The following is a 71,672-nucleotide window of genomic DNA, read 5'->3' as shown; positions in this document are numbered from 1 at the left end:
ATCTGTGTGTGCTGCAAGGATAACAAACCACTGTCTTGGTAAGTTCATAATAAAATAATAAAGGTGGACACCTTTACTTATTTAATGTCTGAAGCCAGATTCTAAGGCATAACATTGTTGCTGTTACCTTATAAATCCTGGTGTTATAAACAGCAATTTATACCTTCTGTGAGATGATTTATACTTCCTGTGGCCATAACTGCGTCAGAACTGAGTTCAATGTCAACCGTCACTTCACTGACAATGATGCGTCCAGGAGGCCATCGAAAGACACAGACAAAACCCCATCCTCAGCAGAGACAGTTCATCTACAGGGACATTCTCTTGCATGACCTTGACCATCAGTCACGTGATAGAACATATTGGAGGCATACTCAGGAGTCCCCCCTCCCCCCCCCCCCCCCCCCCTGCTGATATGACCTACGGCTTTCTAATACAACTGGTATTCTGCAAAGACAAAATCTTTGTGGTTTATTGGTGTTGAAGAGAAACGTGAGACGAAAGTTGAAGAATGTATGTTAAATGCCCTTAAAATGGTAGTTAACATGGCAATTCCTTGGTGGTGCCTCAATCTGCCCCTGATATGCCTGTCTACTGTCAACGTTTTAATCGAGGCACTATGAAAGAGGTCAAAATTACTAATTAGAGGGAGAAAAAATGTTTACCATGTTGTTCGAATTGGCGGCCAGCTTCAATTAAGCAAAGTACCAAGCTTTTTGAAAAAAATCCACTTTTCAGCATAAAACAACCAAATCTGTCTATTTCATGTAAAATCAGGTGAAAAAGTTGGTAAAAGGCCATTTTTAGGTTTTTTGATTAATAGCCTCCCTTTGAATTAGCGTGCCTTATAAACTACGAAGTAAATACCGCCCCCTCCCCCTTGCCACAAGTATCAGCTCACTAACCCCCTCTCCCCAAGTATATACATAGTCCCTTTGACAACGCTGCTTGAAGATAGCTCATTAGGCTATGTTCACAAAATACCAGATAGCTTTTGCGCCAGCACGAAAACTGTAGCGGATAGGGCTTCTTTATAATTTTTATACACCAGAACGGTGAGTTTGGCGCAATTTCTGTAACGCAACGAAGCTGCGCTGATCTCTAAAGTGGAGAATCACATATCGGATAACTCTTCATACTATGCCGGTATAGTGTGAAAATAGCCTTAGTCTTTAAAGTGTATAACTTATTGGGGCAGTTACTCGCACTTGGTAAAAAGAGGACGGTAAAAGCGAATTGCAAATTTATACGACAAATATAAATTTGTGTTTCGACTACATGAACTGCATTTTTACCAGCCTATTTAATGTTACTGTCATGTTCACTTGAAATAAAATAGTGCTATTTTGGACCGAAATTTGAATAACGCTAAAAACGGCGCCTGCTCTTCGAATAAGTCCGCCCTTCCCTTACCATTGCCTGAGAAATTAAAATTAGCGCCGCAAGCGCTAGTTCTAGTATTTTCAGTGAATTGAATTGAATTTTGATTTTGTATTTAAGTCGAACGGTCTCTTCTTTTGAAGGAATCTGCGAGGAAATAAATCACACCACGGCGGATGATTGGAATGAAGGGCATCCCTTCAAGGATCGTCACAACATCGCCCTGTTTGTTTCATATGCTAAAGAGAGACGTCCTGGGTTTAAGATCGGTAAAATTACGTTCAATGCTTCCCTAGCCTGGGTGTCCTTCTTCTTTGGCCTGACAGCTTTATTGTTTCACTTTTTCTAGAGAAGTGTGAAGATGGCTTGTCGTTGGCCAAGGGCAACTTCTTATAATTTTGCTATTTTAATCGGAACACAAGCACCCGCAGAGCCAGTGCTCCGTGCTGCTCACTCCGAGCTGTTTTTATCAGCTCATTTTTTATTTTGAGAAATTCTCAACTTGAATCTGACAGTTGCCGTTTGCCGTTTTCCGTATACGTAGAGCTTAAGAACCTATGCAATATCTATTGAAGACCATGTCGCCTTTTCTGAAGAGGATGACATTTTTATTATGTTCTTAAAAGATAGCCTGCGAATAGTCCGGCGGCTTAGCTAGAAATTTTAAGTGAATTGTGCACTTTGAGATACAAACATGAATTTTGGCACACTGATAGTAGTCACCAATACAAGCATTTTCAGATAATTTAAAGTGTCAAGTCGGTAGTAGTTCGGTTGCCATAAAAACCACAATTTATTAAAATTCATAAAAAATTAATGAATGAAATTCATTAAATTGTTTGTCCTGGTTTATCAAGACATAGAATCATCTCTCTCAGTCATCCAACCTGTATACCACGTACATCTTGTTTATAACACGCCATTTGACCTTAACTATGCGTTGCCATGGCAACGGTAAGCAAAGAAAAAGGACAGAATAAATTAATGTGCCTTCAGTTTGTTTGGTTATTATATGTAATACAACTAATATCTTTAAACATAGCTTTGCTAGCTAATAGATTTCACATTTTCGTTACAGAATAAAGTTAAGGTGATTCTCTAGTCATTTGGCACTGTGCATCCCTCACTGCGCATAACAAGATGGCGGCCGTGAAACAGAGCTTCTGCAGAAACATGATTAAAATGACGTTGATCGAAAGGAAACGTTACTGGAATTTTCCATAGCAGTTTTTTTTTTCTGGCTCAGATGAGCCTCAAATTGTTGGAAATGTGCCTTACGTAAGCGTTATGGGTGTCGCTGAGTTAAACTTCGTCACCGAAGCCTTCGCCCCCAATTCGATAGTGGATGTTGTGCTTAACCATTTTCATGACATTTAAGCTTCATATTTATCACATTATGTACTAATTGCTGTATCTCGATGTAAATTCCATAATATCGAATTTTTTAATGCTTTCTTCCACCTTCCACGTAAATGCCGCTTTGAAACTCGCCCCAATCCTCCCTCAAAATTCGCAAGAAATGCAGGTGGTGCGCACTATCTGCAGCTCTACCGGTGACCCTTATTTTTCTTCATTATTTAATAATAACAGTTCTTCCTTTTAATGGCAATTCTATGACCAGCGGAGAAGGAAGCAGCATCACACTATGTTAAGGCATGGAACACAAGGAGAAATGTCGAGTTAGATGGACCAGAGGCTTTTGGAAAGAGTGTGGGTAGGATATTTCCTGTCCCATAGGACACTCAAAATTCCTTCAAGTATAAATAAGCCTGTGTCAGGCTCCAAGATGGTGGGGAAAACGGAACGAAAAAAAGCGCGAATCGTGGTTGACTAGTGAACATTTTCTACTGCATCAGCTACATGCACTATCATTTTAATGTTTGCTTCTTCTCCGTGCAAACAGACGCATTCTTGACCGTGTACGTTCGATGTTGTGGTGTAGTTACAGGAATTTTTCTTATCATCATGCAATCCGGTTTGGTCCTGTTGAACGCATCGCGACGAGTTTTTGCCACATAGCAAACGACTTGATAATATGGAAACTGAATTCCATCTCCCCCGCAGTCAACTGCTAAATTTAATTTTCCGGTCTCATAAAATGAAGTTAAGTCTCATTCAAAAATAAGGTATCCAGCACATGAAAGAGTAGTGCCGTTTCCAGTTAACAGGAAACTGAGGATTTTCAGTTGTTTCCTTCTGGCAAATAACACATTGAAACCAGTCAATTGCTTGAGGTAGCGACCTGTTTCATTCGTCTTCAAATTAACCTATTTCTTACTTCATTTTTTTTTTTAAACCGACGGTTTTCTCTGTTATATGACTAGAATATATATATATTTTTTTAGCTAAACCGAGTCGCATGTGCATATTTAGAATGAGATAGCATAAACTCTTACCATCCGAACCAACTCAACCGAGAGAAAAGAGAGAAAAGGCATATGAAGATAAATTCCAAAATATGTCCTGCATTCATATATGAAGAGAGGAAAATAACAACAACAATTCGCATCCAAAATTAAACATGTGTATATATTTTTGTACCTGTATCTTGAAATAAAACGTCTTCCCCGGTACCCACATCTTTCTCCTCTCCAAGACGAAATTGAACCACCTCTTTCTTCTTTTCTTCTTTTCTTCTTTATCGGGCGTTCCTTGACGAAGAACGGAATCTTATGCATCGAAATATTCTTCTTACGGTCAGCTACCTTTGCAACGTGCTGCGACACATCTCTTACGCATTTTCAAAGGTATATTTTTCACGATAGAGAAAGATACCACCAAATCGCTTGGCTTGAGAGGGATAAGAGTTCTTGAGGCTACGTCACGGCGAGAGGAGACTAATGCGAATGGTGGAACACTAAAAATGGCGGCAAATTACGAAGGCTTGAAAAAATCATTAAAAAAATCGCTTTTGGTCGGAATCAGAATTTTTTTTCGGGAAACGTCATTACTTTATGTGTAGATTCGGATGAGAAAAAATAAAAAAAAAATTCGTTACGGCCAATTTAAATCTAAAAAAAGAGCAAGAAAAATAACTTTGCAGGGGGTCTCGGGTGTAAAATTTGATTTGCTGCCAACTAGCTGAAATTGAAAAATTAAGCTTGGCACTATATCAGAAAATCACCAGCCTGGGAATGTAAATATTCCTACAAAGTTTGGCGCTTGTATCAAAAATCGCTTGATTTTCTACCTAAGCCGGACTAGCAGCAGGCGCTTGAAAGTAATGGGCGCAAGAAAGAACGGGACGCGCGAGGAAAACACACGAGGGGAGAAAAAGCTCCCTCTCCCCTCGCGTGTCTCTCTCGCACGCCCTGTTCTTTCCTGCGCCGTTACTTCCAAACGCCTGCTACGCAGGATATTAAAAGAAGATTAACTGCATAAATCCGTCTTAAACTGAAATTTCTGATAAAAATGTGAACATGGCAGCAAAGTTACGTATTTTCTTACATCAACAGTCTCAACAAATCTGTCATTGTTATATGATCTATGAAAGGCATTTTTTTCAAAGTAGTATGGAGCTTAAAACTGATTGATAAAGAATTGATCTGATTGATGTCTTGTTATTGAACTGCAATTCACAGTAGCTGGTCAGGGGTTGTTGAACTGTTGTTGTTTATTTACCGCCATGCTACGCAGGCTATGAGTTGGGTTATGTCTGAGATTCCTCTTGTTGCTACTGTTTGTTATCCAAACTGGTCTACAACTCTAACGACATGGGTGGTTTACGTCATTAGAGCGAAAATACAGTAGGAGGGCAAATGCCCCACCCCCAGAGTCGTCTCTAATAAACTCACCGGATCGCGGGCAGCAGTTCTCATTTTCTTACACAGTAGCCCGGCAATACCACTTGCTGCAATTCATATTTAATGGACGATTTTTCATTTTTTTTTGTGCGTTTGCCCCTCCATCTTTTTATTATTTTATTTTTTATTTTACTTTTCCTTGAAATACTGACTAAGGTTGATAAAGACGTCAACATGAGTTTCATTTCAATACTCTGCCATTTCTCTTGTTTTAATCATATAAATAGCTCGTAAGTAGAAATTAAATAAATTGTCATTTCAATGGTCTGCTCTAAAGTCAGCGGTTCTGAATATTCAAATCCTTGATCAAGACAAGACTGATTCAAATAACCAAACAATATAAGTCGACTAAAGTTGTTCGCTCTCCATCTTAATAGATCTTAAGATAACGAAAAAAGGACGAAATGCATAAAAACATGAATAAATACCAGTAAACTGAACCTCCGCAAATTTTTCCATTCCGTGAGAAACGAAGGTTGGCAAAGACCCGACCCCCGAGTCACACAAATGCCGACTGACAAGGCGCGCAAATGCGCAAATGCCCCACAGTTGTTCGGGGGTGATGGGCGCAGCTGAATTGACTGATACATCACTGTGAGACCACTACGTGAAATTTCCTTATGCCACGGTTTATGGAGGACGTAAAGCCACGACGACGAGTTTTCTTCCTCTTCCGCAGTGCATGTTTTAGAGAGCTTTGAAGCAACTTCAGCAAGTTTCACTATTGCCATGTTTTTGTGACGTAAAATGAACAAAAACAAACTGCATGTGCACTAGCATGTGACAAGCACGTGACGTAGTGTTGCTATGCCACACTTATGTGACGTATATGTCACAAATAGACTGTATATATTATATATATTATTGCATAATTGAGTGTCACCGGTATGGTTGGCAAGACTGTCCTGTATGTTGTATCGCCTTCTTTGAAAAAGGAAAGAACAGCAATTTCATACTTTGGGTTCGCCAAATGCCAGGTTAGAATATACTTATACTTTGAGGGGCAAAGGTTTCTCAAGACTCCTGTCAAACTGAAACCCGACACATCAATGGGCCTGCTTACTTACTGGCAGACAATAGGGGTCAGCTCAAGATACAGGATTTGATTGCTTGCTAATTCAAGAATTTCCTTGTTGTAACACGCCGTATATTCAGCGCATACGACGCCTCAGTGTTTAAGATGGAGCAAGACGGTCTTGGTGCCGAAGATGGAATTCATAATGAACCGAACGAGAGAGAAACAGAACCGCTTCTTGCTTTTCCTCCCGAGCCGCCTGCAGCGTACGAGAAGTTCCGGGTTGGACGAGAGAGACAACAACCTAAGAGATGGATCACACTAGGGCAGTTTGCTTTAAAAGTTTCCTTTTGGTCGCTTGGTTTGTGGGGACACCGAGCTTGGAAATGCATCGCCCACACTTTGCTTGTCATTGTCTTTGTTTTCCTCATCATTTCCTCGGCTTGCATTGCTGGTCCATCAGCGTTGTGCCCTATTTTTTGCAATGATAACAATCTGACAGAAAAGGAGAGAACGTTTTGCTACCAATGCAAATTTATACACATTGTCCATGCTATAATAGTTGCGGCTTCTCTTCTCTCATATCTGGCTTTCGCTGCTTGTTACGTAGTAGGTAAACGTACAACGTCGGCCTTGGTATGTCCTCCACAGGTCTTGATCAAAGAAACTGGCAAACCTGTCATATTTGTATTGTTTCTGGCTTTCCTCGTCATGAGCGTGCCCATCTTAGCCAGCTGGATAGTCTTGCCGTTCATTGCCGCGAAACCCCGTTTCCCTAATTACTATGGTACAGTAATTAACGGCGAATTAGAGATCTTCTCACTTTGGGTTTCGCTCAACGTTTGTCACATTTTCGCTTCAATTTGCATAGTACTCGGTAGGTTAACTGACACGATTGGGTTTCTGTATTAACTTAATGGCTACCCACCCCCCTCCCCCTCTCTTTTTGGTTTTCCCTGCGAAACTAGCCTCCCGCGCAGACGTTTTTAGGGGTTCGTCACGCGTTCCTGTCCCACTAACGTCTGCTGATTTGAGCGGAAAAAACGTAGACCAATCACAGCAGACTTCCAGATCTGGGAAGTGCACTTTGGACCTTGAGAAATTTCGCGCTTGACTTTATAGCTCCAGAAAAGATCAGAGAGGTCTCATGAAAGGTGAAGACCTTACAGGTTTAGAACAAACTACTCAGTTAACTCACAAGCGTTCGTACTAGAGGCTACCCTCACAATCTCATTGAAAAAAATTGTATCTTGGGGGTTATAAATTTGCTGAACGGAAGTCGGCTTTACTGCAGAACAATAAAGTGTGAAAAAAAATTCTGCCTTTTGTTCAGTTATAAGGTAACACCTCCGCTGCATCTCCCAAAGAACAACTTTATCTAATCCAGCCTTTACAGAGAGAAATATACAAAAAGCCAACGCTTATCTCCTAGATTCTCGTCCGGAGCAAAACTCTTTGGTCAAGTATTACACTCTACCGAACTTGTAGGTATGTGTTTGGCTTGTCCACACTTTGACTTCAACAGCGCCGATTGGATCTCCGATAATCTGCATGTGATCTCCAGCTAATATTTGTGAACAATGGGAAAGGAATTTATCTTTCGGTTCAGCAGACGTTAGTAGGGCAGGAACGCGTGACGAACCCCTAAGAACGTCTGCGTGGGAGGCTACTGAGAAACTTCATACCCATAATTAGTTACTCTAATCAGTAAAAAGTGGCTTGATCCTATCATATAAAAATTTGAACATAAACGGGTTTCAAACTCAAGGTTAAAACGTTCTTTGAACGTACATTCAAGCCTTAGATTCCATTTCGGAATCTTTATAGAGTGGTGGGCTTCTACAAAACGGCCCGGTAGATCGCTGGGAAGCTGGTAACCGGCATCCGAGTTCAATGTTGTAAACCGAAAATAGATTTCGGTAGCCTTTCTAGCTCTAACTCTTCCCTTAAACATGTCGTCTTTCCCCCCAAGGATTGAGGAGGGGGCGATATCGAGAGTGTGGCATGAACACTTGAGGTGGTCCCTACTTCCGTTGCTGCCGCTCGAGAGATCGAAATCTGTTCCCTGAATCTAACTTCAAAGGGCCTTGGTTTCTCCCCACTGTAAAACTCATCTCAGCCCTCACATTGGGGTTATTCACCATATAAATCTTGTGATGACTTTCCACTGCTTTAATGAAAAGTCTTGCTGTTGATTTCGTACGGATGCCAACAGCTGTTTGTTTTGTTTATTTTGTATTATTATTATTTTTTCCTTATATCCACGTGATGTCTATCCTTTTATGGATTATTTGAATAAACGTGACGTGGACGTCACAAAACATCGAACTTCATCACTTGATAACGATTTCGAAATGGAAGCGAAGTGCAAGCGTTCTAAAAAGTTTTATCCTGGAGTTTATAACCTCGCAATGTTAAAATTTCACTAAACGGCATAGTCGCGTTAAAACTTGCAATAGAGGCTCACGAATTGATTTTCGGCGCCTCAGACAGGCTTAGCTGAAAAGCTGTGCATCTTAAGTCTTTAGTCTTAAGTCTCAACTGATGGTTTTATTGACAGATATCCGGCAACTTGATAGTAAGAATATTATAATTGTTACTTGATAGTTTGTAAAAGCTTAGAATATTATAATGCAGTGACGCTATCCCGTAAATACGAGTAGGCCAAATATTTACGGCTCATGGCATACCTTGCTTTCACTCTAACTTTTCTTTTGCATAACTTCAGGTACATTTGCAGAAGACACTCTCAGACTCATCCGGGACCTTCAAAACAGAACACTTGATGACGTCATCAGAATTCATGAAGACCTGAGCACAGTAGTTTCCAGCAGGGCGGATAAAGGTTGGGCGGTGAAACGAGCGCGTCCGAGCAAAAAGGTGTGATGCAGTAGACTGGGACTCTACTTAGAAATGTCGCTTGTTTTCGACTTTGGTCAGGGCTTGCGATGAGGTTTGACCATTAGACACTGCCGCTGTCACTGAATTATGGCGGTGATTTGTTTTCTTGCACTTCTTACTCGTTCCTTTGTGCTGGTACGCTGTCTCCGGGAGGCAAATGTTGCTATTTTTTGCGGGAGGTTTAGTTGGAGTAGACAAACATCTCTTTCAAAGGGTTTCCCTTATTACTTCCACGACTTTACCGCTGAATTATATTTTCGTTCTACTACCCGCCAATGTCGATGTTATTCCAAAACAAAAACAACTAAGTACTGTCTAAAACTCGAAGGAAAATCTCATCCATGTCATCCATGGCAAAACTAAAAGACAGCAGATCGTGTTTCATAACTAGATGACGTGTATTTTATAAATGCGTGTAGCTCGTGCAAGGTGAAATTATGCTAATTTCAATAACCATCATCCTTCTTTTAATTTTGAAAAAAAACACCTCATACGTCTTTCTGTTTCTTCGAAACTTCAAAATTAGTTTCCTCTCAGTTTTTACTGTTCACCTTGTTTTGTTTTAGAAAGGAAAAAGGAGAAAAAACCTTACAACTAACCTCAATAAATTTTGTTTACATGCGGTTGCCGGATTTGCAACGCATTGCGCGAATCGCCATGGCGCGTTGCACCCGAGAAGCAAAGTTTGAAGAAGTACAACGCCACTATATCAAAATATATCAATCTAATTTTTTGTTATGTTATATAAAATTTATCCCCCTTTAACATATGTAAAAATTGAGGTTAAGAATTGTTAAGCTTTTGCAAACGAAACGGCGAAAGACGATTAGGTGATATTTAGTGGAAGGAGGAGGTATTCAACACTTTCAAATCAAACTCAAATTTTGGCATTATACGACCAACAAGTTTGACTTATAGGCATACAGACACAAACATATGAAACTGTTTATTGATATTGTTATGAAACGAATTTATCTATTTAAAACTGGAGCCTGAAATTACAGAAAGAAAATAGGATTTCCGGTTTGCAAAAAGGACAATTTCGCCGGCCTTCGAGCGCACCGGAAGCGCGGAAAGAGCGCTCGTGCCAGTCCTTCTCCGCATCACACATTAAATGAAGAGCGGAGCGCTCGTTTCACCGCCCAACCTTTATCCGCCCTGGTTTCCAGTACTGTGTCAGCCTACAGTGTATGGTTTTTACTGCACGTGTTCTGTCATGGTGTAGGGAACATCTTATTTATGATATTCATTATTATTATAATAGCACGTCGATTTGAACACGACGAGTTAACTCTAACGGATGCGCTTTACCTAGTCTATTCGCTGTTATCTTTCTTCTATCTTTTTATATCCCCGATTGTGTTTGCCGCAAGGATCTCAAGCAGATGTGCGGGTAAGAAACCACTTTTATGAGTTATTATGAGGGAAATCAATGCTCATGCTGGCTATAGAATGAACGAAAGGTTCAGGCCGCGCAGAATTTAGAGTTTATTACTTTAAATAGCCAAAGGTATTTCGAGTTACAGGAGCCAATCAAAACGAGCGATTATTTAATTTGTAAATGCAAACATGAACTATCTCGCGCTATCTTGTTCTGTTTAGGGACCAGTCATAATTTAAGTTGGAGTGGGGGGGGGGGGGGAGGAGAAATTGGGGGGCCTTCAATTTTTTTTGGATGGAATATGGGGAGCCTTAAAATGCCAAAAGATGACCTTGGGGGGGTCTTCACGTTTCTTTTAAGTAGCATCCCTACTGAGCAGCATAATGCTTGAGTATTAAAGGACCTGATTTGGATTCAGTTTTACACAAAGTCCTATATTGTGTAATACTAAAACAATTTAATCAGCATTTTGACAAAAAGATTTAATGCTCAAATAGTAGGTGCATCAACACAACATCCATTATTGTGTAACACTGAAACAATTTCATCGGCATTTTAACAAATGATTACATGCATAAAGTCATGTTATGCAATCTCACTATCCGAATCATTATTTGTAGATGAGGTTGATGTGGACTCACTGTCTGTGTCACTGTCAAGTTTTTTGCTATTAATGCATGTACTGCTCATATAAAAAGCAGTAAGCTTTAGCTGATTATCTTCTTTCTTCCTTGAAGCGGTCCTGTCGGCCTCTAACCTTTCGATGGCTTCTCTTATCTCAATTATAACACAATCACTGATATATCCTTGCTCTATAAGCTGTTTGAGAGGCTCTAGGTGAAATCTCTGCACGCTAGGCTGTTTCGTTAGCACTACGCCATGTGAAAAGACATGGCGAAGTTATTGATAATATTTTATTAAAAGCCTTTTCTTTAGAACTGACGCCAGCGCGCCCTGTATAAAGTTGATGGAGCCCTATTAAACACGAATTCAGAGATACTTTTGAGAAGAATGACTGCTGTTTTGACGCTGAAAACCTAACGTAAAATCTTTTCATCGCATTTAAAGAACAGATGCCCAACTAAGCCCATACCGTATAAACTCTGCGAGCAAAACGTGTCTTGTTTGAGGCTAATTATCCAAAATCTCATCCATTTGCTCTTAAAAGTACTTTTGCATTCGAAAATTCATTGCAAAGAAAAACAACAACAAGCACTTTGGTCATTGATAGGAAATCGCTTTTAGCATGTTTAGTCGAATGTTGCTGAGAAAAAGAAAATGCGCCGTGACGTCAAACTACTGTATGACGTCATGGCAGACACCATCGGATATTTAACAATTATTCCTCGAGCCCGAATGGGCTCTGAGTCAATATCGGCCTCATGGGCTATTGACTCCGAGGCCATGAGGGCGAGAGGAATAATTGTTTTAGTAAAATCCAACTAGTTGGTAAAAAATATCGAGAATAAAAAAAAATTAGCTAGTTTAAGCTAGACTTTAATCCTCTTTTGCCGCCAAAAAGCCCGCGCTTTTCGCTACTAGTGGGCTATAACATATAGCCTAGTAGTGGCTCAACCAATCAGAACGTAGCATTGATAATAGACCACTAGTTGGATTTTAGTAAACAAGTATAGACGCTGCGAGTTTGCAGCTCGCTATGATTCATGCGCGGTCCACGCACTGCGCGGGCGCTTCGTGCGCGACGAGATTATAAACTTCACTTCGCTCGGAAACATCTCGAGTTGAATAATAAATCTCTTATTGGATGGTTTAGTGTGTAGTCGTGAGATATTTTTACTTGTCTCTTGTGATCGAAAGAGAGCCCAACGAGAGCTCGACTGTAGAACCTTAGAGTAGAGAAGAGTAGACGCGCGCCTGATCATGTTGTATAAGATTTCTAACAACTTAGTTACAGCGAACCCAGGCGACAATTTGCATTAGCCAACCCGCAGAAGAAGACTTGTCCAAGAAAAGTATGCCCGTGACAATGCACGTTGCCTGTATCTTATTCATTGCGCCTCTAACATACTGCCTTTCTTCTGTTTACTTTGAAGAAATCTACGAGAAAATAAACTGCTCCTGTACCGATGACTGGAATGAAGGCCATCCGTTTAAAGACCGCAACAATATCTCCTTGTTCGTCTCCTACGCTAAAAACAGACGATGTGGGTTTAAAGCTGGTAGAATTACATTCGTCGATTCTCTGACCTGGGTGTCGTTCCTCTTTACGGTTGTAGCTTTGTTGTTCCCAATAGTCCAACATGGATTATTACCTTAGTTCAGATGAGATAAAAATCGCGTAAAGCCCCAGCCGACAAATATAAAGAGGTGGAGTTGGTGGTGAGCTGCCTTATATACTGCATTCATGGGTCCTTTTTTTTATCCTTGTTAATGACTGTCCTCCGTCTTACATCATAAAGAGGTTATTTCGGGATGATATTGCTTTTTCAGATCGATTAAGATCTGTGCCGAAGTCATTACTTAGTGTCTTTAACCATACAAAAAATGCTTTTGTAAAGTTATGAAGTTGATATCGAATAATTTTTATCAGGGAGCAGTTTCCAGTACTGGTTTCCACATAGTTGTCATAGGAATTTTCAAATTCCGCTAATAGTTTAGCGATCATTTATTGAATACAATCGACCATTTTCGGTGACCGATTCATTTTTCTTCTCACCAATATAACCTTATACCCGCTCTCTGGACTCTTTGGAGTGAAGCGTAACTTTTTTCGTCTTATTTTTAATCAGAAGGCTTCTAACACATGCCTTTCCTGGGTTTCGGAAGGTCTTCGTGTGATGCTCGGCTCATTGCGCAGATCGAGAAAACACCATCGTGACGTTAATTTTTAAAGTTCGGTGGTTGTCAAAATGTGAGTTCGGGCGATTCTCGGCGTGTACCGCGAAAACCCACCATTACGTCATTCGCTGCTGCCATTGGTTCTTTTTCTGACAGCTCCCATTGTTCTCTAAACCATGAACTCTTGCCAGGTCCCATTGTTCTTATGCCCATATATGGTCTAGGTATAGTGAACTTTGATGATGATGATAATGATAATGACAATAATAATGATGATGATAATAATAATAATAATAATAGTAATAATAATAATAATAATAATAATAATGATATTCAATGAAAAAAAAAAAACGAAAAAAGCTAGAAGATTACCAAAAACTGTTTGACAAAGGGCTAGTCTGTTTAGCCTGCATTTAAGGCCTCTTTTTTCGCCGCTTGCTCGAAGGCTAAAGAATGATGGAATGCGCACTCCAGAAGAAAAACATGGGAGATAATTCCTCCTGGTTGGCTTTTATTGAGGTAAATATCCTCCGCATAGGCCTATTTGTGTTAACAGAAGTTTAGGTTGAGAGGAAGGAGAAAACGTGCAAGGGACGGCGGGAAGGAAAAAGAGAAGGGGAGAAGGGGCGCTTTCCATTGAAGTGGGAAAACCGGTCAGGTCACTATTTGGCCAAATGGTAAAATTCAGGACAGGGTAAATTTCATTTCGGAATCGCGTTTACTGTCAAAAGAAATCAGTTCCGTTTACCGAAAAACGGCCGCGCCAAAGCTTGAAATTGTGTTATCAAAGATAGGTTTGAACAAGTGGAACACGAACTTCCTTTATTAACTTTCCGTCTGGATCAACAGGATTTCCTTTCCTACCGGAAATTTCACATCGGAACAACCCGAAAACTAGTTGCCATTAACATCTCAACCAGAATTTCTGGAATCTGTTGGAAAATGAAAGCGCCTATGATTACACCTTTTAGCTCTTCCCATCGTCCACCGTGCGTTGCTCATTATCTAATTTTCATAGTTCAGAAAACAAGTAAGACCTTCTGACGAGGAGCGTATTGCACCAGACGTAGGTTGCATATTGAATAAGTTGCATTTGTTAAATCCTTGTATGTGGCGTCTGAATCAATCATAAATAAAATTATGTTAACTCTAGTTTTTGTTGTTGTTGATATTATTATTGTTGTTTTTTACACTGACTGTATAGTATAAATTACTGTCAAAAAGGCAACTGCTGCAAGGACTGATCAAACAACGTTTACTGGCTAATACCAGTCTTCAACACGTTTTAATTTATCAAGAAGATCATGCACGAATTTACCGAAATATACATGTAGTAACACAACATGGGCCGAAGTGGCCTAGTAAAGGAAATATAGAAGATAACAGAAAAACAAATAGAGATATGTTATATCCTAAATATAATTGCGAATTATAGATCATCACCTTTTTGCAACAACGTGCGTTTCGCGTGCCTTCCTGATAGAATCGCTTCAATCTATTTTTAAGTTTTAAAATGGATCAACAGCATATGGGTGTCGAAATCATTTTTAGTAGGAAAATGTTCAGAAACTGCTGCATGCATTGGATACCACTCTCATTAGGGTTAACTACTGGTCGCCTGTGCTTATTGAAACGGTCTCTTTGAGGCGCCGCAAGTGCAAGAGGCCTTGCACGCGCTTACACTTGCATAATTAGCAAAAAGAAGACCGCTGTTCATGAGAATAGCTTTGCAAACCCTTTTTTCCCAATCAAACGGTAAAAAGGACATCCATGAAATCCGGATGTGGGTTTGTTAATTGAAATTCACCCTGAAGACGACGGATTTCTTGAAGATGAAATCCGTATTCGGATTTCGCGTTCAATTGCAAAATCCGAAAAACGGATTTTAAAATCTAACTGATCCGAAATTCCCGATCGAACGCAACCTAGCTTTATAAAGGTAATTAAAAAAAGGAAAATCGCGTTTAAATCCTTCATGGCGAATCTAAATCACCTCAAATCTGATTCCCACATGTTAACTATCAATTGAAACAAGAAAGTTTTGCTGCAGCTTGCTTTTGCTCTCTACCACATTTGCATCAGTACAAAACAGGAAGTCTGTGAAATGGAGTCAGGTGTTGATACAGTCACGTTCACTGCGACTTTGCCCCAGGCAAATTATGATGTGCATGCGTTGATGATCATTGTTTACCCTTTGCTTTTTAACACTTAGTGATTTGTTTATCACTGTTAAACTTCCTTTCACCCTTTTAGTGAAAGAAACGGGCATACGTTGCCTCTATTTACCTAGTTACTACTAGAGAAATTTGTTTTCCACGGAGGTTCTGGCTAAGGGTAAAGACCTTCATTCTCATTGATGGCTTCGCTATTTTTGCTTGAGCTGTCATAGTTCATCCTACCAAGAAATCCACAGCGTTTCCGCACTCGTCACCCAGTTTAAGGCGCGCTGCCTTCATCTAATGGTGTAAATCATACTTAAACATGATTGTCAAGTCTTCTACATGGAAGAATTGTTAATTACATTTTGTTCTGCTAAACTCCCATTTACGCATCATTATTTTTTGTGCAGCAATTATCCATTCATGTTAAGAATGACACTTAATTCTTTCATTTTGAGAGCTCTAAGTGCTTACGAAACAGTGCGTGTCATTGTCAATAAGTTGAATTCAATCAAGGTGGGGTCTGTGTGTTCATAAGGCGTCGTCCCTGCGACTAATATGTCTGAATCTTTTGAGATCACTCTGCAAGAACTGTATCGCATAAAATGGTACGAAACTTTCTTCCATCTTTTGGTGGCCTGTTTAAGCTTGGCAGACCCAATAACCGACATTTTCACACTGGTGGGATTCTATCGCGCAGATCACGTGACATGGTTTAGTGTGGGTCTCGTATTTGTTGTTTTGCCCTGTCTGTTTTATCCACTCTCGCACTACTTTTCCACGGAAAGTGCTGCTCAAAGAAACATGGATGCAGCTTTGAGTCTTAATGCTTTGAAATCAGTAAAGACAAAGCATTTACGTCTACTTTGTCGTTTGCACCCCTTTGCCCCCTTCTTGACAAAACTACAAACATTTTGGATGTGTTTACAGCACTATGACGACATATGGAAAAGATCAAGTCAGTACCACAAAACAGAGCTGCCAACTCGACCAGAGTGGGCCACTGAAAAGACAGACGCTCTACTCCTTCAGAACAAGATAGACACACTTTTTGAGGCCCTTCTGGAATCAGCGCCACAGATCTTAATCCAGCTCTTCGCTATAGGCGTTCAAGAGGAACCAGTGCAGAATATTCAAATGATCTCTTTACCACTATCATTCGTGAGCTTATCGCTGTCTTTTTCAACTCTTGATAAAATACTACATGACGATGAAATCGGTGTCTTGAACCTGAAACACGACGTTTTACTCTTTGTAACTGAGTTACTCATTTTGATTGGTCGACTGTTTGCTATCGCTTTCTTTATCGTTAGTTACAAATGGTGGGTTTGTATTGTGATATTTTTACACGCCATTATATTGATGGTAATCGACATCTTGTATTGTTACCAAACTGGCAATTTAAAACGTGAAGCAGCATTAGTAGCTCCTTGTTTCTCATTACTCAATTGGCTTAGAGACGATATGTCTTTAGGTTTGTACGTGGACACCTCGGCCAGTGCCGATAGAAACACTCGTAAACATTTGATAAATATGCAGAACTTGTGTAATATCTTATTTGTGCTAGAAAACCTCTCTATGATATCACTATTCGTTTTAAAGGAACGCTTTCACAACTGGTACTCCCTACCCCTTCTTATATGCGTAAGTTTATTTAGTTACCTTGGCGCTACGTTAAGATATTTCCATTTAAAGGATTTGCGACGTAATTATGAGCCCTACACCACCAATGAGGTTCGTTGCGCTCAACAGGCAAGTCAGTTTCAAAGAGTGACGTTTGTTTAGCTCTCAATAACTAATGATCCGAGCCTTCAGTTAGTTGACTGTTGACAACAACAAAAACAACAACAACAACCAACCAACCAACCATTTTATTTGCCAACTTAAAAAAAACGTTGAAGAAAACCTCAATAAATTAAAATAGACCAGGTAAAAACCTACTCAGAATTGCAAAAAAATAAACAAGCTGAGTAGTTACAGTAATAAAGGGTCAGTTCAACAGCTATGGAATAAAAGGAGATACTTTTTCTGTTTGTTTTATTTTTTTTGACACAATTGAAGCAAATGTTCAACTGCAGCGAAGCGGGTAGTTAAATATATGTTTTTTTGTTTTTGTTTTTGTTTGTTTGCTTGTTGTTGTTTTTTTGGGGGGGTGTTTCAGGTCATGATTAGTGAAGTCCTGTCTTGATATATTAGCGCCCTCTATCACTGAGATGGTTAATCTCTCTCTTCTCAGTGGTTGTGTTCCAGAAAATTGGAGAACCGCTGTTGTCATCCCTCTATTGAAAAGACCTGGACTTGATTTGGTCTACAAAAATTTCCGTCCAGTCAGTAATCTTCCATTCATTTCCAAGGTAGTGGAAAAGGCTGCACTTCAACAACTTCTCGTCTACTGTGAGAAAAATGCCCCTCTTCCTGAATTCCAGTCCGGCTTCCGTAAGTATCACTCGACAGAGACGGCTCTATTAAAGGTTCAAAACGACATCTTAATGAGTATGGACAATAAGGAAGTGACACTTCTTGTACTTTTTGACCTAAGTGCTGCTTTTGATACCACTGAACATTCCAATCTTCTGAACATTTTGCAACAGGATTTTGGAGTCGTCGGCACTGCTTTAAATTGGTTCGACTCATTTCTGACTGTCTGGTCGCAAACAACGTATACTTGTCGGTGATAAGACTTCTGACGACTTCAATCTGAACTGTGGAGTCCCCCAGGGCAGTTGTATGGGGCCTATTTTATTTACTCTCTACGTCTCCCGCCTCTTTAACACTATTTCTTAGCACCTCCCTTCCATCCATGGTTATGTTGAAGACACCCAGATTTACCTCTCCTTCCGGCCTTGTTCTATCCATTCGGAAATTAATGCTGTCTCTGTGATTGAAAAGTGCATCGCTGATGTTCGCTCTTGGTTTATTGCAAATCGTTTAATGATCAATGACGCGAGTACTGACTTTCCAATTATTGGCACCCGTCAACAACTTGAAAAAACATCTATTGAATCTATTATCATTGGTGACGCCGTCATTTAACCTTTAGAAAGCGTTCGGAACCTTGGGTCCTGGTTCGATGCTCATATGCGAATGGATGTTCACTATGCGAATGGATGTTCACATAGGCAAGATTTGTAGCAAGGCTTTTCGCGGACTATACAACATGAGAGAGATCAGAAAACTCCTTACCGTGCAATCCACAAAGGCACTGATCCATGCCTTTGTATCTTCGCACCTTGATTACTGTAACGCACTTCTATTTGGTCTACCTAAATATCAGTTTGATCGTTTACAGAAAGTCCAAAATGCCGCGGCTAGAGTGACTTTTCAGAATGCAACGTTTTAGAGTTCAGTTCGAATTACTCCTTTTTGTTTACAAGTCACTACACAACCAAAGTCCATCCTACATTAAAGATCTTTTATCGCTGAAACCAGCTGCTAATTCACTCATTCCACGCTAAGTGGGTAAATTACCATTTTTTGGTGTCCATGGCAAGTTTTGGGGACTCAAATTGTTTTCCCATAATCATTTCGCTGAAAAATACTTAAAATATGCTCAAATAAATAGCGACAGTACCCCTTTGTGCTCCTGTAGACAGTACCTTTGAGGGAATCAAGGCCAAAGTGTCCAAAAAATGCAATTTTGCTATGTCCACAGAGAGGGTGGGTGTAGAAGGTTACGGTATATTTGTGCTTGTCGCCTTATACTATGGAAACTAATCAATCCAATGTCTCGGAAGGGACCTAAACTAAAGTCCTACATGATCATTTCTCACCGCAGGTCAGTTTTGTTGCTTTTAACTACAGTGAACTGGTGTCCGCTATTTTTATGAAACTTCCGTTACCGATCTGAGGGCAGATCACAAATGGCCTAGAAATAAATACTGCGAATGATTTACATCGGGTAAATATTACTTAAGTTTGCTACGCAATACAGAAAATGAAGAGCAGAAGCCTGTGGAAAGAAATTCCCTCTCACAATAGCAGGATTCAGGGTGAACAGTTAAGGTTGTAACTTCCGTTACTAAGATTACTGTAGGAAAAAATGAAAAGTGGGTCGTGCTGATTTTTGTGGTGACGGAGGAGCTAGTGAGGATTATTATGGAGTATGTTTGGTTTTTCTGAGTTATTAATTTCACTTCAAGATGTAACAGAAAAGGTAGAATTTTAACTTCCGTTACTGTAACTTCCGTTACCAAGAATTTGTCCGGTCTCTAAAACATGGGATAAACGTCAGGAAAATTTTAGGAAATGCTGTCACACGAATGCCCCATCAAACAACCCAAGCCTTGATGACATCTGGTGAATATTTCGTCATAAGTAACCCTCATACCTGTGCCATTGGTGAGATACCTCTCTGTCAAGTGTGATAAGGAAATTTTAGCTAAGTTTGTGGTTCGACGAGTTTTTTTTGCATAGTTTAAAGAAGTTTATTTTCCTTTGAAGTATTTCTAAAGGAATATAAGATGAAAATGGGACAGCATCTTGATCATTTTATTTTATTTTTTTTAACGTAACGGAGGTTACACAAAACAGGAAGTGGATTATCTGAAGCTGTTTTCGCTAGTTCAACCCTCTTTTCTGTGAATGGACCTTACAATATTCATGTATTACAATTCTTGTACGAATTCTAACAGATTACCATGTATCCATTTATTTTTTTTCTTTTAATTCAATTTATTTTGCTCATTTTGTTATTTTTAGCCTTGTTCCACTCAAAAATTCCAAAATTTCATCCAAAATTGTTTAGCATTAATTCAATTCAATGGAATAAGTCATATACATTGTTATTTAAGACGGTCTGTAATCCCAAAAGTAAGTAGTTGGAAGAGAAATGAAATATTACCTTCCTTCTGTAACTTCCGTTACCGAAACTAATTTGATAATCACTCGTTTTCTACTAGATCACATGTTTCTAAACTATAAAAAAGGTAAACAACACTTTCTTTCCTTCACATTTATCAAAATAATGTTTAGTCTGACGGCTTTTTTAAAGAAAAAACATTAAAAAAAACACAGCAATTTTAAATTCTCAATATTTTGTTACGTCAGACCAAAGTACACCATGGCAGAACAACTTGACCTTTTCATTCCTTGAGCCACTGACTTGACTAAAATGTAAAACTCAGACCTTAGCCTTCCACGGATTTCATTTTAAACATTTTATAGTATGCTAAATTGAAAAAAAACATACTATAATGCAACACTGTGCTGTTTCAAGCCATACAAAATATCACACTACATGCTATTAAATAACAGGCTATAACTTTTTATAGATAAAAGATATGTTGACCAAATTTTGGTTTCTCACCCTTCAATAATACATCTTTCGGTTAAACTAACTACTTGTCTGATTTGTTGACCTTTGATTTTTCGAAAATCCTTGGCACAATTTACCCATTTAACGTGGAATGAGTGAATTATGCTCTTCGTTCGTTTGCACAATCTCTTCTGCTCGTTCCAAAAGTCAACTGCTCTTCACTTGGGAATGGGGCCTTTTCTCATGCCGCACCTGTTTTATGGAAGTCGCTGCCATTAACTATAAGAACAAGTAGCAGCCTCGCCATTTTTAAAAAGCAACTTAAAACATTTCGTTTTAAGAAAGCTTTTAATTTGTTAGAATAGTTCTAATGTTTAATTTTAATTTAGTTTGGAATATTCGAATTTAATATTTTTTAGATTTTACAATAGCATAACATATCATTGTTATTATAATAGCTTTCAGGGATTTTTAATTTTTTTATTCATTATTTATTCGTTAATTTTAACTTAATGTAAAGCGCTTTTGAATATTCTTCTATAGTTTTAGCGCTATACAAATTCATTATCATTATCATTAATTCATTATCATTTAAATGCCCCCACTTTTTGGAAAAAAAAAGACACTCGAGAGAACAATGTAATACCTTGGGAGACTCCCCGGGTAGTTTTGCGGAGAAGGATACCTATAAAGCCCCCTACAGGAACGGGCTTAAGCCTATTACATTTAAGTACTCGATTAGCACTGCTAACCTTAGCCAGATGCCCTTTCACTTTCAGATTCGTTCTTATCCGCGGTCCTAATTAAGGTATTAGGCTGCGTGCAAACGGACGCAACAACTCCCAACATTGTTGCGCCAACAATGTTGAGAATTGTTGTGTGCGTGTTGGCAGTGGTGCGGCAACAACTCCCAACAGTGTTGGCACCTACAGTGCATTGTGAGAAGGATACAACCCATAAGTCTTTGTAAACCATGCGTAATGAGCGTGCGTGGCCCCTACAATGTTAGAAGAGCTGTGCAAACGGATCCAACATTGTTGCGCTACGCTTCGGCGATTACGGAACAAATCAGAACAGATTAAAGAAATGTTGGGAGTTGTTGGCTTAAAAGTTTGACCAGTTTCAAACTTTGAGCAACAACATGCAACAACATCCAACAACATACAACAGGGTGTGAAAACGGACGTAACATGTAACGTCCAACAACAAAAAAAATGCATCCGTTTGCACGGGCCTTTAAAAAGGCGCGAGTGGGTCAACGGAGCGAGTAAAAAAAAGGAGAATGAAAAAGAGAAGGAAAGCAGAACTCAAACAGGGGAAACATTGGTTAGAGAGGGTCGTCAACATAATGGGACATTATGGCTCTTGGGGTCGTCTAGTAATCTCCATCATAGTCTCCTTAGCTTACCAGACTCGGTTATTCCTCGCTGAGCCTCCCCCTAGCCTATCATTTTAACCCTATTCAGACCGGGCTTTTTTGCATATGACATTTTGTCACATGCAAAAATCACATGATTTGATTCCAGCTAATTCAAGAATCACCTCAGTGTCGTTCCACACAGAAGAATCAGCGCATTTGACGAGTAAAGGATCAAGATGGAACAAGAAGGCCTTGGTAGAGAAATTGAAATTTATAATGAACCGGCTGATAGGGAAACAGAACCGCTTCTTCCTCCCACACCACCAGCAGCGCCGTACGAAAAGTTCCGGGTTCCGGGCTTTTTTGCATGTGACATGTTGTCACATGCAAAAATCATATGATTTGATTCCAGCTAATTTAAGAATCACCTCAGTATCGTTCCACACAGAAGAATCAGCGCATTTGACGAGTAAAGGATCAAGATGGAACAAGAAGGCCTTGGTAGAGAAATTGAAATTTATAATGAACCGGCTGATAGGGAAACAGAACCGCTTCTTCCTCCCACACCACCAGCAGCGCCGTACGAAAAGTTCCGGGTTGGAAGGGAGCCACAACAGTTAAAGAGGTGGATTATGCCTGCGCTGTTTGCTTTAAAAATTTCCTATTGGTCGCTCGGTATGAGGGGATATCGAGTATGGAAATACATCACCTACACTTTGCTTGTCATGTTTTGCGCTTACTATATATTTTTCAAGGCATGCTGTGATCCATTACAATCGTGCCCTTTACGCAAAATGCATCCGGAAAAACGACCACTTTACCACGCATATCAAGTTGCCTACATTTCCAATGCCATATTGGCTATGGCTTCTATCTTGTCGTGTTTGGCGTTTATTGGTTGTTGTATGGTAGGCAAGCGCCAAAAGTCGGCTTTGATGTGTCCGTCTGAATTTATGATAAAAGAAATCGCTCAAGTCAACTTATTCAGGCTATTTCTGGCATTCCTCATTATGATCGTGTTGTTAACAACCTCAATGATCTTTACATCCCTTACGGAAAAGACATCTGTCATCAATTGGACGAATATTAGTAAAGCTACTGTTAGCAGAAAGGCGGGTTTACATTCTGTACGCGGGAGATTTGGTAGAGGAATGGTGACTGCACATGTGTCACATAACTTCAAAAACTCAACATGTAAAATTTGGCTTTCACCTGGGCCTAACGCTCCACGGCTTTGCGAGGCTATTGCTTCCGAAGACTCTACACAGTTCTTCTTACATTTTATCTCCCTAAACATTTGTCACATCTTTGCCTCTGTTTGCATGGTACTCGGTAAGTTAACCTATTCAATCTTTTTGAAAAACAGTAGATTGTTTATTCCCAATTCTTATCTGCTTTCTTGGTGATAATGGAAACCGGATTGATCCAAAGTATATCCCTTTGAGAGAGATGCCTATGTTTCGGCAAACCCAGCTAGCCCGGCTAATATCAAGTTATATCGATTGAATTTGCCGAATAACAGACAAATTAAGGCAGGAACTTTATATATATATGCTATCAGCCTCGGCGAATAGCAAAGTCCTCCGTCTGCAAAATTCTTCAGAACATATCACCCAATAATTGCTAATTAACTCCCCACAACTCAAACCTTCAAGAGAAATAAAAAAACTGATTTGAGCTATCAGAGTTCGAGTTATGCGGCTTCATCCAGTACATGGTGGCTGACTAACTAACTGACCGCTATAGACAATTAGCTGACATGCGGACGTCTTCTGGCCCTTAACCTTGTCAGTTTTGATTGATTGACCTTCAGGTACATTCGCACAAGATACTCTCAGGCTCATACGGGGTGTCCAAAATAGAACCCTTGATGACGTCATTAGAATTCATGAAGACCTCTGCACAGTAGTTTCCAGAACAGCGTCAGCCTTCAGTGTTTGGTTTTTGCTGCACTGGATCAGTCATGGAGCAGGCTGTATTTTGTTGATGATAGAGTTTTCTCTTGAGATAGAGCTAATGGAGTATGAAGAGTATGAGGGTATCCCCATGAGTGTGGCTTCGTATGCTCTTCTCTTGCCTTTTTACCTTTATCTGTTTATATTCCCTTGTGTCATTGCTGCAGGGATATCAGGCAACTGTGCTGGTAAGATACATATAATAGGCTATTTCCGAGTTGCCCCGTGCCTCTGTTGGGAATCCCGGAATATCGAGTTTGGATTCGACTTTGAGTTCGAGTCGGGTTAAAGTTGTAGAAGGCCTAAATGTAATAAACGACCCTAAATGTAATAAAGTCCTAAATGTAATTAAGAATTTGCCGTTCATGCTTAGCGTGCGTATATCGAGTTATGGATGCACGCGGGAAGTTTGGAGAGCACGAAAGATGCGTAAGAGTTGCACGAGGCGATAGCCGAGTGCAACTCTAGCTTCTTGAATGCTCTCCAAACTTCCCAAGTGCATCCATAACTCGATATACGCACAGCTATAAGCATGAGCAAATTCTTTTATAACATAGCTGACAAAAATGCTTGCTTTTTGATTAACTGCAAAATTCTCGTAACATGCTACAAAATAACAAACAGTTCTATTGGCTGATTACAAACACGCCACAATCGTCTAGTTTGAATGAAAATATTCTTTCTGTAAAAGTGAGAAAGAAAATTTGCCTCTTTATTCGTTAACGATCAATGGAAACTAAGCAGAAACAAAGGTAAAAGAGTCTTAGAGTTCACCTAAAGTTAAAATACTAACATGTTCGTAAGAAGTCGTGGAGTATGGTTTGGATTTGCTGAAAAGATGTTTACGTTTTGCTCGGCGAAATCCAGAAAACATGTTTTTAGCGAAGACGACTGTCATCCTTCTTTAAACTTATATTCATTTACGAACATTGGCTGGTCATTACGGCTTCTTGAGAAGACCTGGCAGCAGTTGTTTTTGTGAGTAGAAAATTTATGTCTTCTTGTGTAATTTGTGTTGTTATTGCGAGAGAAATTTTCCTGCTTCAGTCGGATTGTCCGGAGATAACAAAGTACATAACAAATTTAAAAAAAACAATAAAAACGGAAATTTTGCCTTTAAATGTTGTTGATGACCAGTGGGTGTCTGTTCTGTTCCCAGTGAATGTCTTTCGGCCAAAATTTGCTGCAGCTGGTCTTCGACAAATTTGCGAAACGCGCGACTTGCGAGTTTTTTTTAAATTCGGCTTTATTTTTGCTGCTTGTTGGATCAGGACCTAAAAGGTCAATGCCGATAGAAAAATTGGGCAGTTCTTTGCTGGTTTCTTCCGTATTTTAAAGAGAAGGAAAAGTGCACTGCAGCTTAAAAGTCGACAACTTTGCAGCCAGGTAAAAAAAAATGCTCACGTCATCTTATTTACGCACGGGCGTGCGTAAATAAAGATTTTGTTCATAGCGGCTCAATAGGACTTAAATAGGGCGAGCACGCGCGCTATGTTATAATATCATTTTGTCCTAAATGTAATAAAGTCCTAAATGTAATAACAATTTGCTCTAAATGTAATAAACTCTTAAGTTGCCAATTACAGTAATTACTCGAATAAGTGCCGTCCTCAAATAAGCGCCGCATTTGGGGAGAGGAGGGGGTTAATTAGCGCCGCGGGGCTTATTCGTGTAAATACGGTACTAAGCGGTATTACTTTGGTAATATATAGATTTAGCCAGGGCTAAAAGCGAAGCTCCCATAATCCACAAATCGGTTAACTTAAGGGCACATTCATGTGACTTTTGAGGGAAGGCTAAGTTATTTTAGAGTGAAACATCTTACATCGAGTTCCCAGCCTTATATGTACACCCAAAAAATAGCAAACATCTTCGATCACATTCAAGAGCCACAATGGCTCGCGATCACATTAGATTAGTCCTGGAAAACAAATTCTTGGAAAACAAATCAGGCCGAATTTTTTTTTGCGTTCGACAGGTTTACTTTACAAATTCTTGCCAGCAAATCTGGGGGTGTGTAAACCAACCTTTTATACTTTTTATACGACACATCTGAGGTGAAACAGTACTATTTATCATATAGACCTCGGACAGAATGCGGTATTTCACAATTTTTCAAGACAAATTGTACTTAGTCAATATTCAGGACGATCAATCGTGGGCTTTTAGCGAAACCGTTCAAAAAATTTCCAAAACGGCACCCATACGGCCAGCTGGTTCTCGTTTCTAGTGCGAGCTCTCAGTGGGGTCGAGTGTTTGATTGAACTTTAATAGAGTTACGCTTCAACATAATAACGAATTTATTATTAGTATTTTTTGTTATTTAATGGTTTCAGTTATAAGGATGTGTAATCTTATAAAGCGTTTGGTACGCGCGACATTTCAGTGGCACCCAACGAGAATATAGTTCAAAACAATTTAAACATAGCATTGTTGAACGTATTTTAGTATTCAAACGGTAGATATAGGCATATTTTTATCGCCTAAAACATTTTTGAGTACTCCTGCAAGCGATGTTCATGAACGATGAAAATAAACGGCACGTACAAGCGATTAAAATTGCAAGAGAGACTGCTAACAATCAATAAAAGAAATATAATTCCGTGAAATATTTACAGAGACAACATTTTTCATTCAAGAAGACAGGTATTAAAGTGTCTCTAAAAACCTGACTCTTAAAGAGCTAGCTTACAGCTTAAAGCTAAGTTAATTATATTTTACTTAAGCCGGCCTCCCGGTGTTTGCTTTTTTCAAAGATGAACTCCTCGAAGCAAGAAAATCGCTCAAATTCTTCTTTCTACAGCCAAATTTATAACTAAATATTCTTCGAAACGTTTTCTTTCGATTTGCGGTAAGAAAATATATCTGAAGGCCTTTTGAAGTTCTGTAAGCTTATATCCAACCTGAGACTAGGTCAGATCATTGACTCAATCTTATGTATCGGTCAAATCGAAGCTTCAACATGCCCCCCCCCCCCGGGCATACCCCGGGCATTTGACACCTTTGCCGTCCCGGGGAGGAGGGAATTTGATTATCAGAGTCTTCCAGGGGGTGGGGAATTTGATACCCATGCCTTAGGGGTGGGGAATTTGAACTGCACCCTCGTTTTTATGTAAAATCTTTGGCGTGGCGAGCTATCATGGCGGACGCGGTGTTAGAGGATTTTCGTGGAAAAGATTGTGCCTTTGTGGCCAATTGGTTACAAGGAAAGGGCTTAAACAAGCTTTGTGCCGTATTTGAAGTATTTAAATTTTAAAAATTTTAATATTGGATTCAGGCTTTGAATGTGTGAAAGTATTTTATTGTTGTGTTTACAATGAAATACAATACCTACACCGGCGATTCAATACAACAACATAAAATAAAATAAAAAGCTCAGGTCAACTACTTTGACTACTGTTAATTAATAAGGTGAGCGATGATGCATGTCAGTGAAATGGTCATGATGTAGTAATCTCAATAGGTGGGATCTTTTTTTATAGAACGCTTTGTATGTTGCATGACGAAGAGAAGCTGAGCATTCAGTGACCTTGTAGCAGCAATTTCCGCCGCTTTGCACGAGACTTTTGTTCGTAGTAAATACGCTAACAGTGTTTCTCAGTTTTTGTTATATTCATAAAGATTTTGTTCGACAACTGAAGGCGTTTCCGCCGTCCTTCTGTCATTTTTGTGTCTGTGAAATGTCCCCGGGGTGGGGGCATTTGATCACCTGAATGGACCCTAGTGTGGGGCATTTGAACGGCATTTTGGCCCGGGTAGGGGGGAATTTGAACAATACTTTTCAAAAAAGTCAAATGCCCGGGGGGTTGCCCGGGGGGGGGCATGTTGAAGCTTCGATTTGACCGATACATTACAAACGTGCATAAACTTGCCGCACAAAACAGTGCTCGACTTCATGAAATTAGATATAACAAAAATAAACATCAAATACAATAATTACTCAAGCTTACCAATCTAGATTCAGTTCCTGAAAGCTATCAAGGAAGACCACAGTTGCTTGAGACTTTTAAACCCTCTTACGCATTAAGCAAGGTGAAAAACGGAGGATCTTGTTTACTGTGGGTAATGTCGACCGAGATATCGGTCGATATAGCGGTCGATATAGCGGTCGACACTCGGTCGATAGTCGGTCGACACTCGGTCGATAGTCGGTCGACACTCGGTCGATACTCGGTCGACGCTCGGTCGACAGTCGGTCGATATAGCGGTCGATAGCCGGTCGATAGTCGGTCGATAGTCGGTCGATAGTGGGTCGACACTCGGTCGAGACACGGTCGATAGTCGTTCCAGACGTGTCTCGGCCGATATAGCTTTTCGTTCACCGACACTTCGCCGACTTTTCGCCGACACTTTGCCGACATTACACCGACATTTCGCCGACACTTCGCCGATAGTTGGTCGATAGTTGGTCGATACTTGACCGATGTATCGGTCAGTAATTGGTCGACACTCCGTCGATGGTCGGTCGACACTTAGCATTTCCTACATTTTTTTAGCTTGGAAAACAAGGAATTAGAAAGCATTTTCTAGCTTGGACCTAACTGTTTTTTTAAATTGTGTTTCTGCTTTTTTAATTTCAAACTTCAATGTACTTAGCCAAAATTCCGGAATAATAGCTATTAGTCATTTATCTAGCCTTTTCTTTTAATTCATGTGAACGGGATTTAGCCTATCTGTATCGATGCCCACCACCTTTTCGCAGACGTTTACTCCCCTCGTTTTTTTTTTCAGGGGCGGGAGTCTCGCTACGCGTAGCCGGCTAGAATTGAATCATGAAAAAGTCCGCTAAGTGAGAATGATAGGCCTTCAGCTTCTTGTTATGTGATTTATTCCCACCGTGTAAGGCCTATATCTGGCTGATTTTTCCTATGCCGAGAATTTTTCAACCGACTCAGAACTACATTGATGAAAAAATGTATTTACAGTTCATTTTTTTAAACTTGTTTTTCCTTAACAAGTTAAGATAATATTACTGTTAACGCGGCGCATACTGTTTTCCTTTCCGTGGATGACCAAAAGTGACTTACCATTCAATATTAATTTCTGTATACGCATGGTCGTCTCTATTTTGAACAAAATATAAATATAAAGCGAAAGGACAGAGCAAAAGGACAGGATAATGTAATGAGAACGTAGCGTATCCCACAATAAATGAATGTGTTCAGTCTGCTGGATATTTTTGTCACCTTCCTCGGCACATTATCAGCGCGTTTTATCAATAACTGATCGTTAAACAAAGGAATGTTCCCGTCTTCAATACAGAAATATATAAGTTTAATTTGTGGTCTCTGCACAAGCGAGAACTTGGCGTGATGAAGCAGGTCAAAGCCCGATAATAAAAGATGTGTATTCCTCGCTCTTAAAGCATGTCATGAACAGTAATTAATGACGTCTTTGCTTAAAAAAAAAAGCCATTGGACTCACCTGATAAATTAACACACGACTGATATTCGAACGACAGTTAACCGATATACCACCGACAGTTGACCGATATACCACCGACAGTTCACCGATATACCACCGACAGTTGACTGATATACCACCGACAGTTCACCGATATACCACCGACAGTTGACTGATATATCACCGACAGTTGACCGATATATCACCGACATATGACCGATAGCAAGTCGAGGTGCGTCGTCGAAATATCGACCGATACTCGGCCGATAGTCTATCTCACTATCGACCGACTATCGACCGACTATCGACCGACTATCGACCAACTATCGACCGACCATCGACCGACTATCGACCGACTATCGACCGACTATCGACCGACTATCGACCGACTGTCGACCGACTATCGACCGACTGTCGACCGACTGTCGACCGACTGTCGACCGCTATATCGACCGCTATGTCGACCGATATCTCGGTCGACATTACCCACAGTAAACAAGATCCAAAACGGAAACGATGCCATCCGAAAACCGGATTACCGAATTTTGACAAGCGACGCATTTCTCAACCAAAAACCCAATAAACAAACCAGCCATGAATAACAGAAGACTCTTGATAGCAGCTGTATTTCATCTTGTACATCCAGTGGAAAAATACAGTTAAAAACATCACAAGTTGACACAAAACTCTGTAAGCTTCAGCGCAAGCTGTCAAAGTATAAAACAACTTTCAAGATGCCGCATAAATTTTCCGCATGAACTCACCTGTCAAATTTTGACCAACCAGAGCAAAAAAATTGGACGTAGAGCGTGACCAACGCGTGACCATGGTAAGAAAAGGTCTTCCCGGCCTGTATTTGTAATCAAAGGCCCCCAGGAGCGAGCTCATGGATGAATTGAATTAGTGTAGAAAAGACAGTTCAGTAATCAAAGAAAAACATATAAATCTTTTTGAACGGTTCATGGTGTACGGACTTGCCAAAATACAGCGTGACTCGAAGTATCCGATTGCATGTACACCTGAATATTCTAGAAACTTGTTATCAGCGCAGCATTTCTACTTTAAAAGCAATTATTAACGCTTTTTAGTTGTAAAATAATTTGCTTTCTCATGTAACTGTCAAACACTTTCCGAACGACAGTGCACTTCCTTGTAAAATAGCCAAGTTTTACATAAGCACGAGTTTTATTTAAACCGTGGTTTTAAACAATATTTTAATGGACCTCGAAGGTTTCCTAGAAGTGCGATGCTTTTAAATAAATGTTTCCATATGCTGTTCACAAAGAGTACGTAACGGTTGATCACAACATTGATGTGCAATTAGTTTTCTCCTGGGCTCCCAAACTGGCTAGAAAGTGTAAGAGTAAACATTGGTTTCCCTGTGGTGCGGACGGACGGTCGTTTGTTCGTTCGGTGTCCGGTCACGTGATTACCAAATTTTCTGGGATGGGTAGATTAACTTAGCTATGCGGATTCGCGCCGCGCGTGGAACTCCGCTATTAAGCACCGCTCTCAAATAAGCACCGCATTTTGGAGAAAAAAGTTAATAAGCGCCGTGGCGCTAATTCGCGTAAATTCGGTACATTTCCTTATGCACTGTGAAACTTAACGTTTACAAATAAATTGCTTGTGAACGGCAAAGTAACAGTATTTTTCTAATAAAGCAATATTTAAGCAACTGGAAAACTTTTTTCCTGTAAATGTGTTTGCATAGCCTGATATAAACACTCGTTTTGTAATAAAGATGCTTTCCAAAAAAGGTTTTTTCTCGTTTAAAACGTCAGCTAAGCGAAAAAAAATTGGCACAGCACGTTTGTAAAGATTTTCCAAGTTTCATCCGACGAAGGAATGGGTAAATAAAGTAAATTTGTCGAGTTGTCAACTCAAAAACATTTTAAAATTCGAAGAGCAAAACATCTTGACTCCACAGATGTTTACAAACTCTCATGCAAACACATCTCTCGGCCTAGCCTGTGAACAGGCTCTCTGTTTCCTGTTCACAGGCTACTCTCGGCCAAGCAGAGAGCTCGCGTACTATCTTAGTTATTTATAGAAGTTTTTATCAGCTGTGCAGTAGTCTTTAGGGCCAGTTTACTTGGAGGTGGGGGACCCCAGATAGCTGAGGTAACATGCAGCGGGTTACCCCACCTATCATGTAAACGTGATCAAATTAAAATGAGAGATTATGTGGACTTTAGTTACCCACCAAAGCGGGTTACGTCATCTACCTGGGTTCTCCTACCTCCATGTAAACAGGCCCTTAGACTTCTCGTTTTTTGTTCTTAATATTTTAGCTGCATGATTAGATCTCCTTTATAGAGATCCATCGTTGACAAGTAACAGGATCTTCTCATCGGTTTTTGCAGTAAATTTCGATCTTTAACAGAAATGAAGTATGAAAAACTTTTTAAGGCTTACAAGTTTTTTTTGTTTTGTCCCTTCACAAGAAGTTTATTTTTTCTCCAAAAATGCGGCGCTTTTTTGAGGGCGGCGCTTATTTGAGTAATTTCTGTAATTTGCAACTTAAGAGTTTATTACATTTAGGACAAAATGTTATTGCATTTAGGACTTTATTACATTTAGGACAAAATGTTGTTTCATTTAGGACTTTATTACATTTAGGGTTGTTTATTACATTTAGGCCTTCTACATATGGATGGGCCGAAAAGTAAGAGTTGGGGGAGAAGAAAAGGGACGCCTGTCACATGAAAAAAAAAAGCGTCAGTAGGCTCTTAGGAATTTTAGCTCATTTTATAGTGCTACTTGCCTAAACCATTTTCTTTCTAGCTATGCTCTGGAGGATTCTTAATTTTGACTGAGCTAGTGCGATTTTTTGTCCCAAGTTGGCAGGTCATTTCTTTGTTTCTCTCTCTCTCTCTGGTCGTTGGTATCTCGATACCTTATTGCAGCCGGTAAATGTTTTCAGTTAACTAGATCATCCGGCAGTCTGATATTCACGTTCAACTTTCAAGAAATTTCATCGAATTCTTTTAAGAAAATTTGATATTTGTTTGGAAATTTCGATTTCTGTACGGAAGTAGAAAGCCGTCGTAGTCGTAGTTATTCAGAGTACCGGGCTGTTCAGGGCTAGTATTCTGGAAACCGTCCCCGCGATTCGAGATTCGAATATGCTCAAGCTCGTAGAATTCGTTCACTACGAGGCCAAATCGTTATTAGAATTGCTTGGCATTTGCGAACAAACATCAAATGCTCGGCGGAGGTTTCGATGAAAATGTTTCTGGATATCCTAGCTATCGTACGTGTCTTTGATGACTGACTCAGTGCGTCACGCCAATGAAAGACATTGAGATTACTCTTTATTCAAAGGTCTACTTCAAACCCGAGGCAATGTTTGAAATCGCTGGAGATTCCTAAAGAAACTTTATATGTTTTTAGAAGAACTAAATCGACGAATTCGTGAAAATCGAATTCGTGAAAATGGATGAAATTTCGGATTGCCCTGAATCTGCACCTTTAAAAACATTTCCCGGCTGCCTAGTCACTTCGCTTTCTTTCTGGATTTCTGGCATTTATTTAGCGACTCAGACAACTTTTTCAGGGATCCTTGAGTCCCTCTTACATTCTTCCCAGCTGCAACGTTTGCTGTTAACCATTTCCCGATAAAAATACGCGAAGAAAACATTGTTTTGACTCAACACTCAGCAAAAGCGCATACAAATCCTTTGAGTGAGAAGCGAAGACTGAGTCATGCGAGGGGGTCTCGGGGGGTGGGGGGGGGGTACTACCATATGTGGGCTATATAGGTATGTGCCGCTGTGAAGGGTATGGTTTTCAAGCAGTTTACTCTTGGATAGGGTATATAAACCAGAGCGTTTGGGTCTAGAATAGGGTATTATTTTTCAGGAAACTGAACAGTTGGTTCTAGACCAGGGAAACTGCTACTCTAGGATAGGGGGGATTTGGGGAATTTACTCTAGTATAGGGTAGCAAAATTTAGCTGAACAAGCTCTAGTATAGGTTAAGGGTTTCAGGGTCTCAGCGGCACATCTCCACCCAGAAATTCCTTAAGTACCCCCCCACCCGGGGGGGTCTAATGTGACGTCAACTATTTGTAGAATCTGTTGGCAGCGCTATTATTTGGTGTTTCTGATCGGATTCGATCTCGGGTGCAGTTGTAAAGTAATTATTTTCGTGGAATTTTCTTGCAGCAACGCTTTTTATTACGGCTACTATAAAGATTTTGTTTCTTTGGTTTTCTTCGAAATGCCTGGATCAGAATAACTACATGCGTGTAGTTTCTTTGTCCGTGAATGTGATGATTTCCTGCCATGATTGGAAGCTGGGTCGGCCATATGTGCATAACTTGCGTGCCTGCGAGCAGGTTCACTTTTGCGAAGTGGGGACCGACATTTTGGCGGTAGAGTCGCCATCCAGCGAGGAAAAGTACCTTTTTCTAGCTGGATAGCGGCTTTTCCGCAAAAAGTTTCCCCGAAATTCGGACATGTGTGCCTGCAGTTGCAGGCTAAGCCTGCGTGGGAGGCGCAAAAAAGGAAGGGAGATGGGGAGAGGGAGAAAATCTCCCCTTTTCCCTTCCTCCCAATGCTCTACTATTTTACGCAGGCAGCAGGCTCAGTGTTTGCAGGATGTTGAATTTTTCACGGATAGTGCGATCTTCAGATTTGACTGAGTTGTAGCTTCACTTAAATACTCGGCGTCATCAATTTTTACAAGAAGGGTCTTGTTCTTAGCCTCGTTCTGAAAGTCAGAGATTTTGAAACTCGGAAATGACCATATCTTATTAATATTTTATTTCTAATTTATATTCTAAATTTGCAGAAGTTTTATAATCGGTTGTCCTTTTATGTTTCACTAGAAAATTTCTGCGCCGTTATAGTAAACTCTTCGGTGTGCTTTTTATCTATGTAATATTCCAATAATAACTTCGCTGGTTTCTTCGCTGAGTTCCCAAGTAGAAGCTAAGGTAGCAAGAGTGCGATGATATAGACAAGTGAGGCTAAAGTTCAATTTCGGGTATTTTGGCATAGCAAAAATTAAAAAAAAAAGTGTAATTCACATCCAAAGTCGTTTTGGGAAACTCAGGATCAGACACAAAGACAATCATCCAATAAATACTTGTGTATCTTAAGATCTGTGTCAGTTCTCGTTACTGTTTTCTTGACGTGTAACATTTGCTCTTTTTATCATCTTTGCATAAAGAAATCTACGAGAAAGTCAACTGCTCCACCTCTGATGACTGGAATGAAGGCCATCCGTTTAAAGATCGCAACAACATCTCTTTGTTCGTCTCCTACGCTGAAAAGAGGCGATGTGGATTTAAGGCTGGAAGAATCACGTTTGACGCAACTCTGGCGTGGGTGTCTTTTGTCTTTGGCGTTATAGCTGCCCTGTTTCGATTAATCCAGCATGGATACTTAAATAAACTGTTAAATAACTGCCCTAGGAAACATAGTTAAATGTTGAGTCGATTAAACCTGTTCGTGACCCTTCTATAATATACCTCCTATACTAGACGAGTTTCGGTCCGTTCTGCAATTGGCTCACGGAAACAATAGAACATTACACAGGCTTTTCATTGAAAGCAAAATCAAAATGCAAATGCACAATGTTGAAATAGTTTACTAGGTCAAAACTAAGAGGATTAGTTGTAAGTATTCTAACTGTACCTAGCAGTCCACCAAGTCCCATTTAGGGCATTTTTAGCGGGTATTTTGCCCTCTGGAAGGGCTAAGATCGGCCACTTTTCCTGTTCCCTTTTACTTTTTGATTTTTAGTGTAATTATTTTTTTCGTTTTTTTTTTGCGCGTTTTTTCTCTTCTTGTGGCGTTTTTTTTTTGTTTTATTTTTCATTTAGTGCGTGCTTGTACTGTAACTTCAGCTATTTGCTCATCTGGTACAAAAGTTAAAAATGGCGTTTGAACAATTGACTGTTCGTCGAGATTAGCAATGACGAGATCATCTACGTTATTCTCTTCGTCCTGACACGGTATCTTATTCCCTGCGATCCTTTCACTGCTCAACAACTCATTACCGCTGCCTGGACTTTTCGAGGCATTAATTTTCTGTTCAATCGAAGAGAATAATAAGATCACACTTGTAGACAGCATCAATGCTGACTTCGCTAAGAAGCTAAAAAGGCGTTGACATCTAGACCCTTTGCTGTGGCTGTTAGAAAAAGGTGTTTTTAGCAGGACTCTTGCAAAAATCTAGAGCAAGTGGCGGTCTAGCCTTCATTTCAGACGATTACTTCGAGTCGTTTTCTCCTCTCAGCAACTGAGAGAGTAAAAATGACTCGAAGTAATGGTCTGAAATTCAGGCTAGTGGCGGCCTTTTTTAGGGCACAAAATTCAAAGTCGACTTGCCGCAAAGAATCGGATGATAAGGCTCTAGATGCTAATGAAGAGATTGGATTGGATGATGGGACTCAAGATGAGACAGATGAAGATGCTGAATACTATTTAGTATAAGTTATGTACAAATCACAATAACCAGGATAAAGTATGTTTTCTTTTGAACAATACTGATTCATATATCAGCAGGCTAACTGCCACTTTCGTTTTCTGTAGTGTACCGGAAGTCGTTCTACCTGTGCGAGATTGTTATGGGATGTAATACCGTATTAATTATTATGGGATGTGGTAGAACACGAGGACGAAATACGTATGTAGTGCGTAAGTCGGATTAAAAAGCTAAGCATGTTGAGTTAAAGACCAAGTCCAATATTCTGAGACGAGACCACTACCTTTTTTCAAGCGTTTGAGCATTGTCAAAGCAAATTTGACTGGTCTCCCCTCTGAACCCTTGCAAAATTTTCCATGATCCCCATTCTGAGCTCCTAATTACGAATGACTACCCCCTCCCCCCACCTTCTGTTCTCTTAAAAAATGAAGTGATCCCCCCAAAATTGTAAAAGTTTTTTTGTATCAGATAACACCCGCTCCTGATTACAGATAATGGCAGACAAGCCGGCAGTGGTATCTCAAAAACACTAAAACACCAGAACTAAATTTTTTGTTTTTAAGTTTGGGACAAAAGCCTGTCACTTGTGGTTAGCTACAGCTTTAATTCTTAAAATCATTGGCGAAGTTTACATCAAAAACTTGTAATAAAAGTTAATAAACGGTTACATTAGATGTGAAACTAAACCTAAAGGGCACCGAGAAAGTGATACTCTTGACCATTATCATTGATACACACTACCAACAAATTATGTTTACTTAGATATTTTTGCAGATAAGTTTTCTATTCCCTTTGTTCTTCATCCGGTCCTCGCGTCCTTAGACCAGCGGATCTCCGCCCAACGTCCGATGGGCAATTGTAGTTTTATTCGTATTATCATTCTTGAGTGCATCAGTTTTTATTTGCCCCTGTACATTGAATGCTACTTTTAATGTAGTGCTCTTTGATTTGTAAGAAGTTTGTACTGTTGAAAAAACGAGGAGAAGTGTATTATTAGGGCGAAGCCAAGGGCTTTTATATCTAAAACTACACGACTGCGAGTTTTTTTAACGGTTTTAAAATCTCTGATGTAGATAAACTCATTCTTGCAATAATATTTAGATTTGAGGCTATTTTGGTCTAAAAAAATTGGACGTAAAGTTAAGGCGTGTCTTAATCAGATATAAACATGACTTCGTTTTGTTTTTTCTTTATAAATTATTAATTCATTTTTGAAGGTGATTCAGAAATATGATAAAAAAAATTGATTTTTAGTGTTATTTTCACCTTTATGGTCACCCAACTAGTTCAGCTTTATAGTTATTTTGGGTGTCCGACTACTGTATGTGTTTATATCTATAATTATATTTCTTGTATATTCTCTTAGTTGTCCACAGCAGAAATAAAGTTGTTGTTGCTCTATATTGAATTTCGCTACATATCGTTTTATGTATTCTACTTAATCGATCCCGTTATTTATCATTATTTAATTATCAGTATTATTATTATTGTTGTTGTAATTAACCAATTTAGAATAATAAAACCTCGATAGAGCGAAAATGTCCTCATTCGACTAATAAATCAGGGATTGATTATTTTTACTGAGACAGAATTTTTCACTGAAGTGTAATGGACAGCCATATTCCAAAAAAAAAAAAAAAAGAAGAAGAAGAAATAGAAACATTCAAAATTCATTTTCCTTAGTGGCATTTTTTTCATTTACCACAAGCTTATACGCCAGTTTCGATTCAACTTAAACTTTTAACTTTTTTTTCACATAGATTTATTAACAACTTGGTCAAAGGTTTCAATCGTCACGTGTTTGAAATGCTTTGCTGTGGGTTGATATTTATGTACGATTCAAAGGAACACGTTCCCATTCCAGAGAATGTTCCAATTTTGGTTTCCCGAAAATATATGTCGCGAATTCAAACTTAACCAATTAGAAACTACGGACAACTGGAACTACGTGCGTTTTAGGCCTCCTATTGATGAATAATTGCTGTATTAAGCTATTTGCAGGAGCAACAATTATTTAGTATGGTCTGTCTAGCCTGATGCGATTCTCTGAGAAGAGAAGTTAAAATTTCCCTATTTCAAACTTATCAACTACCCGTAGTTAAAGTACTTAAAGGAGACCATGTGACATGCGTATTTGCAGGGTTACATAATTTCTGTTTTTTTTGGCGGGGTAAGAAAATTTTGTTATTAATGCATCCAAGACATTTTGGTTGTCACGTGACTGTAGTTCGTCCACCCGCCCGTCAGGGTAATCAAATTGAATGTAAAATGGCATTTTTTTAGCCTACAAACTACGTTTCACTTGATGTTGGAGGTCAATGTTATGGTCAGTTGACAGCTGACCAGTGTAATACGACCGTATCGCAGGCCCAGCTTTTATCTTAGGTAAGGTCATGTGTTTTTGTAAGGTTTTCCGCTGACCATTTATTAGCTTTTAACTGATCGCAAGCTTGCTTTTCAATTTTTTTCAGCGGCAATTGTTCCCTCAAACGTCATATGGTCCTCCCTTAAAGTCAACTGTAGATCGGTGAATTTCTTTGCAATAGTTCCAAGCTCGCCGTTTGAAAAATAAAAAAAATGTGACGGGAGCTTTGCTTTTAGCTCTGGCTAACTCTATCTATTAGTTTTCTGCGTTTTAGTCCTAACATTTTGCTTTACATTGATGAGGGTTTTTGGACAAACCTGTGCCATGAACCTGCATTTTTGCTTAAATGTGGCCAGCGACCATGGTAATCAAACCAAACTAAGTCTGAGGAATAGATAAGTAGCCTGCGAGAACAGCCGTTTCTCCTTTCTCCGTCGCCGCTGGGGACGTTTCGCGAGGGGGAATATCTACGAATTAGCGTCAAAAATTTCCATAGTGAAGTAAAAATGTACCAACGTGATAAATCTATAAGAAAATAGTCAAAATTATAGGAGTATATTCTTCTCCAGAGAAAGCATTTGAGTTTTGCTGGAGCTCGTTCTCGGATGAACACACACTTAGCCAAAATCGATCAGGAGACACGTAAAATTGAATAAATTTGCATTTGGAACCCCATCACTACCGGATTTATTATGTAAACATTGATTTACGTTAATATATAATCATTATGGTAGTTCAAAACACTTATTATCATTTATATTAAAAAAATCATTTACACGATTTGGATTGTCCAAATGTTTTGACGAGCGTTTTAGTTACTGTGGATAGGAAAACTGCACGCTATTCATCGCATTCAATACAGCAATGCAGTTAAAAATCAAATATATTTCGTCTCCTCCCAGAGGTTTTGAATAGGTCCTGAATCTAATTCGTCCCCACATTTATAAAAACACCACGCACACACAGGAGAAGCTAGGAGGGTGAGAAATGATTTAATGGGTCACTTTTAAAAAGCCGAGCCATATTTCATGCAAACAGTTCGCCAGGAAGGAAAGGGTGAATCACAGAAAACGCTGGCACGCCCTGCATGGGTGGCTCAAGTAGTCGAGTAACCCTTCTGTCCGCGGCAAGGTTTCTCCACATTAATAACGTTTACACCCTTTGGATGGTACAAATGTTTTGACAACCGTTCTAGTTACTGTGGATATGAAAAAAATGCACTCTGCTTATTTATCAATACAGCAACGAAGTTAAAAATCAAATGGCTTTCTTCTCCTCTTAGAGATTAAGGTAAGCCCCATCAGGACGTTTTAACTTAGACATCCACTTACCTAAAGGAAAAAATGTTTTTTATTAAGATGACATTTATGTTACGAAAACCCATGAAACTGTTTTTAAACTCGTTATCCTGCCTTTTTTCGTATAGTTTGCAGTTTGTCATATCTTGTTGGACGCATAATGCGAAAAGTTGTATTACCTTTGTTGATGCTGGCGATCCTTGCTGCAACGGCGGATGCTAAGCCTCGTCCCAAGGTAAGTCATGAGTTTAGCCAGTCCAATTGCTGACGCGAAACGATGTAAAAAAGATCCCATCAGCAAGTAATAAAATTCTCCGTTTCCGGGCTTTTTAACAATAAATATACATGCAAAAATAATAATGAATTTTTTTTCAGCCTACTATACTTAGGTGTTTTACAATAGGGTCCTGAAAAAACGAAATAAATAAATGAATATAAATGTAAGCAAAACAGCAACAAGAAAAACTAGTTAAATAAGTATAAAAATTACTACTAAAAACTAAATATCCTCCCTCAATCCTAAACATACAAATTTGAGATTATTTTAATAGAGTGATGCTAAAACTACTAAATATAAATATTTATAAATATAAATTACTATAAGCTAGCCCCCCTGCCCTTAAAAGTAAGAATATCCCGGCCCAGCTTCTGCGTTTATCATGATTCAAATCATTCCAGTCATTACTACATGTAGCAAAATTAATTGATGTCCAATGGCTCCATTTGCGCTTAGCATCAGTGTAACGTATGTTGAACTTACATCTGGAATTATACTCATGAAAATCTTAATGATATCTTAAATAAATCCTAAGTGAGAAAAGGTTGTTCCTACATTTATAAATGAATATTAAACGATGCAACTTTCTTCTTATCTTGAGATTTATCCAGGAAAGCCTCCCTAAGGCAGAACTTGAATGCAGACGATCGATAAGAAAGGTCTAAGATGATACGTGCAGCTTTGTTCTGTAATACTTGTAAACCTTTACATGTAGTGACATTAAAGACTCATTACCCCGATCCCTCCTGACTATGTCAGCAATTTGATAGTCAAACAAGGGCAAAATATAACAATTAAAAAATAAAATCCTACAATGAAATGGCAAATAGTTCTTGAGAGCGGCGCCGCGTAACTATCAACTAGACGTGGAAATAGTCAAAAAATGACCTGGCCTCAAACTCAGCCAGAATAAAGCCTTTATGGGCCCTAGTTACAAAATGGTTGGTTTAAGTGCGATCGAGTGAATAAATTTTTTTTAACGATTGTTTTTCTTCTCGAGGCCTAAAATGGGCAAAAATCATGCGAAATTAGAGTCAAATTCAGTGGCTCGTATGTTTTAAAATAAAGTTGGCTAGTAAAATATAAGGACACTTCATATTTTTACTGTCTTTCCTCTAAAATTTTAACTAATTAGTTCGCGGTTTGGTCAACAAGAGATATTTTAAGAAAATGTCAAGCTCGTTGACTCAAAATCGCTTAATCAACGGTCAAAATTTAGCAGTTTTTCACCAGCTAAAAAAGCGGACGGGCACATGGCTTTCACCACCAGGGCAGAGCATTATTTTTTCTTCAAATTAGTGAAATAAAATTTGGGGGCAAATGAAATTACGAGTGCTAACCTGAAGCGAAGCAAATGTAAATGTTACACTAAAAACGGGCGTACAAACGTGACCTCTGATCCCCCCCGGAGGGGGAAAGGGGTGGGGTACTTTCAGAAAAATTGGGTGGGGTGTGGCCCACGCTTCCTGAAATCCTTACCCTATTTCGGACCATCATACTACTACATGAGAAATTTCTGCAATCTGATTGGCTTAGAGCAGTAGTATTTCAGGTTAATTTGAAATACCTACATGTGAAAATTACAAACCTTTTGTAGGTAGTAGTATAAACAAATAATAGCATAATTTGTACGTGATATTCGGCATAAATACCACTTATGATATTTCAAAATTGTCTCAAATTTCACTCGCCAACAGCTCTTAAGATTACGTATGACAATTTTGAAATATCACTCGTGGTATTTATGCCAAATATCACTACAAATCATGCTATTACCTATACAAATCTGTGTTTTTCCCTACTCTTTTTCAGACCTGATTAAAAATTCGATACCCTAATTCAGACGGGATTTTTAACAAAATCGGTGATATCCTTTAAAAAAAAGCGTTGGAAGTTTCAGATTGCTATAAAATTAAAAGTTACGAGAAAATACTGGGTGAAAGGCAGAATACATGCAAGTCCAGAGAGAAAAGAAAAAACAACTTTCTGTTCAAAGTCGGGTAAGAAGACTGAAGCAAGAAGACTGAACTTGATGAAGGTTGTTCATTTAAGGTGGCTCCCGAGAGTAAATTGGCGGTGCGCAGCCTGAGCCTGGTGTGTACCTTTTAAGTACCGACAAAATGCTGTGAGAAGCTATAGCCGTTCGTAGCTCAGGCTTAACCATTTTCTGATAAAAGTAGGTAAATGCCAGGAGGAAGGGTAGTTCTTTAATTGCAGCTGTACGAGTTACGATTAAGTTATTTTAATGATAAGGCTAGAATTAATTATTGTAAACCTCTTTCAGTTTGCCAATAAATAAATATTAAATAGATAAATAAATAAAAAGCTCTTCATTAGGTTCCAAAAAACAAACGTTCTGGATTACAATAGGCAATTAAATAAAATTGAAGAGGCATCTATTAATAAAACAGCGTTTAAAACGTTCGGTCCTAATCTGAGAAAGTATATAGGAATGACCACGATTCCTTAGCAAACTTGTTTTACTGGGTGGGAGGAGATCTACCAAAGGGCCTTCAGTAGACGTAGTTATATTCTTCCATAACTTATTATCTGAGGACTCTAAAAGACTTAAAGGAAACCAAAACCTTAAGGAACCCGAAACGAACTGCTCTTTTCTGAACTTGTCAATTTTGGAAAGATACTTATCATAACTAGAAACACTCAGTACTGAAATGCCATAAGTAAAAATAGGTATAATCAAACTATGGAAGAGGTGCTGTAGAAAGTCTAGACTATAGCCAGGTTTCTTGCACACTCGTAATATGTGTATACGCCTCCCTGCTTTGCTAAGAAGGGCATCAATTTGCTTGTCCCGATTTGTAGGATTACTATGAAGGCAAACACCTAAAAGATTAAGAAATTCTTCCTGATTGATATCAAAAGTGATAGTAGGAAGGGGTCTCTCAACTTTACCCTTAACAACCATCTCCTAAGTTTTAGTAAGGTTTATAGTCATAAGGTTGTCCAGGCCCCAACTGAGTATTTTGCACTTCTTGGGGAGCTTGGTCCAGGTATAGTGCCCTAAGGCACACCTCTGTTTATAGGCTTAAAGGGGGGTCGTGTCACCGTCAGCTATAATTACTCTTTGTTGTCTATTGAATGAAAAATTAATCATCCAATTAACAATGTAGAGATTGATGGGCAATTATGAAGTGATTCACTGAGTCAAAAGCCTTGGAGAAATCAAAGGCAAAAACCCTGACGCAATCTTCTTCTTTAGTGTCAAGCCATTTAAGCCACATGTGTTGGCTTTTAATGAGAGCCTCGGAAGTATTCGTACCTTCCCTATATGCAAATTAATCTAGCAATAGATAGGATCTAATTACAGGCTTAACTTCTTAACTTAATTTGAAAGCAAAAAGAATTCAAACCTTAGAAAATGCATTCAGTATTTAGGACACCATTCCAAGGCTACTTGCCAAAAATCAGCCAAATCGATGAGGTACCCGGTGTCAGGCCAAAGTTCGAATTTTACAGAAAATCACTCTTAACACTTAGATCTACAGTTTCACATAGGTTACTGAATTGGTTTAAGCCTTTAAGCGTTAACAAAGTTTTTTTTCCCAAGCAGGGACGTCCAAATCCATGGAAGTTTAAGACGTAGATCTTTTTTACTTTTAGAAACCTTTGGCGCAACTTTCAGGGACCTTGTCGGAGGCTCGCATCTTCACTACAGATACAAGTAAGATTTGAGCATTAAAATGCCTGACAACTGTTATTAACAGCTAACCGTTTAAAGGGGCTACGTCGCGGGGATGTATTACTGTAAAGTTCAGTGCGTTTACCCATACACAAAATGCTCGTTTAGAGTTACGAATTTCATCAGGGAGCACTTATTATGATCGTTTTTGGGTGATTTTTGCATAATAGCATTAAAACGTTATTTCAAGTTTCAAGCCATGTGTATGCGCTTGTTATCCATAAAAAACAGACGATAGGAAACAGCTCCAATGCGTAAATATAGTCTTAAAAGACAAATCTGGACCATTAGCGGTTATGGAATTCTATTCGTGCGAAACCTGATCATTTTAGATTTTTAACTGAGAGATGGGAAATAGCACAACTTAGCTCCTTTGAGCCCTGGTTAACATGCAGTTTGAACATATTTTAATCTTTTAGTTACCTTTTTTGCTAGGGCTGTCTGACCTTGAGAACGATGAAGCATTTAAAGGTTTCAAGTCTGAACAGGGCCTATTGGAAGTAAAGCAACGTGGTGTCTATTACATCTATGCCCAAGTGTTTTTTGAAATCTACCAAGACGGCCCTGAATATCACAACCGTGTGGCAATAACTGTAAATGGAGAACCATTTGCCTTGATGCAAACAGGCCTCGGAAACAAAGCTGACTATGGCAGCGTTTACACAGGTGGCGTTATCCGGCTGAAAAAGGGCGATAAGATTGGCTTGAAAACTGTTTACGAAAGCAGGTTATGGCTGTCAGGTAAACATACCTTCCTCGGTGCATATAAAATTGGAAGGTATTGAGTAAACGATGGTGTATACAGTTCAGTAACAGTTCCAAGAATTCCTGACGCACTAAGTTGAAGCGGTTTAGTCAATAAATTGTTGGTTGAGGGGTGGTCTCTATGTGCAATTAATGGGGGGAAAACTTTGGAGCTGCACATTGTTGTCATTCGGGTCTAATTCAAAGGTGATAAATAAACGTGGGTACATATTAATATGATTATTGCGTGTTGTGTTCTCCTTTTTTCTTGACTTGTGACTATTCAAACCGAATGAATTTGAAAAAAATTATTCAGTTACTGCATGTTTCTTTGTACTAATTGTTTCTTTACTGCCGGGACCAGCAGCGAACAGGCTGAAAGAATTCTGAAGAGAGGTGTAAAGTAAGGTGCCTCGCTCGGTCGGTCCATTAAACGTACCTCTTCTCTGTACTAATTATTAGTCACGTGTTACTCGTTCCTTTGTGTTTTACAAAGTTTCTTTTGATTAAATCTGGTGTTCTGGCGGGATTAACCATTCAAAAGAAAAATCTTTGGGAGAACCAGCTTTGTCACCATACTATTTGTCTTCCAGCATTAATTCTTGTAAAGGAGACGTTTTGTATAATTTTGACTTTGCCACTTCAGGGACTGACAGCTTTGCAGCACTAGCTTTCTTTTTTATAGCAGATTGGAATAACATTCCATCGAACATTATGCATGCACCTTCACTAAGCAGTTTTATGTCCCATCTATTAGATCATGAGTGTAAATTTTATATCAGGCGCAACTTGAGAGTGAGAAGTATGCAATTTAATTACTATTAGCTTTGGGCCAAGCTTAAATCTTACTTTTTAACGTTAACCCTCAGACGTACAAGGGAAGGGGGGAGAGGTGGGGGGAATGGTTGGATATCACCCCTTCTGAGGTTTTTTGCTGCGATTTTTCCTAGACGATTAAACATTAGCACCTGATGTTTTCAGTAGCCGTTCGTTTATCCCTTATACGCAGTTTGAAACAAGTTTAGTGATGACTAGTCTGCTACACAGCCGTTTTTAGTGTCATCACGCAATGCTCAGTCCCAACTGACGACACTAAAAACCTGACTGTGTAGCAGACTAGGTGATGATTGAGTTTCTATCGTTCTGAGATATGACGCACAGTAGCAGGTAGTCCGAAACCATTTTGAGGGAAATTGCATGGTTTTTTTTTTTCAACTTCTTTAAAAGATAAAAGTAAAGCTTGTGGATAAAATGGAGCAAAGTACTTATTTATGTGTTGTTTTACATGCCAAGCACAAAAAATTACCAATTCTCGCCGTTTTTTTCCTGATTTCCAAGATGTCGACCATGTTTGGTGACGTCACTGGCCTCCAGAAGCTTGATCACCCATAAAATATACAGTAGACATCTACATATAAGAACCTAGTGATTTAAGAACCTACAAGCCCGGCAAAGGAAAATAGGTTTTTAAATACAAAAAATCACTCCAATTTTAATGATCAAAAATTCTCTATTTAATCATGAGAAACGTTTGACAAAAGTTGTTGTGTATATGTTTTCTTTGATTTATATTTGTTTGGATTCTCACTAGAAATATGTTTTCCATAAGCCATTATGTATTAGAAGTACAATATTTCTGCCAATGGTTACACTTCGACAACCTCTGAAAAATAAGAAGGTATTAAGAACCTAATCAGCCAGAATTGTGAAAACTACCCTTAAATATAAGAACAAATTCAGCCTGACCTTGAAAATTCTGGATTCTTATATGCGGGTTTTTACTGAACCCCATCATGTAGAGAAGATCAAAGGCTTTCCACTGAGGGTAAAATCTTTTTGAAATACTGCAACATATCAAAAACTCTAGGGAGGGGCTCCATCACTCCCCCCCCCCTCCCCCTCCTCCTCCTGTATCAAGGTAGGGGTATGACTTTGCGTGTAAGACCGAGGGTTCAGTTGAATTTTGGAGAAAATTGTTTGTATGGGAATTTAGTTTCCGCCAAATATTCTCCGGTCATGCACTTTTTGTTTTCTGTAATTAACTAGCTTCATGTATTAGTATGACTAAGCATTATTAAACTTCCACTAAAAATTAAACACAGGACACTATTACCCTTGTTTTCTTGGTTAGATGTTAAAAATGGTTTAATTTCACTTAAGAAAGTCATAAAGGTGGTTTGAATCCGGACACAAACAATAATTTATTTAAGGGAAATTTTAAGGACTTACAGAAATAGTTGGGCCAAAAATGAGACTCAGAGAAAAAAGGAGCTTGATACAAATTCAATTTCGCAACATGAATTCTGTCAAACTATCCAAAAATAATCGTGAATACTAGCATACTGGTATACTAAACTTCAGTTGAGAAGCTGTTGGTTAACAAAGGAACACTTCTTTAGAAATAATGAAAAAAGTAGTCAGCTGATGCAAATGCACATTTAGATACCATTTCTTAGTTGCTTTAGTAACAGGTTTTCAGTAAAGGATCGAAATTCCAGGCTATCAAGCCTCAGTTTCAATCTCGTTCCCAGGATCCTCTCCTACTGGGACGAGAATGGCTTCGGTAATTAGTTAGCCTGTGTGCAGACGCCCCCTCCCCTAAAAACTGGGATTTCGTTTTGAAAGTCGGGAGTTTTGGAACTTGGAAATGGCAACTTCTTAAAGCTAAGTTCTACTCAGTAGTCGAACTAGAACTCTAGAACTCTGGTCATGCCCTTTAAGTGAATTTCTTGAAATCCTTCTAGTTTGGGTAAACAACCATATGGCAGTAGGTTGCGTGACATGAAGCTGTAAGCGAAACCAAATTTTGTTTATCAAACGCCCTACAATACATAGGTCAGATTTTATAACAACATTAATTCATCCGGATAGCTCTTTATGAGTCTAAGATGGAGGAAGAAAATATCGCTGGAAGAGATCAAGTTGCGAGTGAATTGATCGACGTTGACATGGAAGAGAGTGTTTCTCCCCAGCCACCGATGTACTTTAACTTTCGACTTGGTCGAGACGCTCAACAAACTACCAAGTGCATTAAATTTGCATTGTCTGCCTTGAACCTTAGCTTCTGTTTTCTTGGATTGTGGGGACATCAGGAGTGGAACTACATCCCCCGTTTTCTAATCTGCGCTCTGGCTATCTACAAGGTCTTCTTCTTGTCATACATCGACGTTTTCCAAAAGTGTGGAAGTTTTAACTACTCTTCACAGGCAATGAAGCTGGCTCTACGCCATGGCAATGTCATTGGCAACATCGACTTGACGATATTCGCAATGGGATCTATCTTCTCATATCTTGTTTTTGTTGGTTGCTTTATGGCAGCCAAACGCAAAGTGTCGGCCTTAGTGACGCCATCACAGTTAATAAGTAAAGACATTGAAAAGAGAGGTACGTTCGTGTTATTTCTTGCTTTGCTGATTTCCACCCTGTTGTTACTTTGCTCAGCACTCCTGTATTTTAAAATACTTCAAGACAACTTGGTAATTGAAGAATCATATTGTAAAACGCTTGTGGCAACAGGAGAAGCGGCCAAGTTCTTATTACACTGGGTGTCAGTCGTCACTTGTCACATCTTCGCAGTCAGTTCATTGGCACTTGGTAGGTTCATTCATTCTTTTTTATTATTCTCTTAATAGCTGGGTTTAAAGCATGCTGCTGCTGTACTTAAGTGGTTTAACTCTATAACGAATGTAGGACGACTTGGTTTCAGACGTCGAATATAAAGCTGTTACCTGTTTATAATTTATGACTTGCGTTTTCAAGTCGTTTAAAATATTACAGTGGAACCCCGCCTTACGACCACCCCGTTTATAAGACCACCTCGTTATTACGGCCATATTCTTTCAAACCAAACGTAAAAACCATGAGTCATTTTATTATTTTGAAGACCCCGTTAATGCGACCACCTCGTTATTACGACCAGGATTTTATGGCCCAACGGTGGTCGCATTAACGGGGTTCCACTGTATATGGTTCTTTCACTCCCGGCTTTCACTTTGGTAAGCTGGGGCTATATCCCGTCAATGGACAATTTCAACCCGCGTGACACAGGTGTCAGTGTAGATTAGAAAAACGTACCATGTGGCTGAAAAAAACAAAGCTAACCAGCCCTTCGTAGTAGGCTCAATTTACCTTGCAAATAAAATAAAAATATACATCTATTTGTAGACTACGAATGGTCCCACATTTTGCCTCAGAGATAGTAGAGCGAGCGAAACGCGAGCGAGCGTGAAAATCACCCCACGCGAGAAGAAGCGACACTCTCTCTCCCCGCTGCGTGGGAGACTACTCGTAGTCTAATGTATATGTGGTGGCTCTTTGTTGCGAATCATAATAAATAAATAAATAAATAAATAAATAAATAAATAAATAAAACAAATCAAAACAAGCAGAAATAACATTTAATAATAACTACATCGAATTAAAGAATTTTCATCTCTATATATTCTAACGTTACACTGGCATATTGGTACAATGTAAGACGATTACCCAGCCCTGAATCTATGGTCTAACAACAGATCCTTTTCTTTGTTTAATTTTTATGTAGGGACTTTTGTGGAGGATGCCCTCAGAATCATCCGAGGGCTTCAAGACGGGACCCTTGATGACGTCATTAGAATTCACGAAGACCTATGCACAGTAGTTTTTAGCACTGTATCAGCCTACAGTGTTTGGTTCGTAATTCACTGGTTCACTTACGCTGCAGGCGTTCTCTTATTTATCGTTTGGATATCTACTGATGTTGAACAACTCTTGCGGAACGGGATTGGAATTCCCACAGTTGTCTTGGTTTACGATGGCTTTATCCTTGTTTGTCTTGTTTATTTGTTTTTACTTCCTTGTGTATGTGCTGCTAGAATTACAAGCTGTTGTGCTGGTAAGGTGTAGGTAAATAGAAGATATATATATTTTTTTTCATGCAACCCACCTACCCCTGGACTAAGCCAAAATTAGCACTTACTTCTCACTTAGGGCAAAATGTTGGCTTAGGGGAGGGGTAGGTGGGCAGTTTCCGTAGTTTCTTAGCTTTTCTTGGTGTTGCGGACTGGTACAATCAGCAAATGACGTTATACAAAAGATTAAAAAGACAATACCCACACAACAACACACTAGCCAACCAACAATGGTTTCTGCAGCAGCAAAATACACCCAAGAGAGTCAACTAAAAGGCGTAAAGAAAGACAGGACGAACGCTACGTTTCAGTCTAATGATGTAAATTCGCCGTTGCTAATGTTTACTAAATTTGCAGCGATAATATAATGCTATAACGAATAGCACTATGATAAATTAGCAGTGGGATAAAAGCAATGATATTTGCTTTCGAATAGGAATTTTATGCTTTCTTCTCCTGGCTTTCATTTTGAGTAACGCTTTTTGATGGTGTGACATCATCCGGGTGAATGCCAAGGGGTCAGGGAAGTTCATTTGATTGTTAGCCCCTGTTAGTTAGTTGTGTTACGAGCGCAGTTATCTATCGATATCGAGGCTATCAGCTAGCTCTTCTACTCCGAGTGCACTTTAACTAGAGGTGATCATTGATCAGAGATCCCGCGTTCGTCACTTACGGAAACGAAATCGAGTCGAAAGGAGTCCGGTTTCCTGGCCCGCGAAGTGCCCCTGATAAAATTAATAGGGGGCGGCTAATTTGCAGTCTCCCGTGATAGCTCGAAAAGTTCTGCCTTAGTGCCACAGGAACACCAGATTAGGATGCGTTCTGACCGTGAAAGTGATAAATTAGCAGTAGGATAAAGTGAATAGTGGTTAAGACGATTAGCTTTACCATGTTTTTAATTCTAACGTTAGCTTTTACTTTTGCCTTGAAGGAATCTACGAAAAAATTAACAGCACCACATCTTCTGACTGGAATGAAGGCCATCCTTTCAGGGATCGCAGAAACATCGCTTTATTCATTACGTACGCAAAAGACAGGCGATGCGGATTCAGAGTCGGAAGAATCACGTTTAATACTTCTTTGGCGTGGATCTCTTTCTTTTTTGGGCTCACGGCTTTGTTGTATCACTTGTTTTAGCATCAAGACAACGACATTACTTGCTTTAGTTTATGTAAAGCTATTTTATCTATTAGATTTAAGGATCCCTGGACGTTAAGTGTCTATAAATGGAGATAACTACATAGTACTCTCTTTTTCGTAAGAATGTTTATTTTCATGCCGAAGCTGTTGACGATGTTCTAATGTTTCCGCCGTCACTTAAGGCTGAAAATATTTTTGTGAACATTTTTATCGCGAAGTATTGTAATTGCAGTTTAAATAGACCAGGACCAGTAATGAAACTTATTACTGTGCTGTGAACCTATGGGTTCAAACCCTCAAAAAACCCTTCAAAGGAGTGAAACATAGAATGAACATTATGTGAACTGCGGAAATACAAATTTGAATGAATTTCACGGGTTAAGATGAACCCAACAAATTCGCCTGCTTCCAATGTATGGGTCTCCCTGAGCTCAGTTGTTAGAGCACTGCAGCGTTAAAGCACAGGCCATGGGTTCGAATCCCGTTGAAGTCCCGTACATTCTTGGGGTTAATTTGCAATTGCTTCAAGTAAATAGCAATTACCACTGCGATGATCATATCGTCATTTAAATTTGCATTTCCGTTGTGCACATCAACTTCATTCTGTGATAAAAGTTGTAATTTCCAGAATGGGCTCCTGGAAGGTATTGTTCCTCAAACTGCAAGTATAATTTTGATTTATAAAATCTGGAGCCCTTCTCAATTTGATTGCTAAAATGAAAAGTCTATCTAAAGTTGCAAAAGCTGGAAGCCTCAGAGAAAGAAGGAACTGATAAGAAGGAAAAAAGTAATGAAGAAGCCAGGTTTGAATATTTAATGTTTTACTGACACTTGCAGGTTAGGAAATAGTTTAATTGGGTCTGTTCAAGTTACCCTTTGTCTTACTTAATATGATCTAATATGTGCTCTGCAAAATACATCGCCGTAGGATTTCAGAGGCCACCTCCTGTTTCGTAACTAAGCAACCACTATTAATTTAACTGCTCACCCAGTTCGTCCACGCCAAAGACCTCTCTGACAGTGTTAGCTTGGTTTAATCTTCTGGAAATGACTAAGGGAACCATTGATTGTGAAACCTCTTTTAATTTGCAGACAACAAAGAACGAAGATCTCTTCTTTGCGAGCCCCAGATCTCATACAATTTCATCTTTGAAAAATGAATACAAGAATGTGCAATACCCCTGAATTGTTTATTGTTGTTCACGCATGTGTAGTCAGCTTGGTTGATGCGTGTCTGCGCGGAAAATGCAAGGTCACATCGGCCCACCACTGTCACGTCCAAGCCAGAGATATATTGCTCGATTGCTGTTGCATTTTCCCGCTGACATCCTTAAGCTTATTTTGGCCAGGATCTCTAACCACAAGTACATGGCTGCCTTTCGTGTTTCCAGGCATCTCACTACTTACTATGATGTAAGTGTTGAGTACCCTTCAATTTTTACTAATAAGATCAGACGTGCAAGGAACCAAAGAGTAAAATATTTTTCTTACCAAAAATATAATGGGCCGGTTATTTATACAGGGTTTATCCAGTGTTTAACAAAACCGCGTTCTAAGTCGTTTTCAGTTTGACCAACGCTTTTATCTAAACACCAATGACCATCGCTTCTACATAAACACCATGTTTTGTCGCGAACAGTTTCAAAGCACAGACTAGAAAAGCTTTTATCTTCTTAAATTGATGTGGAGGCCCAAAGATTCTTAAACCGCGGCCTAAGTTAGACCTATGGGTTTAGACAGGAGAGGAGCACTAGTCAAGTTTTAATGGCTGATAATGAGGTCACCATAGCGTTTTAATATATATTTTTTTCCTAGCTTACCGTACTTGAAGTGCTTTTTTAGATAGAGTATTTTATTTATCCGAGCCAAGCCAAGCTGATTAATCATAGTTTCAAAGCGTGCGCGACCCTTGAGGTAACATACGAGAACGCTGCGGAAACTGCGTTTCTGCAGTAGAACAATGCAAAAACAAATATTTACTACGATAAGCGAATTCGCAAGTCACGTACCTATTTCACTGTGTTCAGCAGAAGTTATTACTGAATTAATTTTATATCTATGTGTAAGCAAGTTTTCGTACAGTATTTTATAGACCTATGTTGACCTTAAAGGCACAATAGCAGTCCAGTTTAATGTTAACTTTGAAGACGAAGCAGGTTGATAATAACCAAATTTCTGTCTTTAAAATATTTTTTCGTATGATGTTTAAAAAAGGCGAAAAGTAATCTACCAATCGTAATGCCACCGACTTACTTTTTATACATTGGCTAAATAGAACATCCATATTTAGCGCTATAAAAGAGGGAAAAATGAAGTTCATAGTCAGAGATAATGTATGACTGCCGTTATACCGATGAACACTTTTAAATCTTGTTGACACTACATCAACAACTGAAGCCTATCGAGGAATTAATGAAAATATCACAGACCAAGAGAAAGACTAATAATAAATGGGATCCCGATCAACCACGAAAAGCCAAGTTTTAAGCTCGGTTCAGAGGTATCTGGAGACAAGTTAAGAGATTCTTTATTACTAACGTCAAATTTATTCAAACTGAATATTTAACAACTTTATTTCTGCTTCTAAATATAGCATACTGAAGCACGTACTCTTTAGTCCTCGTTCCGAATCACCGCTTGTTTTAATTGCTTCTTTCACTTTTGTTATCACTGATTGCTTAAATGAGATATCGTTACTGGTGAAGGATACAATGTAAAATGTCATTAATATGTTCGATCCAGCGAGGACAGCTATCGAAGTTAGATGCCATCTTCTTCTATCAAAAATGATATGCGGACCCGTTTTCTGTTTTTCTTCTATTAATATTAATATTATTATTATTATTATTATTATTATTACTTTATTATTATTATTTTTATTTTCCTTATTAAGAAGCCACAATTACTTTTAAATACTTAAAAACAAGAAACGAGGGGAACAAGCATACTGTTGGAGTGGTCTCATTATAGTTAATAAACTGCCCGGACGTAAGCTTTCCGCCTCTACGATTAACACATGGAGACTTTGCACTAATAGTACGAAGATCTTTTGCTGTGAACCTAAGTAGGAGTGCATATTGAGATCGGCAGCTGCTACATATACAAATATATTCGTGCAGTAGCTGATAAACTATTTCCTATTTTAGGTAGTTCTGGTCAATGGTCTAAACTCCTGAAGAACTTAAATTAAGTCCAAGCTACAGTAAATTGGAACACCAAGTAACGTAACTTATCCAACGCAAATTAAAAGCAATAAGATGTCGCAGTAACAGAACTGTGACTCAGTAGATCACCATCGCTTTTAAAACCGGCATGTTTACTATCAGTTCATTATAAATTCGTTTATAAACAAAAAACAAAGGAAACCCCGTATTTGGCGAAAGGTTGTTCTCAGGGGCGGTTCGTTTCGTTGAGCATTAAAGAGACCGCAAAGGACTATCGATCTAGAATATTTTATCAGGGAAAAGCTTTGGAATAACTGAAGGTGAGTCCAGCTGGTAATCAAACTATTTTTTGTGCTCCACATATCTCATACACATAAAATTCAGGGTAACAATGAACAATTAAGCACTCTTTTTTGAAGTACTGTTCATTTCTATATTTATTTAATTTTAATCAATTCATGTTTTAAGTACAGAATTAGAACAATTACGATATACTTAGAAAAGAGTGTGCTTCAGTGTTATATACCTTAATTTTTGAGTTGAAAATAGACAGTCGATATTTGCATGGACTTCCTGGTAGCTGTATTAGCACTTAAATCACAGCAACACTTTTTTAACCTCAAAAAAGTTAAGATAAATACTGCAAAACAGCTAGTCGAGTGGTCTTTATAATTTAATAATTAATGCAGCTAAAGTATTATACTAGTAATAGTTGACACTACAGCTGTCCCCGCTCTCTATATAGTACTTGCTATTTGTGTAGCCCTTTGAAATATATATACCGATTCATAATGAAGATGTTCACACATATTCCATACAATAGGAGAGGTAAATACAGGAAATAAACGCAAGGTTCCATGCACAGTTTCGGTTCGATTTACACAGCTTTGATCAAAAGATTTTCAGTTTCAAGAATAGCTTATTCTAAACCATAAGAAAAGATTTAATTAGAAGTTTAATTTTTCTTATTTCTATTTCACTTTTTACATTTAGTTCATTTCATTTCCCGGAAAGGAAGCCTTAGAAATTAAAAGGACGTTTGATCAATTCACGCTCGCACATTCTAGTCTTGTTTTAAACTTTATAGCGGAAGGCCTGACATCTGTGAGCAGGGACTAAGTCAGCACAGAATTTGATGGTCGGCGAATTTCTGTAATCGTCCATCGTTCTGCTAGTGACAAGCTAGCCGTTGAATCATTCACTCGTCCTGCTTGTTTTGGGCCCAGTCTGATTCCGGTCAAAGAGAGGGAAAGAGTGTCTGGCAAGGTTCAGCTGAAGGTTTCCAATCAAAGATTTGTGAACTCGCGTCTTGCAAACTCACTTAATGTTAAAATATACACTGTTCTACGCACCTTATAACTTCATCTGCGCTTAACGCGTGTCTTTTGGTCCATAACTTTTATAACAACTTCTCCGCAGAATGTCAATGATAACACGTAACGCAAAAGAGTATCGAAGTATGACTGCACAATTAATGTCACAAAATCTACCTATTGTAAGCTGTTCCTACAGGAATTTTTGTGTTTTACGACATCCTAACCATTTCGTACTTGCGGGCGCAAACAATAGAAACGTCATCATTACCTACCGATTCCTCGCGGCCCCTGTTCAAGCAAATCGAGATTTTTTCTATATTGACTGTATGACTGAATATTGTCTGCATTATCACCTGCGTATGTAAGGTGGGAGTCATCAGCGTACATCCTCGGCTCGCAATTTGTAAGACAGTTTGGAAGATCGTTGATGTATATCAAAAATAGTAGTGGACCTAAGATCGTCCCCTGGGGAACACCACAACTTGATAAACAGCTTTGAGAGAGCGATCCGTTGATGGAGCACATTTGAGTACGATTCTCTAAATATGACTTAAACCATTCGCGCGCTTTACCATATATGCAGTAATTGCTTAATTTTGATTAAAGGATCTCATGGTCAACTGTGTCGAAGGCCTTTTTGAGATCTAAGAAAACAACGGCGTTGATTTTACCGCGGTCAATATTATACGCCCAAGTGTCCTTAACCTCGACGAGAGCCGTGACAGTTGAGTGAATAGCACGAAACCCCGACTGATATTTACAGATTATATTCTGCTCTTCTAGGTAGGCATATAATTGATCATAGACGATTCTTTCAAAGACCTTGTCCATAACTGAGATCGCCGAAAATGGACGATAATTATTTAAGTCGTCCCGATCGCCTTGTTTAAAAAGTGGGGTGACCTTTGCACATTTCCAGTCATCCGGAAATATGCCTTGACTTATTGACTGGTTAAAAATATCACGGATAGGAATGCAAATGAGATCTGCACATTCCCGAATGAGCCTAGCAGATATCTTGTCGAGGCGCGCTGCCTTTTACTTATTTAGACGATTCAAAAGTGAGAGAACTTTATTTGTACTGGTCGGATGGAGCTGAAACCGTTTATCTGTGCCAGTGAGATACTTTTGATAGCCATCACTATTTGAGGAATCAATATTGCTGGCAAGTTCTGGACCGATAGTAGCAAAGTGATTATTAAATTGGTTCGACAGCACAGTTGGATTTGTTATTGATACTCCATTTACTTTCAGAGATGCCAACGATTTTTTCCCAGATTTTCGCGAAGTAGGTTCATTGATAGTCTGCCAGGTCTTAGAATCGCCCATATACTTCTTAAAACTATTTTGATAATAGGATTGCTTGGCTAATCTGATTTCGCTATTTACTATATTGCGTTGTTTTTTAAAAAGTGACCAGTCATTTGAATCATTCGATTTACTTGCTTTAATCTTTAGAATATCCCGATCATGCATTCGTTTCTTAAGCTCAGATGTAATCCATGGGGAACACTCTCCAATGGTTTCGTAGTTACCTAAGCAACAGGTCACAAGTAGTACGAATCTATTCAACGCTATCTGAGCCTTTGTCTGTGACCAGTGGCGTTCCTCAAGGAAGCATCTTGGGCCCACTTCTTTTTAGCATATATACGAACGATCTTCCATTGATCCCACAGAAATGCAGCACCCAGAGTTATGTAGACGATACGAAACTCATTACTTCCTTCGAGCTCAAAGCCAACCTGGATGCAATTGCTGATTTGGAAGACGACCTGTTTAAAATAGGGGAATGGTGTTCCAACAATCAATTGTTACTAAACCCTGGCAAAACCAAGTTGATGATATTTGGCAGCAGGCAAATGCGTGCAAAATTCCAATTTCGTTACCTTTCCTTTATGGGTAAGGACATTGTCCCTACAGACACCGCCAAAGACCTTGGTGTGACTTTGGATTCTAATTTAACTTACGATGAACATATAATTAAAACCGCTTCCTCGTGCATGTCCCGCCTTGGCCAGATAAACCGTGTCAAGCATGTCTTCGACAAACGTACACTTTTGATGATTATTAATTCCTTAGTTTTTAGCAGGTTATTTTATTGCTCCAATGTTTGGTCAAATACCTCAAAATGTAATGTCAACAAGTTACAGGCAGTGCAGAACTTCGCATGCCGCATTGTTAGCGGCGCGCGTAAATTTGACCATGTTACACCAATTCGCAAGGAGCTAAATTGGCTTTCAGTTCCCAGTCAGCTTTATTACCGGAACGCTACAATGGCTTTTAAATGTATGACCGGTCAAGCCCCTGAATACCTTACATCAAAATTCATAAAGCGAGCAGAGGTTAGCCGACGTAGCACCAGAAATTCACAGCTTTTACAAATTCCCTTTTTTAGAACAGCTGCCGGTCAGAGAACATTTTTCTATAGAACTGTGAACTTATGGAACTCCCTAGACAATTCCTTTAAACTGTGTAACTCGATTGATGTTTTTAAAACTCGTTTACGTACTAAATTACTTAAAGAATTGTAATTTTATATATATTTTAAAACATTTCTTAATTGTAAATAGGATCATGTATTGTCTTTGAAAAGCCCCTTGGGAAAGTCAATAAAGTATGTAACTATGCGTGCGAACACGCATTGTTCTCAAGGGAGCATGCTTGTTAGCAATGGATAGAACCGAGCATTTCCATTGTAGCCACATTTCATTGGGATCAGTTGAATTGTATATGTGATCATTTATACAAGAGGGGGAGGGTCATGATATTTTAGGCCAAGATCAAGGGGAGGGTTAGCAAATTTCACTCCCATTGCAGGGATGGGTCACCTCAATTCCGCACCAAAATTTAAAATTCCCACCCCCTTCCCCCCCCCCCCCCCCTGCTAATTTCTGACAAGTCCCTTAACATATAAAAAAGCTAAATAAATTTACGAATAATGAATCACAGAGTGTGAAACAATTTACGTTATTTTAAAAGTCGTGTCAATGTTTGCGTTCCCTGCAGCTACTAGTCTGCTACACAGCCTTTTTTAGTGTCGTCACTCAACGCTTAGCTTGCGTTGCAGCCGGCCCACGCACTCGTCTAAACCATTTTAGAGCGTCTGCGACAAAGGCAACTCAACGCTGTGACAAGTCCAGGAGCGTTGTGTGACGACACTAAAAACGGCTGTGTAGCACACTATGCGGCCAGCAGAAGCTATTTTTTCCAGTCCCGCCTGCCGAATACCAGGGAAAAGAGCCCTCTGCTAGCAAGGAAATGTTCGCGTATTACGGTTGTTCTCAGCCTTAGCAAATAATTTTTAATCTAGTACAGTGAAACCTCTATTAAGCGAACCCCCAATTAAGCGGACACCCTCTATCAAACGGACACTAAGCCAGGACCCGAAATTAATGTCTTATATTTCCCTTTATAACGAACCCCTATTCAGCGGACGCGGACACTAAAATAACGTACTTGTATTTGGCTAATTTCTATTGTTAAAAACCACTATCAAGCGGACACCGGACTAAATGACAATAGTAGTTTTGGATTACGTCCTTGAAATGCGCACGGAAGTCAGTTAATTTTTTTTTGCATTGATAACCAAATAAAAGTTGGTAATGAAAGGTAATTAACTTGAACTCTGGATAGCTTCTTCAACAACATGCAACTTTATCACAGTACAGAGTAACCGTTGAATGTTGATCGTTAACAAACATTGCGCAATTTTTACAAACCTCTATTAAGCGGACACTTGGGAAGGTTCCGAAGGTGTCCGCTTTATAGAGGTTTCACTGTATTAACTTTGGGTTTTATGGAAGCTACCTTTTGTTTGAGCCAAAAGTATTCCGCGTTTCAATCATGCTGCTTTAAGACTTAATTGTCAAGTATCAGAACAAAACTTAGCAATCGGCAAACTGTCATGTTTAAGAAAGAAAAAGACTTGGTATGTACTGTCACGTTCCAATATCGTCAAAATTCAAATAAAACCTTCTGGCTGTTGTGAAACAAGGCTATTTTTCGTATTTACCAGTACATATGTTTTTTTTGTTGTTGTTTTTTTTAATCCGTTTGCAAAAAAGCAGATTATTATATAGCATTATATATTGCTTGTGTCATTCAGACACATTGAAGCCTACTTGAAATTGGTTTTGCGTCATAAAAAGTTGAGTGTTTTCCACTGGCCCTTGAAAATGTCAATTTCCTGAACAAAAAGAACGTATTTGATACGATTTTCAAAAGAAAGGATCACTAGGAATTGGGTTAGCAGTTTGTGATACAGTCGGCGTAACGTAGGATTTATACAGGTGAGCATGACGTTGAGTTTCAAATTAGTAAAGAAGTTTAAATTTAAAGAAGCAAAGTTAAGTAGTCAGCCGGAGTTTCGAAGATAAGAAAACTTGCAATGTTTGGCCGGTAGGTCTTATCAAGTTTCCTATAGAAGCGATATAGCTTATCACTGTCTCCACTGGTAGTGCTTTTAGCACCATTGGTTTAGCAACGAGCCTAAGAAATACTTAACATTTTAATTACAGTCGTTTGAATTCTTCCAGAACCCCGAAAGCCGTCAGAAGCGTTTTTCATTCTACATGAACTATCATACGAAAGAATGAGTATAAGCCTTTAGCATATTCTTCTTGACGGACTTTTTATGTATATTGCATAGTATTTGTTATTAATGGGTGAACTGCCGAAGATTTTCGTCTACAATAAGCAAACCGATCTAACTAAAACAGTTTTCGTGTGATCTATCGGTTTGCGCATAACAAAAAGGACAAAAAAAGCTGATGCTACTGAACAGGATTTTATAAAACAAATGTCAATTTAAAAAACAAACAGCAAATAGAGGCTGGAAAAATAGAGCGCAATATAATTACCATGACTCAAGGACTTTTGATGATTTTCCCACCATCATAACACTCTTATTTCACATTAATTCATAAGTTTCGGATAGGTATCACGTTCATTCATTTTTGATAATTTATTGGAAACAGGAAAAATAAAGGTGTTCCAGTATGACTCCTCCTGGTTTGGGTGAACTGAATACGTGACTTATTTGATTTTTGACTTTTCCACCCCTTTTACTATTTCTAAAGCTTGTTCAATTCCTTTTGTCCACTGACAATACGGCAGAAGGGGGCTTTTAAATGGATACCAAGTGGCAGCGTGAAATTACTGGAGAAAAGGAAATTACGTTCATCTTCAATTTTTGTTTTATTGTTGTTGCTTCGAGTGAAAAGCATTTGCTTCGATATTCAGATAACAAAGAGCTCCATCCCATTTATTTTGAATGTAGCGACACACGACGTCAACCATTTCATTCTAACAAAGCCTGATTAACCACATGAATAAAATTATAATACAGCACGAGTCACGAATCGAATGAATCAGTCATAACTGAGCTTTCGGCCGGAGCCGTTCGGTATATACACAAGAAAAGCAGAGCTCCAGGAGACTCATATAGCTCGTTATATTTAGTCTTTGAAAAACTTGTCACAGCTAGCATACTATTCCTGTACTTCAGTCCTTGATGGAGGGCTCCTAAAACTTCTAAGTCTCAAGAGTGACCAACATCAATTTTCTCCTCAAACTATCAGTGAGAAAAAGTTATGAGAATTACTAAAATGATCACCTTAAGGAGAATACTTCGATCTTTTAACAAATTCTCTCAACTAGTTTTTCAAGGAAACATATAGAGATCAGTATGGAGAATTTCTAAGTGGATATTGAGGCGCAAAGGGTTAATATTACACATGATGAGACACAACCGAGTCGCGCGTAAAACTGCTGGGTTGCTTTCCAATTATTACATGTTAGATTGTCTCGTTTGCAAGTTGACCAGATGGGATCTAGAGGCACCTTCGAAAAAGCCAGATTTATACTGATTAAGCAGCCATAATGTATTCATACCGATGATTCAGTTTCCATCAGTGAAACATTACAAACTGATAGCGTGAGAAGTTCGAGTTTTACTTCTCTTTCGTGAGTGCGATCAAAAAAGAGAGGGACATAATTCAGGGCCTGGAAGGGGGGGGGGGGGGGGGGGGTCCTGATCCCGCATTCCCGTCCCTTTTTCGCGAGAATCCCGTATCCCGCACGTTTTTCATCAGTTTCCCGAATCCCGCTTTTCTTTCCTGATACATAATAATAGCCGGTCGCTCGGCTGGCGATCCAAAACATATCAGTTTACGTTTTAAGCAAAGGTATGGGACAGCAACTCTCAAAAGCTTGTCTTCTAGAATTCTGAAAGTAAAGGGAGAAAAAAGTACAACATGAAAGTGTTCCTCAGCTCAATTCGTTTCCTTAGAATATTTCTTCTCTCCATTTATGTACAACTGTAAAGTTCTTCCTTAGCTTCGAGATTTTTTTATTTCTCTCAGTGTGTGTTATGGAAACCGGTATAATGTCTCCAGATGTATTAAAGAAGGCTTTGCCCTTTGAAGCTGACAACAAGTCATATACAAGATTGAAAGGGAATTTTGAAAACCAATTTTAGTTGAAATCCATTCAAAAATTCTCTGGTATGGAAAATGAATACAACCCGGAAATCTTATTATAATTTCTTTTAGGACTGCAATGGAAGTATTGGACCGCGGACGCCCATATAAATTCCATCAAATTTCTGCGCAGTCTATTAAACTGGTGCGAAAAACACAAAATGAGATTTAAATGGTTGCATTTGCCTCTTAATGTTTTCACGAGAATTACTATGCTTTGCTTTCCAGCGTACCAAAATGCGTTACAAAAGAAAACCGTTACGTTTATGAAGCAAAATTTAACAGCAGGAAATGTTTAGTTTTGGGCTAACTATACGTTTATTGTTTTGTCAAATAGCCGTGAGCCCAGTGATATTAACAAAAAAAACTTAGGGTGTATTAAGAGCAACGATTAAAACAATGACAAAATGGTGCTTCACACTGAATGACCCAAGGATTTTCATAGTAACTGTTGCCCTGGCAATCTGCAGCGTAAATACAAACACCAAATGCATGTAATAAATATGAACTTGTTTAGAAGCAATACACGTCTTTACCCACATTTGATGGGAACTTACAAAAGTTATCTGTTTTTCAATAACACAGATGATCATAAGACAAACTTGAAATGCTCCTAACCCTCCCCCCGTTAAAAACGCTGCCGTTTCTCCTTAACGTGCAAGTTGCTAGCCGGTCAATAAGTGAATTCATAAAATATAGTCAATTAGTTAAATCCAGCTAGTGGTCTACTATGAATTCTGCGTTCTGATTGGTTGAGCTACTACTAGGCTATATGTTATGGCCCCCTAGTAGCGAAAACTGCGGGCTTTTTGGAGGCAAAAAAGGCTTCAAGTCTAGCTTTTAACTAGTTAATTTTTTTTTATTCTCGATATTTTTGGCCTTCGGCCTCATGGGCTATTGACTCAGAGCCCAATCGGGCTCGAGGAATAATTGTCAATAAGCTTTAATTTGGTACCAAAATTACTTGGTCCTAAAGGGGGTGCTACGAAAATCACTTTTGGGGTCCGTGGCTCATGGACTAATGCATTTCAAAGCATCATAATAATAAGACATAAACCGATTAAAAAAAAAGGTAATATTTTGTTGACAAGGCAAGGTTCGACAATAGGGAATCTTGTTTTTTAACTTTAAGCATCAATGAGTTAAGAGTCAGTCCAATATCTTGTCTTGTCCATTAGAGGTAACTCTTTTGAATCGAAATAACAGAAAATGTTTGAAATATGATTGGAACTCCATTAATTCCAAAGTTTTTTGTTTCTATATTTAACTTAAATCTTCTTTCGAGAAGGATTTATGAAATTCTTCGGCAGCGCATCAATGTACTTGTTCGTACTAAATCCTGCTTTAAGTGTCTTACTTTGCCTTTATTTGTTTGTTTAACTAAATAGATTTAATACTTGTGGACTGTAACAGTATAGGCACCAACAACAATTGCACGAACTTTACTGTTTAGCAAACTCTCAGCACAAAGAGCGACGTAGGCAGTTTCAACCGTCAAAAATAAGTTCGCTGGGTGGTAGTTGGGTTTTCAACTTCCAGTACTACTTGAAACGCAAATTAAAGCGATATTTTTTTCAGTTGAAAACCACTCAGGCTTAGAATAGCGTATGTTCTTATCAGACGAGACGTCTTAAAGAGAATGGTCTAAAAAAAGGACATTTAACGAGAGGACTTGATAATCTTTCTTTTTCTGAAGCGGTGCTATTTTACAATCGCTAACTGACAACCTTGAGAAAATTGTTTTAAAGGACAAAAAATATATACACGTCGTGCTGCGTGGTCGATTCCGTTCATCATAATGTCCTAGCTCGCCTTAAAAACTGCAGCCTGCACATTTACCCCAAAACAGGCAAAGTATTATTGAAATCCGCACTTGTTTCAGATCAAACTCCAAGAACAAGTTGCAGAGCAACAATTTTTATTGGCAAATACGTTGGTCTTGCATATAACCGACTGCTTTAGCTATTGAGTTAGTTTCTTGTGGATCTCGGCCGTGATATTCACAGTATTGTCTAGCGTAAACAGGATATCAGTAGAACTTTTTATACACTGCGATCTATTGTCAGTATATAGCTTCCATTCCTGAAGGTAATGTTACAAGTTTAGTCTATGTTTACTGGTAACTATGTTACTTCAGTCTGTTTTAATTTGGTATCGCCCCGAGCAAACCACTAGACCTAATGACCCATTTCGTCCATAAGAATTTAACCAGGCGTGTGAGAAGTTTGTCTTGCGGAAATAACGAGATTCTCTAAAACAAAAGGTGTGCAATTAATCACAGAAAATAAGGGCCGAAGGGGGTGGAAAAATATGGTTAATTGCTGTTTAGATATCAGCAATAGCTAAAGGTCAAAGAATGAATAGGCAGAAAAAAAACACATAGCGAACTACTTCCTATTCCATGGTATGCGGAGGCTTGCATTGAAATATAAGGTAAAAGTTACGGAACACACAACTTTAAGAGACCTCAACTTCCGTTTCTTGATCCATTAGTTGCTGATTCGAATCAGTGCCGATTAAACCACAACGGAAACCGCATTAAGGTAAAAATAATAAAACCTTTAATTTGTTATGTCTCGTTGCGGAGCTCGATCAAGTTACGTGTACTTTTGAGTATACCAAGAAAGATTGATGCTTTGAAATCAGTGTAAAATAATTTTCTTCTTTACACCTCTACTAAATGTTTGCTCTTTGTTCTCAAATTTGCATGTCGTCCTTAACTTAGACTAAGTCACGTGACCACAAATGTGATGATCTCTACCAAAGTTTCGTGTAGTTCAGTCAAGGGGTTTGACGTAGTTTATATTTCCCTATCCTGTTTTGAAAGAACTCGTGACTTTTATAGCGACCAACAAACTTAAGTCATAATCCTCTATCGCTGACCAATATTAGAGATATCAGCATGGACGCAAATATTTTAATTAGGGCAATAAAGCTCTGACCGAACGCCCATCTTCCTTTGTAACGAGCAATTTGCAACAGTAAAATTTATCGGTCAAAGCAGTGCCTCAGCTGAAAAGAAACAGAATTAAAATTAGGCCAGGAAAATGCTGTAAATGAGCTAAAATTGCTTGAGCTTTTTTTGGCAACTTCTGAAGGAGGCCGGGGCAAAAAAAGGAACTTTACTTTCGTCATCAGTGGTCAGAAATGTACATTCTTTATGCAAATATTGAATGTTCGAGATATGTGATATTGATATTACAGCCAGATTCTTTTGTTTACATTGTTTTGGATTATTTGACGGTTATTAATTGATTTCAATGACTTTTCGTTATAAAAGCTATTGCTTTGCACAATCTGAGACTGACTTTGTCGCCAACTGACTGTGTGAAGAGTACGCGGGTCAGTCTTAAGGCTAGCCGTGCCCTTGGAAAACAGGTAATTTCATTTGTTTGATTTAAAAAGAAATTAACACACTTCAGTGTGTTAAGCGTCCTCTGAGCTAACCATTAATTTTAAGTCATGGACGGTCTGTTGAATTCAATAATGGCACTAATAACTTTAAATGGTTGGCTGATACTTGAGAGCTGCTGTACAGAATTCTTTCCTCAGTAATAAAACGCAGTGCAGTGCATCGCCGGTCGTCCTTTAATCTCTAGACAGTTGCCTCGAGAGGCAATTAACCACTGCGCTGTGAAGTACCAACAAGGCTGATGTTAAAGTGGAATTAAGGGTAACTAAATCGTAAAATAGCTATATTTATTTTGTCAGGTAAACTCTTCATCAAAGTGTTCTTTAAAGATCAAACGAATGGTAGACTTTCAACAACTAAATGCTCTATTTACACCGGTAATTAGCCCCCCTGGGGTTAACGACAAAGACTCACCGTTTTATCTTAATCTTGCAGATTTCAAGTTCTTCAAAGCAAGCTTTGTCTCCCAATCAAGTGAAAGCGTACGGCATCTAAGGAGTTTCTTAGCATCCATACGACAATAATACATCCACTTTTGAAGAGTTAAATAGAAAACTTCGACCCACATGAAGTCGGATTTGATATCAGGGCACCAACATGTTGTGTTGGATACTTCTCAACCGCTTTCTTACTCGGCTCTACAGAGCGGCCTACTGAAAGCTTCAAGTTTGATGGATTTACGAAACCAAACTATGAATAAATCACGAAATCAGTCAAAGAGTGGTCGATTTCCGACGTCTTTCAGACGATTTTCAGAAACTTTTAAAGCAATGAAAAGCTTCCCTAAATCAAGTGGGACTACTAAGGATATCAGAAATGGCAGTATTTCGAGTGATAGCGGCGAAGGATCTCTTTCAGATGGACAGTCAGCTACAATCGAGACAGTAAAAAGTATTTTACGGGGTTCTGAACAATCACAAGGGACACAAGGAGAAAGGATACAAAGTCTGAGTGGTGAAGAAGATCAAGAGAAGACGGTCAAGAAAAAACCGAAACACTTAACATTTAGAACAAATCGGAGACTAAGCTCACCGGTCACGTCACCAACAAGGCAAACTTTTGCCCATGAGTTTCAGAACCTTGGCCAACAAACACCTGCACCGAACGCAAACGTCACATATCGACCGCGATGGTCCTCCTTGCCTGACGCGTTATTTGGAAGTGCTAATCGGATTGAAACCACAAATATCCGGGACTTGCGAGATTTTGGTGTAGGCTGTTTCGAAGAGGATGAAGAGGTAGGTCAATACGGGAGTGATGTCAATGATGTAGGCAAATGCTTAAACTTGGCATGTTCCCAGCCAAAGCAAGCCAAGTCTTCCGTGTTACTCATTTCCGACCACAACAAGAACGAGCTAGAACTCATAGAACTGAACAAACTGCTCGACAACAAAACACTCAAGACGTCAGCGGCCATTCCTGACGAAGAAGGAATGACAATTCTCCACCGTGCGGTTCAGAGCGGTTTCGTAAACCTAACAAAGTTCCTAGTGAACAGTGGCGTGTCAACTGAAATGCGTGATCTCGAGCAAAGGACCCCACTTTGGTTAGCGTTAGAGAAAGACAATTATGAGTGCGCCGAGGTACTTGTTAGGCTCGGAGCAAATGTGAACTGTACAAAGAAAGGTGGCAGAACGATTTTGCACCAAATGGCCGACGAAGGAAACTATAAGGCAGTACAATTTCTTGTGAAACAAGGCTCTGACTTAAATCTGGAGGATGACAAAGGATGGCCTGCATTGCATTACGCCTTGAAAAGGAAAGATTTAAAATGCGCTGCTCTTCTTATGACGCATGGTATGAACATTCATCGCTATACAGAGAAACGAATACAAGAATACTCCATGTCTATGGAGATAGTAAACATTGCTAAGGTCCGATTGGACGTTACAAAGAAAATCAATAATGATTTAGGACCAGAAGTAACTGTCATTTAAGGCGACTCGTGGTTCTTGGCACTTAACGTACACTGACTGCTATTTGTTCAGCAAACCACGGTTAATGCCACACAATACATTGAGAGTGTCATTCTCTAATGTAAAATAATTGCTTTGTCACCAAATTATGTGTAAGGGTTCCGTGACAAATTCAAAGGCTTCCCTTGAACATATATTGGCCCACATTATAAAATCACTGAACATCACTGATAGTTGGACAACCAAGGGGAATTGTGAATTTGTAAGAACAGAATTTTGGCTTATGAGAAAACTATTGAAATATTTTAATCTCGTGAAAGCCCTTATTCCAATGGCGCAGTTTAAAGCTGCCAATAATAGGATTGTTAAGGATTCAATAAACTAACCTAAGAAGAAGATTAAAGATTTGTAGCGTGGTTCCGACAGCTCGAACTATATATACATCAATAGATCAAAGATATTTTTGTTTACAGATAATATTTCAAGAAAACGATTAATACATAATCACTAGAGAATTGGGAAAATAAAGAAGCTTAAAATAAAATTTATGTGGCTATACAGTTACAATTTTTCAAATAAACATGGAACCTTTTAAGTATAATCACTTGAATTCTTTGTCTATGCCTAGCCTGGAACAGGGAATATCCTCGGGCGATACTTTCATGCGAAATATTCATTGAAGTCTTTCGGAGAGAGGAGAGGCCACTGAGGCAATTCAAGACAATTCAAGATCAAATGACTATTGATTTCTCACTTTTATGACCCAGTATTGTTATACTATGAATGATAATAATCATTGTTTTGTTCAAGAACTGTGTTCATGTTGCGATTTTTGCAAAAATTGACGACCAAACACTTTAAGGCTGAGCCAAATAAGCCTATTTTAAAATAAAGCCTTAATAATTAAGATCATGAAGCTAGTCCAAAAAGTAAAAAGAATATTTACTATAAGCAAACCCTTTCTCGTATGAGTTCAGTTGCATCCAATGTGCTAACGTCATCAGGCAATATCACCACTGTCAAAGAACACAATGCGCACCAACTTGCGTTTCGGTTCGAGTCCTGAAAAGGAAGCCAAATGCTGCTGTAACACGTGGCATATCGGAAACGAGGTTTGAATGACACTATATATTCACCCACGACACTGAGTGCATGATTTTATCTTGGTGATCAATATATTCGACTGGAAGTTTCGCGAAAAGAACGCTACTTTCACTAACTCAAAAGTAAAAGCGCTCGTCTAATTTCGTCGCTCACGGTTGGGTTTTGGGTTTTTTTAAACGTTAACTGACAAAATTCAAGTTTACGTAGGAGCGCACGTCACCTTCTCTGGGCTTTTTTGTGGCCAGTCTCTTATTTAGTCTTGTTTTCAAAGGATCGCCGGTGAGGTACTTAAACTTGAGAGTTGTTTTGTTCCAACAGGAAGTGAAAAAAAAAAAGCACACGTGAAAGCCACCAGATATACATACAAAGAAAGTCCAAAAACGTAATTACCGTATTTATTCGAATAACCACCCAACCTCAAATTAGCGTCCACCTCGAATAAGCGCCCATGCTAAAGGCAGAAAAAGTTAATAAGTGCCCAGCCTCAAATAAGCACCCACTCTCAAGGTCCAAAAATCTAATAAGCGTCCAGGGCGGTTAATCGAATAAATACGGTACTCGACTATACCTCGGAGGGTAACAAATTTTCTGTAGCGTCACTACCATGGCGAAACATTTTGAACAAAAAATGCCCAAGATGCTTTAATGAGAAGTTTTTTTGTTATCATAGACCTTATCATTTGTTTAACTTTGTGACGTCTAATTAGTTCAAGGTTTAACCGCAAGACACTGCGTGCGCATAGACGGTCCACACCATAGTTCAAGACATTGGCAATTGGAATAAATGGTGTCCGATAAGGTCATAATATTACGAGCGAGTGCTATAAGAACGGACGACCAAAGTAGCAAAAGTCTGATTTGCTTGAATATGATAATAGACACGAAATTGGGCTACGCACTGTAAATCAGAAAGATCTGTTTTAGCCTTAAAAATAGGGGCGTTTCGGTCAGTAAAATAAAGTCCTATTTTTGAGTCTAATTTGACTCCCTTAAATCAGGGTCATTAAAGTCTAATTAGCTAGGGCTGATTTGGTCTCAAGGCTGAAATGGGCCCTATCGTGGGCTGGAATAGCCTTTTGATTGAGCTTTTTTGGCCTGATTATGCCCAAATGGCTCCAGGAAGGGCGGAATCAGACTTCGGCCTGCAGGGCTGAATTGACACTTTGGGGCTGAAACAGATCTTTTTAATGTTCAGAGCAGGAAGTCATGTTACCTGCAATTAATCACTGACAGTGATGGATTTACCGTTCTGTCATAAACAACGAGATCGCTCTAAATTTTCTTTCTCTTATCCGAGTAAAACAAACAAATAAACAATGCAAAATAACTAAACACAAACCACAAGTTAAGGTGTATTTTTGTCCCATAACGAAATGAGTAGTCACGTGATCTTATCGTCTTCTTAAAATTGCAGTCTTTGCAGTCTGTGGTTCACGTTTGAACATCTGGACTACCAGGCTTTCTTGCGGTAGGAGATTTACGGGAGAGCTTTATAGCTAGAAATCTTTTAGCCTGTGAATGCAGGCTTCATTTGCAGGCTAGAAGTCTTTCAAAAATCTTGTTTAGCAATTCTCTTCTACGTCTGTGTAAGCCCTTTTGTTAATACCATTTCTCTGATCAAATAGACAAGATTTTTTGTCGGGTGTGAAAATTGATAGTTGATAGCATGAGCTAATGTTTAGTCATTTTTCCCCCTTTCCAACTTAAATAATCGACAACTTAAGGAAGCCACCGTCCGGTTTTTGCACTCCGTAACAATTAATCCAATTCTCTAGAAAGTGGCTATCGAATAACTCTTTTCACGAGAAAAAAGTGATGCAAGTCTTATGTTTTAGTACCAGGATGGTCTAACCACTAAGTTCCCCATTAAGGTATAAAACACTGGACGAAAAAAGTAGATATATACGTAATTTTCCTAGGGAAAATATGAAGCAAAAAAAGTGCAAATTAGGAGAACTGCAGGTGCAAAAATAGCAAATGCCACATTCGCCCTTGATTTACAACGCCATGTATCAACATGTAAATTAGAAGGCAAATGTGGCAGGGCAAATTCGATGTTAATCTATTTTTTTTTTCTTCCAGTAAAAGGAAACAAGGAAAGGATTGTGGTGGTCAGGTTTCTGTAAAAAGAGGTTAAGAGTCCTCTAAACACTCACTGTAAGAAAGATAAATGTCAACAACCGGCATTTCAGTGTGAATCTGACCTGATATAAAGATAACACCGGTCCACCATCAGTGTCCATTGATTGCAAATTGCACTTTGAAATCCGTCGACAGACATGCTGTTAATTTTTCTTACCTTGGCCTAAATAATCCTCCTTGACATAAATGATTGTGAACATTTTCCCAAAGATTATTTCCAACTGATCAATTAAAAATGGTTTTCATGCAAACGGCCGATACTTGTAATTACTAACCGATTTTAGCTTCAAGGAATTTGAACCACTCTCTTACATGTATACGGCATGTGCGCTGATACCAATAATGAGGAGAAAATTGCCAACTACAGTGGAACCTCGATATACCGAACCTCTGTATAACGAAGTCCTCAGTATAACGGACGACATTCTTCGCGCTCCAGCAATAGTGAAATAAATGGAAAATAACCTCGCTAACGAAACATGGTTATTACCGAAAACATATTTTGCCTGTCTTTATGTAGAGTTTCCACTATAGGATGAAGACGCAGTGCATGCATGGAACAACTTATATCTGGCCAGTAACAAAAGTTATTTAGCAAGTAGTTGACACGATTTTCAAGCAATCCAGTAAACTTGAATCAAAGAAATTATTGGACCAAGATATCTAGTTTGATCCACAAAGTATTTATAATAATTCTATCGTTATAAACCCCCCTTTATTAATCAAATGAGATTTTTCATTATACATCCCCATTCTTTCTTACTTTTCAGGCAACCGTGAACTCTTTGAGCAGGGTTTTCCCGACAGATGAATAAATTTGTAACCTTTCCTAGCAACCTGTTGTTTTTCCTTTCTCTTAAAGGTGACTGAAGCGACTTCTAATTATTTGATTCCATTCAAGAATGACTCAATTACTCCGGTGGAGTTAAGGTGATTCCCTAGTTTTGCACTGCGCATCTCTTACTGCGCATAACAAGATGGCCACCGTAAAAAAGAGCATGTGAAGTAATATTATTAAAATGAAGTTGACTGAAGAGAAACGCTATTGGAATTTTTGCTTGCTGTTGTTTCTTGCCGAGGTGAGACTCAATGTGTTGCGAATGTGCATAACGTAAGCAGTACACGTGTTGCTGAGTTCGACCTCCTCTCGGAGAACCTCGATAGTGGATGTTTAACTTGTGCTTACTCACTTTGATTTTCATTTAAACACTTTCTTTATCACATTGTGTCCTAAATGTGATATCTCGATGTAAATTCTGTAAAAACGGATTTTTTAATACTTTCTTCCCCTTTTCACATACATTCTATTTTGAAACTCGCCCCAGTCCTCTCTCAAAAATTGGAGAAAATGCGTTTGGTGCGCACTTTCTGCAGCTCTACCGCAAAAACGAGTACGGTGACCCCCATTTTTTTATTTCATGATCTTAATAAGGACAGTGCTTCCTTTCGATGAGAAATAAATTGGCACAAATCTATGTTCAGTTTTTTGGCAATTTTACTAAATTGTACGGATTGAGCCATCACGGGTCGAAAAGCGCGCGTCCAATTTAATTCTACTTTGGAGCGTAAAGTAAAAACAAGGGCATTAAAGGGCATTTTTCCGGTACGTAAGTGGATAAACAATACATAAAAGTCAAATTCTGTGTGATGTCACATGCATCATCGAAAAAATCTCTCCTTTTTGTCTAGTTTTGCGCTGCCCGCGGTTTTTGTAAAAGGGTCCTAAATAGCCGTATTTGTCAGCATTGTGACGTCAAAACGAGCACGGTGACCCCCACTTTTTATTACTTTTTTATCATTTTCTTGACTTGTTACATCAGTGTACCAAGCTTTAGCTAAAATCTATGTTAGGTTCTTTTACTATGGAATCACCTTAAA

The 71,672-nt window shown here is 38.9% G+C and overlaps 5 protein-coding genes and 1 long non-coding RNA gene across 7 annotated transcripts in view; all 6 read left to right on the top strand.

The window, feature by feature from the left end:
- Window positions 1-1,767, top strand: part of LOC140933360 (uncharacterized) — a 10,736-nt gene extending 8,969 nt beyond the window's left edge. The window contains exons 2-3 of the mRNA XM_073382901.1: window positions 1-38; window positions 1,524-1,767. The exon at window positions 1-38 is cut by the window's left edge and continues 271 nt beyond it. Of these exons, the coding sequence (XP_073239002.1) occupies window positions 1-38; window positions 1,524-1,729 (244 nt within the window). The 3' untranslated portion in view covers window positions 1,730-1,767. The remainder of the gene's footprint in view (window positions 39-1,523) is intronic.
- A 3,934-nt stretch (window positions 1,768-5,701) lies between these two features.
- Window positions 5,702-9,084, top strand: LOC140934561 (uncharacterized). The gene is made up of 2 exons (XM_073384165.1): window positions 5,702-6,985; window positions 8,927-9,084. The coding sequence occupies exons 1-2, from the start codon at window positions 6,364-6,366 to the stop codon at window positions 9,082-9,084; spliced, it is 780 nt and encodes a 259-aa protein (XP_073240266.1). The 5' UTR covers window positions 5,702-6,363.
- A 12,963-nt stretch (window positions 9,085-22,047) lies between these two features.
- LOC140933359 (uncharacterized) lies at window positions 22,048-36,062 on the top strand. Its single transcript, XM_073382900.1, has 3 exons — window positions 22,048-23,384; window positions 23,866-24,195; window positions 34,589-36,062. The coding sequence occupies exons 1-3, from the start codon at window positions 22,535-22,537 to the stop codon at window positions 34,843-34,845; spliced, it is 1,437 nt and encodes a 478-aa protein (XP_073239001.1). The 5' UTR covers window positions 22,048-22,534; the 3' UTR covers window positions 34,846-36,062.
- Window positions 36,063-39,381: 3,319 nt separating this feature from the next.
- LOC140935451 (uncharacterized) lies at window positions 39,382-43,488 on the top strand. The gene is made up of 3 exons (XR_012165207.1): window positions 39,382-39,503; window positions 39,647-39,746; window positions 43,410-43,488. It is a non-coding gene; the product is annotated as an uncharacterized lncRNA (long non-coding RNA).
- Window positions 43,489-46,984: 3,496 nt separating this feature from the next.
- Window positions 46,985-53,043, top strand: LOC140933358 (uncharacterized). Of its 2 annotated transcripts, XM_073382898.1 has the most exons (4): window positions 46,985-47,616; window positions 47,749-47,826; window positions 48,776-49,105; window positions 50,053-53,043. In XM_073382898.1, exons 1-4 carry the CDS (start codon window positions 47,121-47,123, stop codon window positions 50,256-50,258), a joined length of 1,110 nt encoding a protein of 369 aa, XP_073238999.1. In that variant the 5' UTR covers window positions 46,985-47,120; the 3' UTR covers window positions 50,259-53,043. The 2 variants fall into 2 exon arrangements, with proteins under 2 accessions (XP_073238999.1, XP_073238998.1); XM_073382897.1 differs by having other exon boundaries at window positions 46,985-47,826.
- A 5,895-nt stretch (window positions 53,044-58,938) lies between these two features.
- On the top strand, window positions 58,939-67,149 carry LOC140933357 (uncharacterized). Its single transcript, XM_073382896.1, has 2 exons — window positions 58,939-59,030; window positions 65,068-67,149. Exon 2 carries the CDS (start codon window positions 65,199-65,201, stop codon window positions 66,567-66,569), a length of 1,371 nt encoding a protein of 456 aa, XP_073238997.1. The 5' UTR covers window positions 58,939-59,030; window positions 65,068-65,198; the 3' UTR covers window positions 66,570-67,149.
- Window positions 67,150-71,672: the final 4,523 nt, after the last annotated feature.

Source organism: Porites lutea, chromosome 4 (genome assembly GCF_958299795.1).
Source record: "Porites lutea chromosome 4, jaPorLute2.1, whole genome shotgun sequence".
Classification (NCBI taxonomy): domain Eukaryota; kingdom Metazoa; phylum Cnidaria; class Anthozoa; order Scleractinia; family Poritidae; genus Porites; species Porites lutea.
This window is presented reverse-complemented; position numbering and strand designations above follow the sequence as displayed.

What these genes read in the sequence shown, in the direction of transcription:
- LOC140934561 (XM_073384165.1), top strand. Translation starts at nt 6,364, where the DNA reads ATGGAGCAAGACGGTCTTGGTGCCGAAGATGGAATTCATAATGAACCG. An exon ending in CCGTTTCCCTAATTACTATG is followed by an intron (nt 6,986 to 8,926) that starts GTACAGTAATTA and finishes GCATAACTTCAG; the next exon opens with GTACATTTGCAGAAGACACT.
- LOC140933357 (XM_073382896.1), top strand. Translation starts at nt 65,199, where the DNA reads ATGAAGTCGGATTTGATATCAGGGCACCAACATGTTGTGTTGGATACT.
- LOC140933359 (XM_073382900.1), top strand. Translation starts at nt 22,535, where the DNA reads ATGGAACAAGAAGGCCTTGGTAGAGAAATTGAAATTTATAATGAACCG. An exon ending in CTCTGTTTGCATGGTACTCG is followed by an intron (nt 23,385 to 23,865) that starts GTAAGTTAACCT and finishes ATTGACCTTCAG; the next exon opens with GTACATTCGCACAAGATACT. An exon ending in GATATCAGGCAACTGTGCTG is followed by an intron (nt 24,196 to 34,588) that starts GTAAGATACATA and finishes CTTTGCATAAAG; the next exon opens with AAATCTACGAGAAAGTCAAC.
- LOC140933358 (XM_073382897.1), top strand. Translation starts at nt 47,121, where the DNA reads ATGGAGGAAGAAAATATCGCTGGAAGAGATCAAGTTGCGAGTGAATTG. An exon ending in AGTCAGTTCATTGGCACTTG is followed by an intron (nt 47,827 to 48,775) that starts GTAGGTTCATTC and finishes ATTTTTATGTAG; the next exon opens with GGACTTTTGTGGAGGATGCC. An exon ending in AATTACAAGCTGTTGTGCTG is followed by an intron (nt 49,106 to 50,052) that starts GTAAGGTGTAGG and finishes TTTGCCTTGAAG; the next exon opens with GAATCTACGAAAAAATTAAC.